At 40.8% G+C, this 70608-nt stretch overlaps 5 protein-coding genes and 2 long non-coding RNA genes across 14 annotated transcripts; 1 reads left to right on the forward strand and 6 right to left on the reverse strand.

Moving 5' to 3' along the window:
* Nucleotides 1–11847: 11847 nt before the first annotated feature.
* On the reverse strand, nt 11848–14249 carry LOC122056024 (60S ribosomal protein L37a-1). Of its 2 annotated transcripts, XM_042617761.1 has the most exons (5): nt 14108–14249; nt 13570–13609; nt 13383–13471; nt 12268–12350; nt 11848–12048 (listed from the first exon to the last, which is right to left on the reverse strand). In XM_042617761.1, exons 1-5 carry the CDS (start codon nt 14108–14110, stop codon nt 11985–11987), a joined length of 279 nt encoding a protein of 92 aa, XP_042473695.1. In that variant the 5' UTR covers nt 14111–14249; the 3' UTR covers nt 11848–11984. The 2 variants fall into 2 exon arrangements, with proteins under 2 accessions (XP_042473695.1, XP_042473694.1); XM_042617760.1 differs by lacking the exon at nt 14108–14249 and having other exon boundaries at nt 13570–13615.
* Nucleotides 14250–14750: 501 nt separating this feature from the next.
* Nucleotides 14751–18466, reverse strand: LOC122056022 (leucine-rich repeat receptor-like serine/threonine-protein kinase BAM3). The gene is made up of 2 exons (XM_042617757.1): nt 15711–18466; nt 14751–15239 (listed from the first exon to the last, which is right to left on the reverse strand). The coding sequence occupies exons 1-2, from the start codon at nt 18340–18342 to the stop codon at nt 14896–14898; spliced, it is 2976 nt and encodes a 991-aa protein (XP_042473691.1). The 5' UTR covers nt 18343–18466; the 3' UTR covers nt 14751–14895.
* Nucleotides 18467–19194: 728 nt separating this feature from the next.
* On the reverse strand, nt 19195–24978 carry LOC122056023. 5 transcript variants are annotated; one of them, XR_006132985.1, is made up of 7 exons: nt 24704–24978; nt 23350–23847; nt 22717–22878; nt 22049–22236; nt 21147–21422; nt 20923–21040; nt 19195–19455 (listed from the first exon to the last, which is right to left on the reverse strand). XR_006132985.1 is itself a non-coding variant. In XM_042617759.1 (4 exons), the coding sequence occupies exons 1-4, from the start codon at nt 24857–24859 to the stop codon at nt 22129–22131; spliced, it is 909 nt and encodes a 302-aa protein (XP_042473693.1). In that variant the 5' UTR covers nt 24860–24978; the 3' UTR covers nt 21882–22128. The 5 variants fall into 5 exon arrangements, 2 of the variants coding, with proteins under 2 accessions (XP_042473693.1, XP_042473692.1); XR_006132986.1 differs by having other exon boundaries at nt 20923–21061; XR_006132987.1 differs by having other exon boundaries at nt 20923–21067.
* Nucleotides 24979–28475: 3497 nt separating this feature from the next.
* On the reverse strand, nt 28476–33108 carry LOC122056026 (SUN domain-containing protein 4-like). The gene is made up of 4 exons (XM_042617762.1): nt 32814–33108; nt 31487–32652; nt 31323–31408; nt 28476–28811 (listed from the first exon to the last, which is right to left on the reverse strand). The coding sequence occupies exons 1-4, from the start codon at nt 32959–32961 to the stop codon at nt 28589–28591; spliced, it is 1623 nt and encodes a 540-aa protein (XP_042473696.1). The 5' UTR covers nt 32962–33108; the 3' UTR covers nt 28476–28588.
* Nucleotides 29290–30989, forward strand: LOC122056027. Of its 2 annotated transcripts, none has more exons than XR_006132989.1 (2): nt 29290–29426; nt 30710–30989. It is a non-coding gene; the product is annotated as an uncharacterized LOC122056027 (long non-coding RNA). The 2 variants fall into 2 exon arrangements; XR_006132988.1 differs by having other exon boundaries at nt 30726–30989.
* A 1812-nt stretch (nt 33109–34920) lies between the features above and the next one.
* On the reverse strand, nt 34921–51790 carry LOC122056028 (probable starch synthase 4, chloroplastic/amyloplastic). Of its 2 annotated transcripts, XM_042617763.1 has the most exons (16): nt 51431–51790; nt 50984–51203; nt 50092–50170; nt 48976–50011; nt 48829–48880; nt 48079–48201; nt 47919–47994; nt 47657–47841; nt 47332–47526; nt 47161–47232; nt 43369–43578; nt 36850–36975; nt 36065–36214; nt 35772–35833; nt 35600–35675; nt 34921–35491 (listed from the first exon to the last, which is right to left on the reverse strand). In XM_042617763.1, the coding sequence occupies exons 1-16, from the start codon at nt 51562–51564 to the stop codon at nt 35312–35314; spliced, it is 2976 nt and encodes a 991-aa protein (XP_042473697.1). In that variant the 5' UTR covers nt 51565–51790; the 3' UTR covers nt 34921–35311. The 2 variants fall into 2 exon arrangements, with proteins under 2 accessions (XP_042473697.1, XP_042473699.1); XM_042617765.1 differs by lacking the exon at nt 51431–51790 and having other exon boundaries at nt 50989–51191.
* On the reverse strand, nt 40823–41294 carry LOC122056029. The gene is made up of 3 exons (XR_006132990.1): nt 41155–41294; nt 40982–41085; nt 40823–40894 (listed from the first exon to the last, which is right to left on the reverse strand). It is a non-coding gene; the product is annotated as an uncharacterized LOC122056029 (long non-coding RNA).
* Nucleotides 51791–70608: the final 18818 nt, after the last annotated feature.

Consider the following 70608-nt stretch of genomic DNA (forward strand, 5'->3'; position numbering starts at 1 on the left):
AACTGCTAGATGCCGAGCGGAAAAGGGTGTCCGATCTGGCGAGCAAGGTCGTTCGGCTTGAAACAATGATTAAACAACGAGACAAGGAGATCAAGACGGCGACCACTCGGAAGCAACAAGCCATCAATGATATGGACCGCATGAAGGTGGAGATCCGGGGGCTGGAGCAACGCATCAAAGACTTGGACGCCCTGCTGACCACCGAGAAGGAGAGCCGCTCGGCTGATCTCCAGAGATTTGATGGGGACTTGAAGGAGCTTCAAGCTGCCAGTGATGCCGCCCACTCCGCGCTCAAGGAATACCAAGAGGGGGAGTCGGCCCGCTCGGATGAAGTGAGGAAGGCGTTCCTCCGCTCGGAAAACTTCGGAGAGAAGTTTACCGACAAGATATCCCTCACTTTCGAGGAGGCGATCAAGGCGGCGGTGGGCTATCTGAAGACCAAAGGCCACCTGTCTGCCGAGGTGACCATCCCCCTCGAGGATCTAGCGAGCGTGATGGACACCATCCCCGACGCTCTTTTTGATTTTGATGTGTGAGGAGCGTTTCTGTAAACTTTTTTGAATTCCCGCCGTTCGGCCCCGCTTATCTCTGTAATGACTTTTTTGGCTTGCATATTAGATAATCTTCTGTTCCTTTCACTTTCTATTTTGGCAAGAAATTTTTCCCTCGTCCCAACTTTGTGTTCTTTAAAACTCTTCCGCTCGGCACCACGCTACGCCAGATAAGCGAATTGTCTTTAATGTCTTTCATCATGCGACTAAGCAGCCGCTCGGCGCACGGACGTCGCTCGTTCACTTGCTCGCATTTTTAATTCCGATTAACCATCATTTGCTTCGCGCCTCGCCTCAAAGGGGTTTTTGCTGGATTTTCGCAAGGCCTTCCGCTCGGACGTTTATAGACGCCGGCTCGTCTCTCGATCTTTAACGTCGGAGCTTGACGGCGCGGATATTTATAGCCGGTCGGCGCGGCTCTCGATCTTTAACGACGGGGCTCGTCGGCCTTTCGCTCGGACGTTTATAGATGTCGGCTCGTCTCTCGATCTTTAACGTCGGGGCTCGACGGCGCGGATATTTATAGCCGGTCGGCGCGGCTCTCGATCTTTAACGACGGGGCTCGTCGGCCTTTCGCTCGGACGCTTATAGGCGCGCCTCTCGATCTTTAACGCCGGAGCTCGGCGGCGCGGATATTTACAGCCGGTCGGCGCGGCTCGATCTTAACGACGGGCTCGTCGGCCTTCCGCTCGGACGTTTATACGCCGGCTCATCTCTCGATCTTTAACGCCGGAGCTCGGCACGCGGATATTTATAGCCGGTCAGCGGCTCTCGATCTTTAACGACGGGCTCGTCGGCCTTCCGCTCGGACGTTATAGCTCGTCTCTCGATCTTTAACGTCGGAGCTCGACGGCGCGGATATTTACAGCCGGTCGGCGCAGCTCTCGATCTTTAACGACGGGGCTCGTCGGCGCGGATATTTATAGCCGGTCGACGCGGCTCTCGATCTTTAACGACGGGGCTCGTCGGCCTTTCACTCGGACGTTTATAGACGCCGGCTCGTCTCTCGATCTTTAACGTCGGAGCTCGACGGCGCGGATATTTATAGCCGGTCGGCGCGGCTCTCGATCTTTAACGACGGGGCTCGTCGGCCTTTCAAGGCTAACTCCTTACCAGGCCGAGCGGCCTTGGCCTTCGTATCATATCCCGTGCTCGAACAATATTTATGCCCGGCCGAACAGCACGGGCTATTTGCTTACAAAGTCTTTAAATATATAAACCTCCCGGCTGATCGGCTCGGGGGCCTTCACTTAGTAAGCCATTCGGCGGAGAATGCTCAATATGTTTTCATCTTTTTGCTTCCTGCATTACAAGTATATAGGCGACTAGCATATACACAAAAATGGATTACATTCGTGCACCTTTCATCTAGCTCGATAAGGCTGGAGATGATTTGCATTCCACGGTCGATCCAGCTGCCGCCCGGATTCATCTTCCAAATAATAGGCTCCCGAGCGGAGCTTTTCAATAACTTTGAAGGGGCCTGCCCACGGTGCCTCCAGTTTGCCTACGTCGCCGACCGGCCTGACTTTCTTCCAGACGAGATCGCCGACCTGGAATGATCTGGGGATTACTCGACGGTTGTAGTTCTGCTTCATCCGCTGCCGGTATGCCATCAGCCGAACGGATGCCTTGGCTCGCTCCTCTTCGACCAAATCCAGCTCCATGTTCCTCCGTTCGGCGTTGCCATCATCATAGCTCTGGATCCGTATGGACTCAACGCCGACTTCCACCGGAATGACTGCCTCGCCGCCGTACACCAAATGGAAAGGCGTGACGCCCGTTCCTTCATTTGGAGCCGTTCGGATGGCCCACAAGACGTCCGGCACCTCATCTGGCCGAGTGCGTAGAATGCGAAGGATTTCCCGATTGGTCACTTCGGCTTGACCGTTGCTCTGGGGATAAGCCACGGACGTGAAGTGTTGCTCAATCTCATAGCTCTTGCACCAATCTTCAAGCAACTTCCCTGTGAATTGCCGCCCGTTGTCGGACACAAGTCGACGCGGGATGCCGAACCGACAGATGATGTGTTGCCAAATGAATTTTTTAACCATCTGTTCAGTGATCTTTGCCAGCGGCTCGGCCTCCACCCACTTGGAAAAATAGTCGACCGCCACTAGTAAAAATTTCCTCTGCCCGGTCGCCATCGGAAATGAACCGACAATATCCATTTCCCATTGATCGAACGGGCATGAAACGGTTGATGCCTTCATTTCTTCGGCCGGTCGGTGGGAGAAGTTATGATATTTCTGGCACGAAAGGCATGAAGATACTGTCCGAGCGGTGTCTGCTTGTAAAGTTGGCAAAAAATACCCGGCCAAGAGGATCTTCTTGGCCAACGAGCCGCCGCCCGGATGCCCCCCGCATGATCCTTGATGTACTTCCTGGAGGATGTAGGCCGAGTCCTCCGAGCTCACGCATTTCAGCAGCGGGCGAGAGAAAGCTTTCTTGTAAAGCTGATCGCCGATGAGTGTGAACCGACCGGCCCTCCTTCTTAGCAACCGGGCTTCATACTCACTGGATGGGGTGGCTCCCGAGCGGAGGAACTCTATGATAGGTGTCCGCCAATCGCTTGGAAATGTAAGGCCTTCCATCCGGTTGACGTGCGCTACTAACAGTACTTTTTCAATTGATTGCTGAATGACGACCGGCGTTATTGAGCTTGCAAGCTTGGCTAACTCATCAGCTGCTTGATTTTCTGCTCTGGGTATCTTCTGTACAATAACTTCTCTAAAATCAGCCTTGAGTTTCTCGAAGGCTTCAGCGTAGAGCTTGAGCCGAGCGCTATTGATTTCGAAGGTACCGGAGAGCTGCTGAGCGGCCAACTGCGAATCCGAGTGAAGAGTGACCCGACCGGCTCCCATATGCCGAGCTGCCTGCAAGCCAACTATGAGGGCCTCGTACTCGGCTTCATTGTTGGTAGCTTTATAATTCAGCCGGACGGATAAGTGTATCTTTTCTTCTTGAGGGGAGAGTAACAATATCCCAATCCCGCTTCCGAGACGTGTGGACGACCCATCCACATATATTCTCCACATAGCTTCTAGTTCCGACCTCTGCACCTCAGTCACAAAGTCGGCCGAGGATTGCGCTTTGATCGCCGAGCGGGGCTGATATTGGATATCAAATTCACTCAGCTCCGTCGTCCATTTGATGAGTCGTCCGGATGCCTCTGGATTTAGTAGCACACGTCCGAGCGGGCTGTTGGTTTTGACAACAATTGTGTGTGCCAGGAAGTATGGACGAAGGCATCGAGCGGCGAGAACCAGAGCGAAAGCTAGCTTTTCGAGCCCGGTGTAGCGAGATTCAGCGTCTTTTAAAATGTGACTAAGGAAATACACAGGCTCTTCTCCGCTCGATCTCACCAAGGCTGAGCCGATTCCATGCTCGGTTGAAGACAAGTATATATGAAGTGGCTCACCTGCAGTAGGCTTGGCTAATACCGGGAGGGAGTTCAGATATGCCTTCAAATCTTCGAACGCCCGGTCGCATTCTTCGTCCCAGTAAAATTTTGTAGCTTTGCGTAAGATCCTGAAAAAAGGAAGGCTCCGGTCGGCGGTTTTGGAGATAAACCTGGACAGAGCGGTTATCCGACCGGTCAGACGCTGCACCTCCCTTGTATTTCTTGGAGGCGGCATGTCTTGTAGAGCTTTCACCTTGCTGGGATTGGCTTCGATGCCCCGCTCGGTCACTATGTATCCCAAGAAGCGTCCTCCTTTCGCTCCGAACAGGTACTTCTGGGGATTTAGTTTGACTCCGTACCTGCGCAGCGTTTGGAAGGTTTCTTCCATGTCTTTGAAGAGCTCGGCCGCTCGGACGGACTTAATGAGAATGCCGTCCACATAAACTTCTAGGTTCCGCCCGATCTGCTCTCTGAATACTTTATTCATCAACCGCTGATATGTGGCTCCCGCGTTCTTCAGTCCGAACGACATCACATTATAGCAATAAGTGTCGTCGGCCGTCACGAAGCTGACTTTTTCTTGATCTTCGCGGGCGAGCGACACTTGGTGATAACCCTGGTAAGCGTCGAGCATACAGATCAATTCACATCCGGCCGTAGAGTCCACCAGCTGATCTATCCGGGGCAGAGGATAAAAATCTTTTGGGCAAGCTTTGTTGAGGTCCCGAAAATCTATGCATACTCTCCACTTGCCGCCCGGCTTGGAGACCAGCACCACATTAGCCAACCAGCTAGGGAATTGGACCTCGCGTATATGCCCGGCTTCCAGAAGCTTTTCTACCTCCGCCCAGATGATGGCATTCTGCTCGGTGCTGAAATCTCTTTTTCTCTGCTTTACCGGCCGAGCGTCCGGTCGGACATGTAACTCGTGCTGCGCTATGCTCGGCGAAATTCCAAGCAGTTCATGTGTTGACCAGACGAAGACATCATGATTTCTTCTGAGGCATTGGATCAGCCCCTCTTTCTGCTTCTCCTCCAGATCGGACGCAATAAAGGTGGTGGCCTCCGATCGGATTGGATGAATCTGCACTTCCTCTTTTTCCTCATAAATTAAAGTGGGTGGCTTTTCAGTGATGGCGTTTACCTCGATCCGAGGCGTTTTCCGAGCAGAATTGGTCTTTGCTCGGACCATTTCGATGTAACATCGCCGAGCTGTTAGCTGGTCTCCTCGTACTTCTCCCACTTTGTCCTCCACGGGGAACTTGATCTTCTGATGGAAGGTTGAGACGACCGCTCGAAATTCGCTGAGCGCCGGTCGTCCCAAAATGACGTTGTAGGACGAGGGAGAATCAACCACCACGAAGTTTATTGTTCTTGTCCTCCTGAGCGGCTCTTCTCCTAGCGAGGTAGCCAGCCGAATCTGTCCAACCGGCTGGACTTCGTTGCCCGTGAACCCGTAGAGCGGAGTCGTCATGGGTAGCAGCTCAGCTCGATCAATTTGCAACTGATCGAACGCCCTCTTGAATATGATGTTGACTGAACTCCCTGTGTCAACAAATACGCGGTGAATAGTGTAATTGGCTATTACCGCTTTGATGAGCAGAGCATCGTCGTGGGGTACTTCGACTCCTTCCAAGTCCCCTGGTCCGAAACTGATCTCCGGTCCGTTCGCCCGCTCTTGGCTGCAGCCGACTGCATGAATCTGGAGTTGCCGGACGCTCGCCTTTCTAGCTCGGTTGGAGTCTCCTCCGGTCGGCCCTCCAGCAATAACGTTGATCTCGCCTCGGGAAGTATTGCTCCTATTTTTCTCTTCCCGAGCGGACGGTCGGGACCGTTCTCTGGACGCTCGGCGATTCTCCTGCCTTGGAGAACGACGCCGATCGGGAGTCTGTTGCTGCTGTGGCCTATCAGCTCGCGCCCGATCGGCTTCATGTGTTCTTTGTCGCCTGTCGACTGAGGGCGACCGTCGTCCGACATTCCGAGGAACAGGATGAGCCACGAAGGGAAGACTTCGACAATCCCTTGTGTTGTGCGTATCCGTCCGGTGGAATGAGCAAAACATCGGGGTCCATCTTTTCTTTGGCTTGGGCCGAGCGGCAGCTACCTCTTGTACGTGTGATCTGGCGTGGGTGGATCGGATGGCTTCGGCCCTCGGTCCTCTGGGCGGCTGATGAACGGCAGGCTGTTTACGCTCGGCAGGCGGAGCCCGCTCGGTTGGGGCTTCTTTCTTCCTAGCCGCTTGTGCCTCTTCCACGTTGATATATTCGTTCGCCCGGTGTAGCATGTGATCATAGTCCCGGGGCGGCTTTCGGATGAGCGATTGGAAGAAATCCCCATCCACTAGACCTTGTGTGAAGGCATTCATCATGGTCTCCGAGGTGGCTGTTGGAATGTCCATGGCCACAGTGTTGAATCGCTGAATGTAGGCTCGGAGCGATTCGCGGGCTTCCTGTTTGATGGCAAACAGACTAACGCTAGTTTTCTGGTAGCGCATACTGCTAGCGAAGTGGTGAAGGAAGGTCGTTCGGAAGTCCTTGAAGTTAGTGATTGATCCGTCCGGCAGTCTCCGAAACCACCGTTGGGCCGACCCGGAGAGGGTGGTGAGGAAAACTCGGCATTTTACTCCATCTGTGTATTGATGGAGAGTAGCTGTGTTGTCGAACTTACCCAGATGATCATCCGGGTCGGTTGTCCCATTATACTCGCCGATCGTTGGAGACGCGTAGTGCTTGGGCAGAGGATCTTGTAGAATAGCCTCCGAAAATTGGCGATTGATCCGTTCGGGAGATGCGTCCGCTCGGGGGGCTTTTCCTTTTCGTTCATCTCGTCTGGGCATTTCATCCGAAGAAGATCCCCTATCTTTATGAGTTGGTACGGCTTCAGGGGTGCGGAATAGAGCCCGATGAAATGCAACGGTGGCCTGCGGCGCTTCCGCTCGGCCACCAGAAGCAGACGTTGCCTGCTGCTCCGGCCGCTCGGCTGTTGCTTTCTGTTTTTGCTCCACAAGCTTGGCGGCCCTAATTTCGACCAGAGCGTCGAGTTCCTCGTTCGAGAGCGTCACCATGTGTTGTCGTCCAGCCTCGTCCATTGTTTCCGATCGGATGCAGGAGCGTTCCCACAGACGACGCCAAATTGATCCTGTCCGAATCGCTGAACCAAAGGACGCTGGGCACGTGGCGCGCTCCTAGTCGATGGAGTGGATCTCCGGCTGGTCAAACGAAGCTCCGGCGATCCTGCACCAAAGTCGAGCCGGGAAGGGATTCCCGGCGGCGACCCTCCGACGCTCAAGTCAGGTAAGTGGTGGAAAAAGTGGCTGCCAAGCTTGTATTATGCGTACCTTTGGCGGAGTAATAGGCTCTTTATATAGGACGGAGAAGGAACTAATGCACATCCACCGAGGTGCATACGTGTCAGCAACCCATACCCCGGTATGCACTTGTCAGAGAGCTTACCTGACACCATACTGCTACAGTCCGAGCATGTTCTTCGATGGGACAACAGGACCCCCCGTTGTCAGACTAGGAGTATGGCGTAGCCATACGACTTGACGGCTGTCAGAAGATGTTCCCGTCTTTTACCCACCGCCTGACCGGAACGTCCGGCCGGGCGGGCGGGCGAAGAACGTCGTCCGGACGGCCTTAATTCCTTGCGCCGGCCGGGAGGCACGTCCTTCCGCTCGGTCATTATGTACTGCTTCATTTGAGCGTCGGAACCCTGGTCCCTACCAGGGTGCCTTTTACTATCAGATTTCCCTTTCTTCCGAGTCCGGTCGGCTCGTCCCTTTCTGGCGAGCCACTGGACCCTTTGACCTCCCCGTGGCGTTGACCCCTCCTTATGGGGTTCCGGATTCTTACCGCCGGATCAAGTTGTGTTGGTACAGTTGCCATTAATGATCAAACCTAAGTTTTTGATAAATGACAAATAGATTAAAGTTAGATGTACTGTGATCTAACCTTTCTACCAAGTGTGTAGGATTTGACTGATTTGACACTAGGCTGAAATCCAGCTAGGTCTTGAGGACTTGATAGCTGGTGTAAAAGTCTAGATAAGACAAGGAGTGACCCGATATCTGGTGAAAAGTTCGGCTAGACCCGTGACTTGATAGCTGGCCGAAATCTAGTTGGGTCTGCGGACCTAACAATTGGCGGAAAGACCTGGTGGACCGTGCGGGAGTCAAGCGATTCTGTGTGGTAAGATAAGTCACTCGAGGAGAAAGTTCCAGTGAGGACGAGTCCCAATTAGTGACTTTAGGCGCAAGTCTAGTTTAGATTCATTTTGGATTCCTAAATTGAGATCTTGACTAGATCCTGGTCTTAGACAGACATGGTCTAATTAATATACTATTTTATTATTGTGCTAACTTTATTTTACAGGTTATACTTTATTTTTGGACTAACATGTTTTTATTTGGTTGTAAGGTTGCAAACATAATCCCACATTGAAAACACATGAGAAAGATCATGAGTTTATAAGAAAAAGATATCTCCATTAGCATGAGGCCTTTTGGGTAGAGCCCAAAAGTAAAATCATGAGAGCTTAGGCCTAAAATGAACAATATCATACCATTGTAGAGATATCTAAATTCTTTTCGATCTTACAATTGATATCAGAGCGAGGTTGCTCTTCACCGGACTAATTGCCGGAAGAATTACGAGCCAGAGCCATGATCCAAGATCAAACCATGGTGGTGAAACCTTGAACAAAGTAGGGGAGACCCTTAGCAGGTCAAGATAACCTGATGCTCAAGGGGAGACCCTGCGCAGGTTAAGAGTGACCTGATGCTTGAGGGGGACCCTATGGTCCTTTGTTTGAGAGGGGATTGTTGGGGTTGAAAGGTTGCAAATATAGTCCCATATTGAAAATATATGGGAAAGATCATTGGGTTTATAAGAAAAAAATATCTCCATTGGCATAAGACTTTTTGGGTAGAGCCCAAGAGCAAAACCATGAGGGCGGTCTAAAGTGGATAATATCATATAATTATGGAGATATCTAAATTCTTTTCAATCCTACAGTTTTTGCATGAGTTAAAGAGAAAAATTAGTGTTGGTGAACATTGCTCAAGGTGCCTCCTGGTCGATTGGAGGCGCCTTGGACAGTGGCACAAAGGTGCCTCTTGTGCGAGTGGAGGCACCTCGAATGCTGGCCAAAGACTTCGCGCAAGAGAGCGCGGAGGTACCTCACATGCCTTTGGAGGTGCCTTAAGCTTAGCGCTGGAGGCACCTTGGAAGAGTGTTGAAGGCGCCCTCCAAAGGATAAAAACCTAAGGTTGAAAAGCTTATTGTGACTAAGGTTTGTGGGATAAAATTTGCTCTTTGAGGTGCCCAAAACACCGACTTCAATACATGCTACTCTGACTTCGTCCGTCTACTATACTGCGATGCTACTGCGTCCAACTACTATTGAGAAGTTGTTCAACACCGTGATCAATCAGATCATCTTCAAAAGTGTTGGGTAACGAAAGTTTAATTCTGTACTTAATTACTGCATAAAGGAAAATATAGCTTGTTATATTTGTTCTAATTTTTCTATTGTACTTGTTTCTCTCTTCCGGTGATTCCAGAAGAAGATTATAGTGGATTGTCCATTGATACAATTCGAGAGATCGTAGGTCTTGGATAGAGCCGTCAATTTGGATTAGGTCTGTCGGGTTGGTCCGTCCCGCCAAACAATTATAGAGGATCGCTGTCCGTCAATTAAAAGGGGCGAATGAGATTCAATGACACATCCGTCCCTTTTAACATAAACACACGCCTTTCGCTCATCCCTAATATGAAATTCCTGACTTCGTCCTTAAGTATCGTAATATAAACATTTTATCTTTGGTAAACATTGATCAACACTGATTTATGTTATTTAACATTATATTATAGTAGCTAAAAATCTCTTTATCTCTAGTCAATATTAATCAATACCAGTTAATATTAATCAATATTATATTATAGTAACTATAAGTTATTATTGATATTTTATTTTTATCACTATCAATTAATATTGTAGATAACTATTCCGTAGCTATTATAACAAAATCAAAAATAAAAATAGTTTTAAAAAAATAAAATATAATAAATGAAAGAAGAATATCGATTTCTATAAAAAAAAAACAAGAGTGTCATTTTGATTTATATAAAAAAAATATAATCATAAATGATATTTTTTAATTTAAAAAAAACAAAGATTAAATTATATTGTACATTTTATATTACATGATTAATTAAACTAGATAACGTTGAGTTTGAATGACCCGTCTAATTACATAAAAATTTTCTATCAGTTATCAAGATAAATTAAAAAATATTTATAATGGGCGGCTTCAAAGTTTAAAATCCTTTAATGCAAGTCTCATTTAGAGAAAATCTCAATAAATATATCATATCTAGGAATTAAATCGTGAGTAATTTGAAGACAACTGAATATTTTTACCACTATATCATAATACTAAAAGTACATTTTATATTACAGGACAATGTCATAATTGACGGACAGGGATCCTCTGGCCCAGGATCCCTGGACCATCCCTGGTCCCCTGTTCATTCATTGGTTGGATGAACTGAATCTCACCTATTTAATAAGTGGGGTTCAATTCATCTAACCAATGAATAGATAAAATCTCTTCTGATCCAAAATTTTCTAGACCACATGATCTAGCCAAGTAATTATTAATTAATTAAATTATTGCCAATCTTTTTCTCAACAAAACATTAAATTCTAATTCGACCGTCCAATGATTGGCTCAACGTGGACACAACTGCTCATTGGCTAAGTGGATTAGACTGACATAACTTCATTATCTAAATAACCCAACTTAATGATAATTTGCCAATCCCATCACTATGAAAAAGACACCCGCAGAATTGGATAGGGATTAGAAAAGTTCAATTAAAATAAACTGAATAAATCGATAAAACTGATTGACCGAATTTAAAATTCAATTCAGCTATTTTAAAATTTCAATTTTTTTAAATAAATGAGTTATATCCATTAATTCGATTCGAGTTTTAAAATAATTTATTAGTTTATTTAATTTTTATTAAAAAATTGGATCACTTCAGTTAGTTAAAAAAAGTTAATTTATTCGACGATTAAATGAGTTTAATTTTAACTAAATACTCCGGTCTGACATTAAAAAAACACTCTCAAAGAGATCATTCACCTATAAGAAAATGACATTTGTGAGCATCTTAGTAATTTGCCTACCAAAGCGGCTTCAGCATGTGCAATCTCTCATTCTTTTCATCTAAACAGGTAAAAGATAATATATTTTTTTTCCAAAAAAAAAAAAAGCAAAAGACAAACACAGAAGGAAAACTGAAACTTCTAACTCTAACTCTTATTATATAAATATAGTTTGTTTTTTCTGGGGAGTGATGAGAACTGTCAAACCATAAAAAAAGCAAAAGCATAATGCAATCATCACAAGATGGAAGTAGGGCAAAAGCAAGCATCATGAACATTGCAATCAAAATTTCAAAGTTACTTTTAGATAATGCTGCAATGAATGAAGCCAACATTTGTTTTATGATGTGGATGTTTCCCACTTCCAATTCCCAAATCTATGTCACCTAAATCTATCAAAGTTACATGTTCACTAGCCAGACTTGTCTACTGAGATTTCAATCTCAACTGTGGATTTTGGACTAGTCTGATCTGATATCATCACAAGAAAGAAACTAAAATTTCAATTGTTCTTTTCTTTTCTTGGATATTCCTTATCAATTTTGTTCTCTTATTTATCTGAAAGTAAATCTATTTTATTTCCTCACAAGTCGAACGAAACGTTAAAGATATTGAACTTCAAGTATCTAAAACCACTTCCAATCCCACCATTAATGGCTAATAAACAATGCAGATCCATCCAACATTAGAATAAACAAACACCACAAAAGCAAAATCTGAAGAAACGCAAAGTAATTCCAGAAGCTTGATTCTTGTAATGAGAGTCAGCATACAATGGCTTATCAAAAATAAAAATAAAAACTAGTCTCTGCTCTGATAACTTAGAATTGCATGATTGCATTATCCTTCACTTCTTAGCTTTCAGTTTGTTCTCTCAACCGGCGAATAGTGCTCCTGACCGTCACAGCACTAGCAGTGCTGTCAAACAATAAGCGTCGCCATGTTAAGTGTAAGAATGTAAGAAAAGGAAATGTTATACTGACTAGCAGTGCTGGCTCAGAACACTATCTGATTAGCTTGATCCAAGTGCCACTTGGTACACATAATGTTAAGTTTCACTTGAGCTGAGTGGCACACCGAAGTTTTAAGAACCTTAAAAAGATTTAAAAGATCTTTGAGTTTTACCGACAGACTTACTTCAAAGTATAAGCACCACCAGCCTTGACCTTGCCACAATCTTTGCAACCCCAGATCCCGACTGCTTTTCTTTTCACAGCGAACTGTAAAGCCAATAAGAACATGAATGGATAAACAGCAGGAACACTAATCGGATGAGAGGGAAATAACATTCTTTTTGTACAAGTTTTCTTAGCAAAAAAACTAAAGCACAGATTAGCTTACAAAAGGAATACCTAACTGATAATCAAAGTGTGAATTCAGCATAATAGTCTAACTGAAACAGAACTTTACCAGAAAAATAAGCATTTATCTCATAGATGTGAAAAAACATATTACTTTCAGAAATAACATCTTTGGAAACCAATGCTTTATAAACTGAACTGACCAATTTAACGAGGAACAATTCCATATCTCAATTTTGATCAGATTCAAAATCAAAAACCAGTGTTTTGGTTTGTTCATTTGTATATTTCTTTCTCAAAAAGTCAGAACATGGTAGGCTGGACAATTTACCTAACCAAACTGGGTTTTAACTTTTGAAAACACTTCAAAAAAAAAAAAAACAGGATTTCTTAGAATCAATCAATTGTTTACGCTCAAACACCTAATTATTTTCGAATCATTTGCAATACTCAATGACTACATGGACCAAGAATCTCAAAAAAGCTTGTGGATTTATTGCATTGAATTGTATCCGGCATTCATATTCAATCTGCAGTGTCATCAATGTCTTTTTTCCAATAAATTTTCATTTCCAATACTAGTGAAGAAATGCCCGTACAATATATGGACACATTGAACCAGTGCTAAGACACAAGTGAGCTTAACATCACTGCTAAAAAAACATGGAATGGAAGTAGCACTGAAAATTCATAAATAGCAGTAAATTTCATTACATAAATACAACAAATAAATATGAGCAGCCTTTTGGTTTATCAGCATAATAAACCGTTAAAAAATATAATTGAAATTCTACGTGGAACACAAGGCAAACTTCGATGCTTCTGCATTGTAACTAATCAAAAAGCAAGAAGCTAATTTATTTTTTTAAAAAAAAAATCTTTAACCAAGATTGTTGAAACTGGATAAGGCATTCCACCATCAAAGATGACCCAAAGCAAAAGAAGTTATACCTTCCCACAAAATTCACAAAAGTACTTTGCATGCTGGGAAACCTCCATCTTCTTGATTTGCTTCCGCAAACTTGCACCATATCGGGTACCTGAATCAAAAAAGAAGGCGGATCAGAAGTAGCGACAGCTACAATATCAGTTTTACAACAGGAAATGGTTTACAGAGAATACTGATTCATTGAATTACCATATTTCCCAACAATTCCAGCCTTCTTGGTACGCTTCGTCTGCATTCCAATAAGAGAACACAGTTGTTAAAAAGAATTCAATCAAATGATTCATAAAACCACTTTGCATCTCATTAATAATTTCACATATGTCAAATGCCAAGCTGAAGGCACCTTCTGTGCTAATTTTACTATGAACCAAGCAGCAAATCAAATATTGACTATGATGCTATCTTACGGGAAAAAAAACTTTTTTCTTCAAAATTTACAAAGAAAAAATTTAGAAAATAAGACTACGCAAGCTTAACATTCTTAAACAGGTACCTTTTATCTCAAACTAAAAAAAAAAAAATCTTAGTTTTTACGAGGCCAAAACTCAACACTAGGGGAAAAAAAGGCATTTTTTGTCGGAAAAAAAACTTCAAATACACCCACGATAAATCTTTCAAGCAATGTCTGCTTTCTCCTATCACGCGAATCAATTCACATCTACATGTCAAGATGGATCATTATAGAAGTGTCAATTACCGAAGCAACTTCTTACATACAAGGACTTACCATCTTCCCAGGGAGCGACTGGATACGACGTCGTTCAGAGGATCTACACGCCGATCGACAACCCCAAAGAAAGGAAATAAATGCCAGCGGCCATCGCCGGCTTATATAGGCAGAACCCTAATTTGAACGATGCAGATCCATCGATCGTTTGATATTTTTAGAAACCCATTTCTATTTGGGCTCGCGTAAAACTGAACCGTTCGATTCTTGGAGATTCGTGATCCACGAAACTTCGCTTGAATGGCCCATACAAAGCCCAACAACAATTAAAAATATAATTTAAATCCTTCGATCACCAAATAATTCAAGTCAAATTCCACTTCCTCCTCCCAAACTCCAATGGAGTCTTCTTCTTCCTCCCCCTCTTGAACAGGCTCCATTTTTGTTTTAATCGTCTCCTCGGGAGCAAACATGCTTAATGTTTCCTCACTTTTGTCCCTGTCCTCACCTCTCTCTCTCTTTCTTCCTCCTCTGCGTGCTCATTTTGTAAGCATTCAGATCATCCACATCCCCTGACAGCATTTCTTTTCCATGTCCCTCTGCATGCATTCACCTCTCTCCTCCATGTCAGAAGCTTTAATCTGTACGCATGGAGTGTGTTACAGTACTGCAAAAGCCATGTCCATGTCAAAAGCCATGTCCATGAGAGAAACAGATTCTTACCATATCAAATCAATGACACACTCTCACTAACTGCCACACACATTTAGTCGAGAAACACACACACACACAGAGCAAAGCTTTGCTCATCATTTAGTTCACAAATTTGCAGACCGGTGACGACTAGACTAGCTCGGACGTACAGGTAGAGCAGAGGAGGGCTTGGCTTGTTCCAGCATTTGGACCACCTCTCTCATGGTCGGCCTCTCCACGCTGTGCTCCTGGACGCACAGCATGGCCACGAAGAACACCTGCATGGCCTCCTCCACCGGCACGTTGCTCAGCCAGGGGTCCAGGATCTTCACCACCGCGTCCTTGCTCCAGTTCGTGACACTTCTCGTCCACTGGACAAGGTCCAGTCCTTCCTCTCCGAAGTCCCCTACCGGCCGCCGGCCGGTGATCAGCTCCAGCAGAACCACCCCGAAGCTGTACACGTCGCTCTTCTCGTCCACCTTCAAAGTGTACGCGTATTCTGTATAAATGAAAAGGGTGCAGAATAAATTAAATCAGGGATCCCGATCAGGATTCATAAGACGGAATCTTAGAACCTGGAAATTTATTGTTTTATAACTGAGCCGTGGATTTGGTCAAAGATGTGTTGATAGTGCTAAAGAACAGCACTCAATTAGCATGGGATGCCAAAGCAAAAGCAAAAGCAAAGCAAGGCAAATGCTGTTTCCTTTCTTTGAGGAGTTGGCTGATCTCAGTGCCCTTCTTTTTATGGAAAAGAAACAAGAGATGGGCCCGACGTGAATAGGATCTCTCACTCAATGCCATGCTTCTGCAGATAAAGCGTACGACATGTTGCTTTAAAGTTTGAACATGATCCATACATCTTACCGTGTGGATCACTGTCTACGAGCATCTTTGTCAGATTCTTTTGTTTTTCCTAAATCTTAACCACAATCTAGTGGTAAAAACAGAGTCGAGAGTGAGTGAGTACCAGGAGCGATGTAGCCATAAGAGCCGGCGATCGCCGACATGCATTCAGAGGTTCCAGTGTCCCTCAAGTACTTGGCGAGGCCAAAATCAGCTACGTGAGCTTCGAAGTTTGCATCCAGCAAGATGTTGTTGCACTTGATATCGCGGTGGAGGATCGGAGGACGGCAGTCGTGGTGCAGGTAGCACATTCCTTTGGCTGATTCGACGGCGATCCTGAGCCTCAGTTGCCAATTGAGGTATCCAGCTCGCTTTCCGTGGAGCAGCTCTCCTAAATTTCCGTTAGGCATGTACTCGTAGACCAGGAGATTGCAGTCCTTGTTGGAGCAGAAGGCGAGCAACCGGACGATGTTCCGATGCCGAATCTTGCCCAGCGTTTGAATCTCGGCAGAGAATCCATTGTCGTGCGTCGAGCCCTTGCTGATTCCGAGCAGGCGCTTCACTGCGACCTCTTCGCCACTAGGCATCGTTCCTCGGTAGACGACGCCGGCTCCTCCTCTTCCTATGATACAGTTCTCTTTGAGGCATTCTACAATCTCTTGACTCCCGAAATCCAGTTTCTGGAATGCAGTCAGCTTCCACGAGTTAGAGTTTCTTCGCATCATCGACCGTGTCTTGATGGCTACTGTGAACGCGAAGACGATCGAACACGCTAAGAGGCCCAGCGCGAGTAGGAGCCTGGACTTCCCAGGGAGCTGGAACTTGAGACTCCCTTGTTGGTCTTGATGGAACGGAGAGCTTGCTGAAATGTTGCAGGGGTTCAGAATCGACCCGCAGAGCCGAGGATTGGAGAGAAAAGACGAAGCGTTGAAGTAGGCAAATTGCCCTGTCTCCGGCACTCTGCCGGAGAAATCATTGTGGGAGAAATCGGCGCAAGTTAGACTCTTCATGCTCCCGATCTCCTTCGGAATGTTTCCGGCCAACTGGTTCCATGAAACATTCAGATAGTTGAGTATTTTAATTCGAGACACTTGAGACGGTACCTCGCCGGACAATTGGTTTCGGCTCAAGTCCAAGTAAGTCAGCAGAAAACAATCGCCGATCTCCGGAGGAATCCGGCCGGAGAAGTTGTTCATGCTCATATCTACCTTTAGTACGTGTCGAAGAAGGCCAACCTGAGATGGGATCTCTCCGTTGAACTGGTTGCCACTGAGAAGGAGAATCTGCAACGCTGAGAAGTTTCCGATGGAGCTCGGAAGAGGCCCAAAAAACTGGTTGTTAGATAGATTGAGCTGGCCTAGCTTTGCCGGTCGCTTTGCAGGCTCATCTGCTAGAACTCCGGTGAGATAGTTGTTCTGCAACTCCAGCAGTAGCAATTCCGGAAGGTAAAGGAAGCCTCCGGGAATGGAACCGGTCAAGTAGTTCTGCCCCATGCGCACCCTCACAAGAGTCGTGCACTCACCGAGATCATCCGGCAGAGGACCAAAGAGGAAGTTGTTGAGCAAGATCAGTATCTCCAATGTCTTCCCAGTGCAGAGACCTCTGGGAACCATTCCGGTGAGCTTGTTGGTGGAGAGATCAAGCTCTCGAAGCCTGCCATACTGGCCAAGCTTGGGAGGGATAGTGCCGGTGAAGTTGTTGTGCCACAGTTTCAGAACCTCCAAGCTCGGCAGCTCCGCGACGAACAACGGGATCTCTCCGTGGAATTGGTTGAGGAACATGTGCAGCAGCTTGAGCTCTCGGAGATTCCCGAACTCCTTGGGTATCTCCCCGGCGAGCGCGTTGTTGGAGATGTCGAGGAATCTCAAGCTGCTCAAGTTGCCAAGTTGGGGAGGAATGGTGCCAATGAGCTGGTTGGTCTGCAAGAAGAGGGTGTCCAGCTTCACAAGATCACCCAATTGATGTGGGATTTCGCCTTTTAAGCCGCAGCTCGAGAGGTCGAGGTGGAGGAGATTAGTCAACCTCCCGAGCTCCGCCGGAATGGCGCCGTCGAACTCATTGAAGTAGCCCAAGTAAAGTTGTTCGAGAGTGGTGAGGTTGCCTAGCTCGGCTGGAATACGGCCACCCAAGTCGTTCCCAGCCAATGACAGATAGCTAATGGCCGGAAAACCGCCATAGGCAGTGGGGATTTGGCCGGAGAAATAGTTCCCGCCGAGATCCAAGTGGCGGAGCAGGGGCAGCTCCGGTAACGCCGCCGGCAGTGATCCAGAGAAGTCATTGTTGTACAAGTCGAAGACTTGCAGCTCCGCCATCGCAGAGAAGTTCCAGTAGTCCAAGGAGCCATTGAAGTGGTTATTGGAGATGTTGAGGAACTGGAGGCGCAGGAGCTGGCAGACGCTCGCGGGGAACTCCCCGGCGAAGCTGTTGCCGGAGACCGAGAGGCGAACGAGCGCCTTCAGCTCCGCAATCCTCGGCGACAGGGAACCGGAGACGTTGAGGCTGGAGACGTCGAGCTCGGTCACCGCTCGCCCGGCGTCGTCGCAGCGGACGCCGCTCCACGAGCAGAGAGAAGCATGGTTCCGCGAGCTCCAGCTCCGGAAGAAGCCGTCGGAGGCGCGCAGAGATTGCTTGATGGAAAGAAGAGCAGACGCCTGCTTCCTGAGGGAAAGGCCGGGGGAGTCCGAAGAGACGGCCGGAGAGAGGAAGAGAAGAGAAGAAGAGAGGAAAAGGAAGAAGCTCGCGCCAACAACGGCCATGGAGAAGCAGAGGAGAGGGAGGACTGTGCAATGGAGGAAGGTGGTGGTGCTAAATAATATGGAGGTGGAACAAGGCGCTGTCGCTCTCTTCTTTTTCCGGGGAAGAAAAGCCAAAGACCAAAGAGCAGGAGTGTATATTAAAAGAGGATACAACGCACTGTGGGAGCAGGGCCGATCATTATATCGGTGGAATTTGTTCGGCAAATTCCTTTGTTATTTCGTCCTCTGCTGCTGCTGCTGAAAAAGCAGCAAAATTGATCAGTAATTTGAGCTCGCGAGATGATGAACTGGTCTGAACACTGGCTCCAAGTTCAACCAGATTGGCTTCCGATCGAATGAACCGATTCGTGTGGTCTTCGAAACAGCTGAGCCATTGGTTCCAGTAAGTGCAGTCTATTCTTCAGTAATGATCAAGAATTGGACAACTACAGGGACACAGTTAGCAGCCTTTGAAGAATCGATAAACATGTGCTCACAAGACTCACTTTTGTCCTTTAGGCTAAAAACTATGCTCTTTATTAAGGGGAAAACTGCACTATGACAAAAGACTACTGCACAAAGAGAATCCTTAAAGTTGAAACTGAGAGGGGGGGCCGACGAACCAACTGTATACAAAAATAAAAAAGAAAAGAAAATAATGATGAATCCGATAAAACTGAATCTTGAGCAACCGGTTCAGTACTGCAAAGTTTTTATCGGTCCAGCGTCCTATGGTTGGATGCCTTATTTGGAGGAACAAAGTGTATACAAATTACATCTTTGCGGTGGTTTTAATATACAGATAGAACTAGCAATTGATTTATTATGAATGATGATGGCCAGGATGCTAAAGTCACAAGTAACAAATACACAAAGAGAATGATTGATTATAAATGTTAAAAAAAATATTAAATAAGTTAAATTATGATGACACAAATTTCTGACTCTTGCTAACAAGATAAACTAGACTCATATATAAGAAACATTACATTGAAAGGGCAATACATAAAGAAAAAATGGCGTGTGCAATATGAAATAAAAAGGACCCATCTTCAATATTGGTGCTAAATATCCTGAGCATCATTTAATCTGAAAGAGAAATATAACCTTGAAAGATCACCTAAGTGTGCGAACCTGAAGGTCAAAGAAAGTGGAACGTGAGCACGTAATTGAACTTTCATATCTTCTTAACATCAACTATAAGTTATTTATCTCTTCATTGCTCTATTAGATCGATATAAATAGTTCTGTATTTTAGTTCTTCAGGGTTTAAGGTAGTCCGAGTTCTTACCAAGTAAAATGATTTTCTAAATAAAACATTTTCACCTGTATCTACATATATCTATTCTTGTATATCATGAACACATGCATCAAAATAATGATTCCATTTTTATGTTCTTTTTAATAAATTACCAATAATTTATCTGTAGCTCATGTTTCGATATACAAGATCTTCTTCTAATTTCTTTCTTTTTTAAAAATAACATATTTAATTAATCTTAGCAATAATATTTCATGTAACTTTGATCATGCACAAGGAAATATCATATGGAAACCAGTAGAAAGTGCCATACAATCTTACATGAAACAATGATGTTCAGATTCCTTTGTGAATCTCTTGTGGTAAGTAGATCAGTTGGAGGGTGCGTTTGGTTTGTGCATTTTTCATTTTCATTTTCTGAAAAACGTGTATTTCTGAAAAATGGTGTTTGGTTTGTATTTTTCGTATCTGTTTTCTAAAAAAAATAGATAACGTTTTCTAGAAAAATAGAAAATGACAAAAAGTTATTTTCATTTTATGGAAAACGCGCGTTTTCTAGAAAACAGAAAATGACTTTTTGTCATTCTCTATTTTTCTAGAAAACGTTAACTATTTTTTTAAAAAAAACAGACATGAAAAATGCAAATCAAACATCATTTTTTAGAAACGCGCATTTTTCAGAAAATGAAAATGAAAAACGCACAAACCAAACGCACCCTTAGTTTTTTCACTGAAGAATGGAAAACTCACCATCATTTCTACTACTGCATCGTCTCTTATTCAGAGTTTTTACTCCTTTGGAAGAAAAGGCTTATGGTAGTAGTTTCACATGCAAGATTGTTCAAACATCTTTCCTCAATTTATTTTTAACGAAGCAAAAGAGATGAACAAAAGAAAGATATTGAATATATACATTTTTCCTATATCTGAAATATAAACTACCAGATACTAACTTTTTAGAATGAAAATGATTTGTTCCCTGCATGATTTCATTTCAGTTTTGCATGAACCATTTAAAATGGAGCAATTTATTCTAATGAATAATTCTTTCGTGATGAAAAGTTTCATTCCAGTTCTATAAAAGAAAATAGAAATAAATAAAATGAGCAAACCAAATCAACTAGGGAACTAGTGATTTATCAAGCAAGGTATGCTAAATGGACAAAGAAAATTAGACATACTAAATAGACTAGTTATATTAAGAATTAGATGGATCTTTCCACTAGTTATATCATTCTATTATTGTAAAATTTATATATAATTAATCATTTCCCCTTTTATTTCATTCTGATTCCATTGAAAATCCCATTTCAATTCTATTTTAATTTATGCTCACGTACCAATTTCAACCGTGTGTAATGGGTCCATGAGAAGGATTTGCCCGAGGACTTGGTGGAGTATAAGGATCTCGGGCAAGCAGGACTCTTAAGCGTCTGTGAATTATTATTTTCTCATTTCCTGCAAAATCACAAAGATATACTTTTGCTGCAAAGTTACTATTATTTATTCAGGATGATGGTAGTTGTAATAATAAAATGAAAAGGATGGGAAGTTTAAAAAATACCATGAGAACTTGGAAGGTTAATGACTCCAGGATCTCCAGCAGCTACTGAACAAGCAAACAGGAGGAGAAGGAGAACAAGCTTAATGTAACAATATCCGCTCTCCATCTTCTCCATCTTGTCACTACTCAGGTTATTGCCATGCCACTTCTGTTCTATTTAGAGTACAATTTTTCAAAGTCATGGTTCGATAGTCTCTTCCTCAGCTTCTTGGCCATATAAAATAAGTTGAACAAGTCATGGAGACATTGACAGTACTTGTGGCATCTTCTTAGTTTCTGCATCATGCAGGACTATTCTCACTTTGAGAGTTAAGGCAACGAGTTCAATGTTGTGCACAAGTATAAAGAAGACTAGCAGGTCTACAACTTTGATCCAATGAAATTACAAGAAGTATCAAGAAGATAATAGTACATATTCCAAAGACTTGCAGTCAATGGAAAATGTCAATTACTTAAGAGTTAAGACTTGGACTATTGATTTTTGAGTTTGTGGTGAGTCTACTGTGTACACTCTCAACCATTCATCTTGTCTAACAATAGCAATATTCTCATCTCTCGTGTATAATATTTTTGAGCTGTATTTTTTTCTTATTGCCCGATGCTCCGATCTATTAAGTGTTGAAGACTACCACAACATTGTTCTTTTTAACGCAAGGAAGAAATGATGATCACAAAAGATTAAGCAATGCCAAACACCAATTGAGAGTATAATTCATGACTGCTACAAGTGTATAGTAACCAAAATCGATAAACCATCAATTTCCTTTTTATTCAAACTACTGCACAGAAGAACAAGTGCATTAATTTCTACATACTGTGGTGGATACTATAAGATAGAAAGATGCATCATGAATCATGAATATTATCCTAATGAAAGAAAATTTGTCCATATGGCTACTGGCCTCATCTCTTCCATCTCATTTGTTCTCTCAACTTCATGATTAGCCTTGTCAACAAGGGAGTTCATGGGCTGCTACCAGCTTCAACATCTTGCGTAGTTAACTATTTGAGTGGATATGTTATCTTCCGTCTTTGCAAACCTTCCCCTAATCCTAGGCTGACTATCAGCAAGAGCCTTCCTGCAAGCATACTGCAAATCACCCAAAACTTATCAGTTTATAGAATTTGCTTTTAACGAAAAATTGCAAACAAGTGGTTACATTTGCAAGCATTTTGACTCAACCACCCTAAGATAGCTTTTCATTATGGTATCAAGGCAGTTTAGACTCTAAAGCTAGCATACTTCTGCATGATGAAAAGTTTATTTGTCACGAATAGACGGATCAAGAAATTTTCATTTAGTTCATAATGAGGAATAAGTGCTTTGCCTTGCAGTATCTAAATTACAATACATGTCATCCTTTTTTCATTCTGATTATAAAATGTTATGTCCTGTTAAAACTCTTGTCTTTGCATTGTTATCCTTCACCTGTAGTCTCTTCTCAAATCTGTTGAGTATAACCTCATACATTCATCCATAATGACGACAGAAGCTATATTAATCTGGAGTATTCAAGTGTTCTTACATGGCTTCAGAAAGAATCATGAAGGGGAAAGAATAGCTTCACACCTTGATTTTTCTGCCAAAGTTTCTCTTACTCTTCTTCTCCCTGTATCTGGAAAGTTTTTGTAGTCGCAGCTCTGTCTTATTTTCACTGATGGAAAGGGGTTGCTCGAATGAAGAACATACAGTGGTGGCATTTCTTGAGTTTGTGCTCTTATTGCCAAGATTCTGCAAAAACTAGTCAAAATAAATAACCATGCCCATCCTGGCACACAGCAGGTAGAAATTTTACATACTACAAGTGATATATCTTGATGAACTCATAATAATCTCAGAATTTCTCAGTGGAAAATGTAGCCAATGCATATTTTCTCTGGGAAGTCACAAATATTAGATAATCATCCAAATTAGTTAACTAAAATATTGTCCATAATTCTTAAATCTGGCAATCCTTTTATACGTTGGTACAACTAACCCTCATTGTATGTATAGGACCAATAGAAGATTAATATGACTTTCATTCAGCATGACACTAATTGATGCGGGTAAGTAAATGTTGAAGCAATTGATTAAGACCTGAGAAGCATAGTAAGGTCAAATACTGTGTTAGCTGAACCTTTATGGGCCAAGGTAGAAGAGATAAAGTGAGGGAAAAAATAAACATGAAAATTAGTAAGAAAACTAGAAATTTACTCATACCTGAACATCTCCTTCGCTGCTTGCTCTCCTCAAACCAAGTGCAGCTTCAAAATCCAATCCCTGGAAATCAAGGAAGTCTAGTCTTCTACTGCAACTAGGGAACCACTCTAATGAGCTTAAACACTCAGAACTTGCACTTTTCTGAATTGATCTTTCTACTCGGAGAATTTTTCCAGGGGGCGGAACTCCGGCCATCCCAACTGCAGGAATCTTCAATTCTTCTAGGAGCTGAGAAATTGGCTCTTCAATTTCCGATTTCTCCATAAGGTCCTTCTTGCACTCAAAGTAAATGTCAGTGAGATGATCGTTTTGGATTGACTCTATATCTGCAGCCTTGATTGTTTCTGTGATGACATCTCCTCCACCTGATATAATGGACATGGCATTAGCCATGGGATCAAGTGCAGGATCTTCTAAGATGGGTTCTGGAGCTTTGAATAGGTCTCCTTCTCCTCCCATATCATATTCTGAAACAGAGGGTGCCTGTGCCATATTGGCCTATACCAAAATCAATGAGTGAATTACAGGAACAGTTTCATTATTGATACACTAAGGATTAATAGTTCTGTACTGTATTTTTCAACAGACATTTTGAATGAGGATTCACAAAGGTCAACAAACATTATCTGTATGGGCATTAAGAGAATCTGATTGATGGCCAGCAATTGCTTTTCATACTGGATTGATCTTTCTTTTTTATAATTCCATCGTAAACAGAAGCATGGATATATAAGTTTTAAATTTCGCCTTGGTAAAAGTTCCCATTTTCCCATCAAACATAGGAAAGCTATCCAAAACAAAATATTACCCTCAAGCTGAAAGTTAGGTATTAAAAACTTTCATAAGATTTCACTTTTATGATTTTTTTTTGTTTTAAAAATAGGGTTGAACAATTGTCTAATAAATAAATCATTTTTTCCCCTTTCATGGAGTCTTCTTGTCCACTTTAACTAAGCATTAAACACTCTCCTGTCTCAACCTTTTGGACCTTAACAATTTCAGTTTCTTTGCTTTCAGAAAGTTCTCTCCGAAACTGCAAAGTGTCATGCGATTCTTGATTCTTTCATTCTTTGTAATCCCTCTTTAAAAAAACAACTAAATTCACCAATAAATTGGGAGTTTTAAGATCAAAATAATCTGCAATATAACCTTTTTTACTTTCTTTTTCTTTAGGATCCTTTTGAAATATAATTAACTGTCCCAACAAATCAAACAACTTGTGTCAGTGTTTCACTTTTCACCAGGCAACATTCAGTACCAGATCCAAATCTCTCCAGAACAGAGCAAATTCCTCGACCGGATCCTTTAATGAAACAGTAAAAGAGAGATCGGTTTAACCAGAAGGCAAAATTACCAAGTTATGCCGACCGTCCTCGACTCCGACATAGAATCGGTGGGAGAGAAAGCCCTCGTCGGAGAACGGTAGGTACGAGTAGTGGCCGCCGCTGTAGTCATGGAAGAATCCGTGGGAGAAGACCGAAGGCAGATGAAGCCCCGCTTGAGCATACATCGTCGATATCTCTTATCGCCAACTTCACTTTGATCGCTTCCCCTGCGAATCCTCCTCTCGTCGTCGTTCTCCGTGGATCGGAGGAAGGAGAAGGAAGGAGAGAAGCGCATGACCAACGAGGAAGGAAAGGGGAAGCGAAAGAGGCCTATTTATAGAGTGAGTGGAGTAGCTTGAACGATGAATGGATCAATCACGATCAGGTGTGGGACTAGGAACGCGAAACAGCATTGTCCAACCAATAAATGAGCGCAGACAATTATGTGTTTTGTGACATGCTTACAGTGCGGTGCAGCCGTAAAGCAGGACCAATTAAAAAGATGAAGGTTCGAATTTCAATGGAAATAAATATTTTAAAGGTCAATTTAAGCGTGTATAAATTATTGGATAAAAATTAACAAAAGACATGTAAATCATAAAAAAAAAAACTATTTAAAAAAAAACAAAAGGGCATCCAATTATTTTTATATCTAAAATACCTCTTATTATAATATTAATAGTATAGTAACTACTAAGTAAAAATTAACTATTTTATTTTAATCAAAATTATTAAATATAAAATATTATTATATCAAAATATTTTTCACTAATTTAGTTAAAATTATTTTAAATTGATCAAAATTACTTTAAAATGATAATATATATAATTGTAACAAAATTTTAATTTAATATAATAAATATTTTAAATATATATAATTGTATATCTGAATTTATTCCATAAATAAAATTAAAAAGAACATCTAACGTCTCAATTATTAACAATATAAAAACTCAAGATTTGCATAATTTTTTTTTATTTTTTTTTTAAGATGACACAAGTATTTAGTTTACATTGATTAATTATAAAATAATTTTATATCGATTATTAAGGTAAATCAAAAAATATTCATAATGGATAGTCCATTAATCCATACATCATTTTTTAGATCAACTCTATTAAAATAAAATTATCTGTTAATTTACTAAAATTGAAGGTGCTCTGTCATTATATTATTGCACCATTAATTTACAAATACGTATTAGCTAACCCATTTACTTGTAATTGTTTGATTGTCTTTTAGAAAAAAATATTTTTTTAAAAAATGTTTTATAAATAAATATTCTAGGGGCAATAACTTTATCCCCTTGTGATGTGAATTATTATTTGTTAGCTTCTCTCTTTTGCCATCATCAAATTGGGAAATGAAACTTGGACATTGACATGGATTGGTTGTTGATGTGGCATCTTTGTTAATTGATTGATGGAAGCTTGGACTGAGGACAGCACTTGAAGGTGCACATCAAGGTCAATTCATGTTCTCAATCATTGAGAGTCAATGCACTTGGCAACTTACCTTAACATTAATATTAATCCTTGATAATTAAAATATTAAGCTATAAAAAATAGAACACAAGCTAAAAAAACAAAAACAAAAAACAAAAAAAAGTGGTATACATATCTTATCCTCCTAATTATTCCAAAATTATTCTCACTCCACTTTCTCTCTTTGAGGCCAGAAACTTCGCTTGCTTCTCCTCGTAAATAAAACAAGAATAACATTTTTAGTAATAGAAGAATGGGAAAGGAATGAGTTACTTTGATGGGATTGGTAATGGGAATGCAAGAAGAAGAAAATTATGGTAATTGATCAAAGATCGTACTTAAAGTTATGGAATTCTCAAAAAGACATAATTAATTTTTAGACTTATCAAAGGATGCATTTGTTTTTCATTTTACTCCAATCATTATAGTGTTGCATTTTAAGAACACCATCATTATGGTGATACATTTCAAAGAACATCATCGTGATGTTGACTTTCAAAAATTAACACTACAATGATACTGTATTTCAAAAAAAAAAAAAAAAATGGAACTGTTACATTAACAATTTCCTACAACGATTCCATGTTGTATAAAGAGAAGTTCAACAGGAACATAGATAGCAAGTGCATGGCAGGGCCTCTACAGTAGGGATGACAATTTTCCTCGCGGATTTAGGGTCTCGAGGGGAAAATTCGAAATGGGGATGGGGATCCCTGATTTTTTGAGGATGGAGCAGGTTCGGGGCGGGTATGGGAATACTATCCCCATCCCAGAACCCGTCCTGAATATTATTATTATTATTAATAAATAATAATATGATTTTTTTTTAAAAAAATATTAATAATAGTGTTAATATTAATATTAATTTTTTTGAAAATATTATTAATAATAATATTAATATTAATATTATCATTAATAATAATTATTAAATAATAATAATAATAACATAAATTAAATTTGGGAATGAGGCGAGGATGGGAGCGGGGATGGGGATTTGATCCCCGTGGGTTTGGGTTCGGGGAATTCCCGAATCCGAAAAAATGATAACGAGGCGGGAATTCCCTGAATCCGAAAAAATGAGAATGGGGCGGGGATGAGAATGGCAAACCCGTCCCCGTCCCGCCCCATTGCTATTCCTACTCTACAGGCGGTAAAATCCTAGGATCGACTTCTGTCCGATTCTGACAGAATACCATGTGTTTACCATCTGTGCCAAGCCTTAGGGGCATGGTGCTGCATTTCAAAAATCAACACCACTTTGATGCTATATAAATCCTAAAATTGGCACCATAGTGATCCGTTCTTTAAATGTAATATCACAGTCATTGACGCGAGAGGTAAAATAAAAAATAAATGTGCTTTTGAAAAATCTAAAAGTTGGATGCATCTTGAAAAAAAAGTTCATAATTTAAGTACACCTTTTGAATTGCTGGAAAAAAAATTAAGAAAAATAATGGAGACGAACAGTGGAATCTAATAAGAGAAGTCCTCTTAAAGATAACTAGAAGAAGGTGTTGGTTGAAAGCATGAACTTGTACAAGAGAAAAAAAAATAAAGTAAACAAGATTGAGAGAATTTTGCAACCATTCAAGATTGAGAGTGCAACACATTCTCCCTTTTCACTTTCGCAAGGAGAACCAAAAAGAAAGAAGGAAAAAAACCTTGAAAAATCTAAAAGTTGGATGCATCTTGTAAAAAAAAGTTCATAATCTTAAGTACACCTTTATCAATTGCTGAAAAAAAAAACTAAGAAAAAATAATGGAGACTAAGAGTGGAATCTAATAAGAGAAGTCCACTTAAAGATAACTAGAAGAAGGTGTTGGTTGAAAGCATGCACTTGTATAGGAGAAAAAAAAAATGAAGTAAACAAGATTGAGAGAATTTTGCAACCATTCAACCATTCAAGATTGAGAGTGCAACACATTCTCCTTTTTCACTTTTGCAAGGAGAACCAAAAAGAAAGAAGGAAAAAAAACCTCATTGTTCTTGATATAGACTTTTTTTGCAATAGTGGGAAGATGCTATAGCTAGGAGCCATGGCCCTACCCTAACAATGATAGAGAACAATTTGGTTGGGTGGCCACATTCCATTATCTTCTTGTGTGATTGCATATAGACATAGAGGACAACAGCTGTATGGAACATTTTTATCTCTTTGCACAAGACTTTTGCCACTAAAGTTCAAATTATCTCATTGACCTTTATCTTCACTCATTCATTTAATTTGATGTACAATATTTTTAAAATTATCTTCGTATTTGAATTTATGAATTTTACATAAAGAAATAAGAGACAATTATAAAGGAAGCCTTTACTGTGTTTTCTACAAAAATATCTTTCATCAACTGTTTTGTTTTACTGTTCTCAGTAGCTGAGACATGCTACATTAGTGTAACTTTAAATAACCTAAACAAAGACATAAGAAAATTTAATAGTAAAGTAAAGTTATGAGCATTATTAGGCTGCTGCATACAAATACTAACAGGTATTCCCTTCTGTTATGGGACTCGCAGGGCTTGAACAATCCCATAATTTGGTGCCAAGCTAACTTAAACAGTGCGACACAAGCAAAGAAAAGACTGATCACAATTACTGCCAGCTCCTTGCTCTCTAGCAAATCTTGGTTGCTCTTGATCTTCTCCAGATCTTCTCTGCAATCAAAATGCAAAGCTCAGTTTTTTATTTATGAATTAAACTTTGGAGTGAATTGGAAGACACGGAGATAGTTCTAGCAGCTACTTTGGAAGCCTACAATATACATCAAATTCCTTTGCCAAAAAAACCAATTTGGCATCTCTACTCTTTGTATATTTCACTCAAAAACATGATGGATTCGCACTATAATCTTATGAAAATTTCCTTTTAACCCAAAGGCTAAACTACGATCATACGAACAAGATTCTGGATGCCTCCATTTAAATCACGTAAATCTACCATACCTAAAAATCACTTTTAGGAATTTTGTGAAGTTCACTTAAATAAATCAAGAGTTATATTATGGATTGATATAAAGGGTTTAAGTAATTAATATATTAATAGATTATCGAACCTGACCCGATTTGCTAGCAACCCAACCCGTCTTACCTTTTTAAATACATACCTTATATTTTTCCCCTCTCCCCTAACCCTTGAAGCCACCAGCCTCCCCCACACCCCCATCCGAACCCTAGTAACTTTGGAGGAGATAGAAGAAGAATCTCGCCCGAACGCTCAAGGTCATTTTTCCTTACGTCTCGCTGGTTATCTTTCATACGCAAAACACCAAAGTAAGTTTTCCTTTTGCTGTTTTTGTATTTACTACACTGTATGCATCGTATTATGCATGTTTTGGTGTTATGAGGATGATTTATTGATGCCGATTACGTTTCATTCGATTTTTGTGATGTATTGAAGAAGTTTTAACGTCCTCCTTTCTCTTTTGATTGGAAACTTTGCTGCTGGATTTTGTTTGAGGGATTTCCTACTGCTTATGGGAGGTTCGTAAGGTGATTGGAGGGTGGTGGAGATGATGGTGTGCAGAGGAAGAGAGCTGGGCTGTGCTGGGTTGAGAGTTGTGCTGTTCTGAGTTTTGTGCAGGCTGTGCTGGGTTCAAAATTGTGTCATTTTGAGCTTTGTGCGACTGTGCTGGGTTGGAAGTTGTGCTGTTTTGAGATTTGGGCAGTATGTGTTGGGTTGAAAGTGTGTTGTTTGAGCTTTGTGCGTGCTGTGTGGGCTGAGAAGAGTTGTGCAGGGCTGGGACAACGTCAAGAAGGGGCAGATGGGAGTTGCAAGGTGAGGTTTAGTGTTCCGGTTTGGGAATTCCGAGTTGTTGTCCTCACGGGCATGTCTGATGGCTAATGGGAGGGGGTTGAGGGTGAGAAGAGAGTGTTGATATGTCAGGAAGGGGCAGGAGTCAAATGGGGGAAAGATGACAATGGATGGAGGGTGAATGGATGTGAGGGCACGTGGCAGAATCCCTTAATATTTTTATTCTTATTTATTTACTTTCTTCCATGTATAAACAACTTTAATTCTATTATCATAATTGTTAGTAGGATGTTGTCTATGGATGAAAAGTAATAATATCTTGTTTTAATAATGTGAACTGTATGTGACAATGTGACGAGTAGGGGAATCTGGTTTAAGAAGGGTCCGGTGAACCTTATCAAAACAAAAGAGGTTTGGAAATCCGGCTTAAGAAGGGTTCGGTGAACTTTACCAACACAAAAGAAATTTGGGAATTCAGTTTAAGAAGAGTCCGGTGAATCTTACTGAAGCAGAGGGATTTGGGAATCCAACTTAAGAAGGGTCCGGTGAACCTTAACAACCTAGTACGAGGGTAAAGGTTTGGCGAAACGAACAAAAGTTGAGGAAAATAAAAAAAAAGGGGAGCTACATTCAATGCTATGAACTCACTTAAATGTTTTTGACGATGAAAGATAATGTTTGATGCTATTATATTTTATGTCAGCAAGGTTTAGATCTTAAATGTTTAAAGTAATTTAGCTTGTGAATATATCTTAATTCTTATTATAAAATGTTAGAATTGCTGAGTCTTTAAACTCACTAGATCTATATGGTGCAAGAAACAAGAAAACGGAGGGGCTCGATGGATGAGCTAGCTCGTACCTGACAGTGCACACTTGACGGCCATGTCCTTTTCTTTTCAGCTTATGTTATTATTTGTTTTGGAGTTGGTTGCACTTTCGGGTTTTTAAGTGTTAAGTCATATGGTTGCTTTTGATTTACAGACAGGATTTTGTGTTACCACTTTATAATGAACATTCCGTTTAGATGCTCGATAATCACATTTGATTTATCCAATGTTATTTATTCGTTGTTGATGGTGTTGTCTTGGGTGAAAGGGTTTGTATGAATTATTTTAGAGCTGTAAGGGAGAAAGTCTAGGGTTGTTTCACTTCTCTTCTAGTGAAACTATATTTCAAATATTCAAATTTAGTTTTTAGTTTCTAGAAAAAAAAATTCTCTACAATTAAGCTTTAAACTTAACCTTCCCACACCCTCATCAATTAGCACACTATTAACCACAAATAACATAATTTGCAAAAATATTAAAGCACCAAAATTAGTTTGTACATTTGAATCTAATGCTTTTGCTAGTTAAATGTGCATACAATGGGTCAAGTAGTTGAAGACAAACAATTTTATAACTACTGACTGACCTGAACAAGGCATTTTCTCGAACCAAAGCATCAATTTCAGTTGAAACTGAGGACCTCCAGCTCCCAAGTTCATTGAGTTCCTTAGCCTGAAAATTATATCAGTCAGATACTAGTCGACCAAAGAGGTCTTGTCTTCATCAAGAAATAATAATGAAGATACCTACCTCACCCTCCTTCCATTGGCTCAGTTCCTTAATCTCTGAGTTCAATTTCTGCAAGAGTAGTGCAGCTTCAGAGTACTGCTTCTGCAGGTCAGGAAGAGCTTCACTGTACCTTATGTTAAGCTCTTTAACATATTCCTCCAGTATCGTAAGACTGAGCTCCATTGATCTCACCTTCTGCATCAAAAACTTCAAAATTCCATCACTCGGTACCCTTCCACTCGGCTGCTTAGGATGATGCATGCTCTCCTGTGAAACTCCATTCTTCGACCTGTTAGGGTCTAATTTTACTGGATCATCAACCCGAGAATTGTTAACTTGAGCAACCTCAACTTTGTCATTGAGTTTTGGATCAACCTTGACAGAATTGTAGCCGGCTGCAGGCTCATCAGAAACCACAATGAGGTCTTCGAGCATCCGCTCTATGGCATCCACACCATAAACCTCAATGTAGCTCAATGTGCAGTAGAACTCTGAACCATAGTGACTGACCAAGTTCAGCTTCATGTATCTTGCCCACTTAGGTTCCGAAAGCATGAACCGCTGGGCATGCTTAACATTCTCTGCCAAAAAGGTTCCAAGCAGCGTCCACGTCTCTGTGGGGTAACTCAAGCTTCCAAGCAACTCAAAATCCTTGAAGTTTGACGAATAGTGCTCCAAATTAGCAATCTCAATGGCATCGACGAGGGTCTCCTCGGAGAGCTCCATCACGATGAATTTCGGAACGGTTGAGCAGCGGTTTCTGAGGTACATATCTTTGTCCCTGCTCAATATGTTTGCCACCCCTTTTGCTTCCTTGTTGTGGTCCAAAATCTTGGCACCTTTAGAAGAAGCTGCGTAATTATACTCCAAACCATCAAGTTCAAGTCTGTGGGTAATTTTGCCATGCAGCTTGTCTGCATCACTTTCCTTTCTTTGAAGTGCCTGGTTCCTGAATTCATCCAGTCCAATATATCGGTCCCGATCCCGATCCCGCCGATCGACTTTCTTGCGATCTGAGATATTTCCGTCCTCAATGTTCTCTTCAATTCCAAAGATTTCCGTCGGTGGATCGTCATCAGCTTTCAATCCACAACAAGAGTAAGTGTTGTTCAGCGGCGGAAGAAAATAGAACTCTAACGGAGTTCTCCTGCAAACGAAGTTGCTTCCGACATCATCGGACAAGAAATCTGCCATAAGGAACAAGAAAGGTTTCAACTTTACACAAATCTGACATCAGTGCGAATCAAGATGAAGTTCTGGCGCAAGAAAGTGAAGCACCCAGAGGGAAAAAAAAGGTAAAAAGGGCAAATTTTTGGGAAGTGAAGCGAGCATTAAGGAGTGGATTGACCTCGACGGCGATGGCCGTGGCCGAATCGGGAGTGGAGGGCGAAAATGATGCACCAGAGAGGTACGGCAACGGTGAGGGACAGCTCATAGAGGCTCTTCCTTCTGCTTCTATCGACGGCGTCGTCGTCAGAAGTCTTCTTCATCTTCATCCGAGCTGAGAGAGAGGGAGAGGGAGAGGGAGAGGGATTGGATGAAGAAAAGGGGAAGAAGACCGAGACCGCGGAATGGCGATGTGAAGCAACGGTTGCTCATCGGTTGGCGCGAGTAAATCGGAACAGGAATCGGATTTATTTTCGCAGATCAGAAAGAAAGGAGAGAATTTTCAATAAAATAAAACTTCTTTGAATAATTACTATATTTAGTTACAATTATCCTTTTTTTTAATGCTATAATGAATTTAATAAAAGAATAGTTTAATCAATTGAACTACTAATATATGATTAATAGTCAAATGTAAATCGGTTTCAACTTTTTGACAAGTTGATGATAAATATTTTTTTTTCTTTTTTAATTTTAAAATTTTGTTTTTTTAAAAAAAAACTCGAGTCACAACTAAAAACAGGGAAACAATGAAATAAAAGCGAAGTCTTTTAAAAGAACTGCATCTTTAGAAGAACAGAATCTGAGGATCGATGCACCATGGGACGAAGTTGGTCGGAGATCTCCCGTAGCCCCAATTTGACAATGACCTAGTCGCCGTCGCTGTCGCAATCGATGATGGTCCTGTCGAAGTCGAACCCCACCAGGACGCTGGCTATGGACGGGGATCGTCTACTTCACTTGGATCACGAGAGGTTTCCGCTGGCGCTATGGAGACGGAGAGTCGAGGAGGATGGAGATTATAGAGGATTCATCGACCGTGACGAATTGAGGCGTCGGATGTCGGGGAGAATAAATCATGTTGCTTGAAAGTGATGAGTATAATTATCTTTTAATATAATTGATGAAAATTATCAAATCCTACTGATATCCCGTTAGTTATAGAGGATAAATTTATTATAATGGAGATCAATTTCCAATGAATGTGTATTTCTAAAAAAAAAAAGTTTTTCTCACTCTCTACCCCTCGATTATAAGTTGAATTTACATCACTTCACATGATCCAGATAATTAGGATGAGCATAATTAAATTTTACTATAATCGATAATTTTATTATAATCGATGTCATAATTGATTATGATTTCTTTTTGAGCTCATCGTCTCCATCATATTATAGTTTGAATTAAAGTAGACGGCTGGAGACCGTTCGGAGGCTGCTAGAAGTGAGGAGGCTGTCTGGAGGCTGCTAAAAGTGAGCAACTGTCCAGGTTGTCAGACGTTGAATAGGGGACGACCTCCCAGTAGCTTCCGACCGCCTCCTCCGATCAAAACTATAATTTAACGAGGACGATAAACCTAAAAAAATGATCGCAACAAATTATGATCAGATCTTAATTATAATTCAATCATAATTGAAAGCGGATCAGGAATCTGCTCTTCAATTATTGGGCCTGGGAGTGTATTATAGGAGATTTATATTAATGGGCCAGAATTTAAATCGTGGCTACAGTACATAATCCTCCCCTTAAAAGACCGCCAAATAATTATAATGAGCGTTATCACAATTTTTTTTCCCATCATCGATGAAAATGGTCGGTTTTAAATTTTAATTTCGTTTGTTTTTTAAAATTTTATATTGAAAACATTAAATAACACTTTTTTTCTTTATAAATGTTACTTTGGTATTTGAAGTAATTAAATTAATAAATAAAATTGGTATAGCTATTTAAAATTTCTAACACGTTAGTCAAAATAGCTTGATAATATATGACATTTTTAAAATTTATTAAGAAATAACAAATTTAGACCAGACATTAAAATTTTATGATTAAAGATATCAAAATGACAATATAATATAAACACAAATCCAAATACATGAAATATAAATATAATAGTCGTAGGAAAGATCAATCCTTTTTTTTAAAAGGAAATTTCTCTCATTATATTCATTGAAAATTAAGATAATAATATTGCTTAATTCATAAACAGATAGGAAATCAAAGTAATTCGAGCATTTCGATCATGATTAGATACTCACTCCAACAAAATGATGTTAAAAGATGTTAAATTTTATAATAAAATGAAAGGTATTCGTATTGCTCTGTGGTTCATGATCGAAATGAATAAAATACAAAAACGTTTTGTGACACTGAAAGCTTTGCTAACTATACAACAAACAGATATGACTAAACAAACTTACTCAATGTGGTTCAACACTGAAGACATCTATATTGCTTTTCGAGTAAGCAGCATTGCGACGACCACATGATGATCGCTCTCACATTCCAGTTGATCAATTTCGGGTAGGGGATGACCTAATTCTACAAAGATTAGACTTAGCAGACCATATGAGACATGACGGCGAGAGTAAAAAAAAACAGAATGCTGAATTGCAGCCTGAAATTTATTTCAGCCGGGAACCCGTCAGGCAAGTTGGCGTGGAAAGATGGAGAGAGAATTTACACTCGTGCTGCTGCTGTCCGAGCTCTGATCACGGATCTTTCGTATAGCTCTTCGTACTGTGACGCTGATGAATCCCAACTGAAGTCCAAGGTCATGTCCTTCTGAATGAGCTGCTGCCAGCCTTCAGGGTTTGTAGAGTAGTATCGAAATGCTCGGCCCATGACACTGCTTAGACCCTACATACATGTTCTCGTCACTTTTTTGAGTAAATCACAAAAAAAACTTGGTATTGAATGAAAAAGAACATTTTTTAGTATGGAAAGAAACATCAATCCAAAAGTCACCTGTTCAGTAGGTGGCAAAAATGTGAATCCGTTACGGTATTGTTCAGGTACCGTATTATCATTTACGTCAAAAACACTGCAGGAAGAAAAGGTAATTAAACAAAAAAAAAATGGGAATGTAAATATTTTTAGGCAGGGACACAGCTAAGTGAGAACCAGATCAGGCGCTCACCTATCATTCAGTCCTCCAGTTTTTCTTGCTATTGGCACAGAACCGTATCGCATAGCAATCATCTGTGTCATAAGAACATTTACAAACTCTAGTAGACAAATTTCTCTGAATGGAGATAGGTTTAGTGAAAGGTAATTCCATCGCGATGTAAATTATTTTCTAATAGTATAAGATTGCAAGCATTATAATAGTTGATAAATGTTGCTGTCGCACAGAGAAGCTTCCTTTAGCAGAAGCTCTGGAAAAAAAAGTCCATATAAATAGCAAAAGCATAAGAAAAACAGAATCCATACCTGGGTAAGACCACAAGGCTCAAACAAGGAGGGAATAATAAACATGTCAGAAGCCGCATAAATCAAATGTGAAAGGGCATCATCATATTTCAAGAGCAACCGAACATCTGGGTGGCTGTTGAAATGCATCGCAATATCCTCAAACTCCCGCTGGAAGATTAAATCGTTTGTCACAAGAAAAGACCTCAAAACACATGGAAGAATTTGCAACAACAACAAAAAAAAAACAAGCGGGATCAATTGTCATATGTAGATCAAGCATATATAGACTTCACAAATATTTTCCTTCACCATTGTTCTGAAGAATGCAATTCAACCTCTAAGATCTGTCAAAGTTATGATAAAATTAAAAGAAGTTAACTAAATCAGTGAGACGACTTTGGATCATTATTGATTTCCAATACCTCCATAACCTAGACAAAACCATATATGCTTAGGCATACAGATTCTGTTATTTTTGTAGAGTGTATCTCAACAATTGATGATTGTTCAAGCAAATAAATTATCATGAACATATTTCTTTAGAACTGGCTATGTTTCTTTAGAAGTTTTCTACTCCAGTAAAATGCTAAATTATGTTTTATTTCGCATCAGATTTGCTGGGGAATTCCATTTAGGTTCCTCCCGGATCATCTGGATGCTTAGCGCACAAGCCATGTTCAACTAATAAAGTTTATTGCAGATATCACAAAAAAAATCATTGTCATTTGAGAACAAACAAGGTCACATTAAAAACTAGAATAAGTTAATTTTTATCAAATCTACAGGGGATAAGAACACGTTACTTGAATATGTAGTACTGGACTTGAGCCAAGAAGCACAAACTGTCCTCCCAACTCCAATGTACGATAAATTGCATGTCTGATAAGATGCACGCCTTTTTGTGGTACGAGACGTGTGATGCATCCAACCTTTAGGTGACAAAACAATGGAATCAGGTTCAAAAAGATGGTGTTTAGGTTAAAAAGTCCAATTTAAATGGAGTTTGAAGATTGAGCTATATGTCACATCAAATATGAGAGTAGAAATCAGAATAAACTACCTTTATGTAGGATTATGAGAAAATTACTATTAGAAAAAATTTAGAGAATAAACTATTGCAGGTATCTTATTAATATGCATGCAAGCAAAAAATTGAAATGAAGCTATCGTGAAAGTGGGTGATCAAATTTTCCATCTTATAGATTATTACTATATAATTGACCATAAACAACACAAAAGTATTGCATGCTTGTATGACCAAATGAGTTGAGATGTCTGAGGATAGAAGTGCAATTGCTTCAATTTGTTCATTTTGACTAATACAGTTTGACCATTCTCCATGGTTGTAGTAAGCAATAATTGACTTTCAAAGTTCTTCTGGAGATGCAATTAAGCTAATTGTTAATTTATTGCAAATCTGAAGATCAGTTGGCAGATCTTTTCACAAAGCCTCTTCCTGTCAGCAAGTTTGAGTTTCTGAGACAAGAAATTGGTGTTTGCAGCTCCTAAAGCAAGGAGGAGTGTTAAAACTATGCTTTAGAAGTAGTTCATAACTGTTTATTGCAGTTAGTGGAAGTTATAGCAGTTTATAGCAGTTAGTGGAAGTTATTTCCTTAGTTCTTTTTATTTGTATCTAAAGCAGAAGATGTACTGGTTGTGAGCAAATAATCCGGATAAATTCAAATAAATCGGACATGATAAGTTTTAGTTATAACGTTTCGTTTAATATTTTTGATAACTTAGCCTTTCCTATTTTATAGCTTATGTGGCATTATTTCTATGGTTTAAGTGATGTAAGATCTTATCACTTGTGGTGTATATATACAACACAAATGTGAATGGAAAAAATAGCACGGCAAGATTAATTTTTCCCAAGCTACTACGTTTCTTTTCGTTTTGTTTTTTATCTTCTTTATTGTTTTTGTGTATATTGTCGGGGTGCTGCTCATAGATTCTGAACCAACAATTGGTATCAGAGCCTTGGTAGTATAAGACACCTAAGAATCTACAATTCCACAAAAATGTCTGGCATCCCACAAGTTGCTGCAAAGGAGAACGGCGGAGTGCCATTTCCCTATCCGATGCTAAGCCCACACAATTACACTGTGTGGGCAATCAAGACAGAGGCGATTCTTAATGCCCAGGGAGTCTGGGAGGCGGTGGAGCCAGCGGAAGGAGCCCAGGTGGATGCAAAGAAGGATAAAAAGGCACGTGTATACATCCTGCAGTGTGTCCCCGAAGACATCCTTCTCCAGATCGCAACAAAGAAGACGGCGAAGGAAGTCTGGAACAGCCTCAAGACGAGGTACCTTGGTAGTGATCGGGTAAAGAAGGCACGTGTACAAACATTGAAGAGTGAGTTTGACGCTCTCCGGATGAAAGAGACCGAAACGATTGATGAGTTTGCTGGCAAACTCAGCGCCCTAAGCAGCAAGTTTTCCACCCTTGGTGCCACGCTTGAAGATTCCTCGTTGGTAAAAAAATTGCTCGATTCTGTCCCTGATAAATTCTTTCCTATTGTTGCTGGTATTGAGCAATTCTACGACCTTGAGTCTATACCATTTGAGGAGGCTATAGGGCGACTAAAGGCGTACGAAGAACGAACGCTTCGATTACGCAGCAACACCAACGGCACTGAAGGAGAGCTCCTACTTACTCATACCGAATGGCAAATGCGACAAAAGGGGAGTAGCGTGGACACTTCGTCAGGAGGCAAGGAACGTGGGTCCAACAGCTCTAATCGTGGCAAAGGGCATGGGCATGGGCGTGGGCGTGGGCGTGGGCGAGGGCGCGGTCGTGGTCGTGGTACACAGCGCCAAGATAGTGCAGGAGGCACTAGCGGCAACAACAGTGACACTCGTGACAAGAGACACATAAAATGCTTCAATTGTGAGAAAATGGGGCATTATGCGTCTGAATGCTACAGCAAGCGTCGTGGAGATGAGGCTCACCGCACTTGCGCCACCGATGAAGAGCCAGCACTAATGATGACCAAGTTCCACGAAGAATCTCAGCGGCAGGATACCATTCTGCTCAGTGAAGAGAGATTGCTACCGGAGGTGTACCGGGGCGTCAAGAAAGGTGAAGACAAAGACGTTTGGTACCTTGACAATGGTGCCAGCAATCACATGACTGGACATCGCGAGAAGTTTCAAGAACTAGATGAAACTATCACCGGGAGGGTGAGGTTTGGCGATGGATCAACCATTGAGATCATGGGCAAGGGGACGGCTGTGTTCGAATGCAAGAACGGCGATCAGAAGACCCTCCACGAGGTATACTACATTTCGAAACTTTGTAGTAATATCATAAGCCTTGGTCAGTTGACAGAAGCTGGGAACGAGGTGCACATGGAAGGAGATACCATGAAGGTGATTGATAGGAGCGGGAAGCTCTTGATGCTGGTAAAGCGAACGCAAAATCGCTTGTACAAGATAACCTTGAAGACATTCAAGCAAGTCTGCCTCCAAGCAAGTCTAGAAGACTCCACCTGGTTATGGCATGCAAGGCTCGGACATGTAAACTTTCATGACTTGAAGCTGTTGGGGGAGAAGAAATTGGCGGTTGGTGTGCCACTATTGCCCCAGACGAACAAGCTTTGCGAGGTGTGTGTGATCTCCAAACATGCAAGATCGTCATTCCCGCACCAAGCAAACTTTAGAGCGACGAAGCCGTTGGAACTTCTCCATGCTGATATCTGCGGGCCAATTTCACCAAGTACACTTGCTGGTAACAAGTATTTCTTTTTGATTGTTGATGATTGCACAAGGTGGATGTGGGTATTTGTCTTGACAGCAAAGAAATATGCATTCCAAGCATTCAAGAAGTTCAAGTCCGTGACGGAGAACACAACTGAGTACAAGATCAAGACACTTCGGACAGACCGTGGCGGTGAGTTTCTATCCACGGAGTTCACTCGATTCTGTGAAAATGAAGGAATTGAGAGGCACCTTTCGGCTCCCTACACACCCCAACAGAATGGCGTTGTGGAGCGTCGTAACCGCACAGTGATGGCTATGGCAAGATCTCTCCTCAAGGGTACACATATGCCGGCAAGGTTCTGGGGAGAGGTGGTTAGGCATGCTGTCTATCTGCTAAACCGTCTCCCAACTAAAGCGCTAGGAGAACGTACTCCATTTGAAGCTTGGATGGGGAGAAAGCCACATCTTGCCCACTTGAAGGTGTTTGGTTGTATTGCCTATGCAAAAAATACAACCCCTCACCTTAAGAAACTTGATGACAGAAGCTCACCTATGGTATACTTAGGAGTCGAAGAAGGCTGCAAAGCTCATCGTCTATTTGATCCAAGGCATAACAAGCTACAAGTAAGTAGAGATGTAATATTTCAAGAAAATAGTGAATGGACATGGAACGCAGGTGCTGATAAAGAAGACTTACCTGAGTTTGTGGTGGTGAATGCATTCAACACCGACGAGGTGATTGTTACTGCAGACATTGAGGCAGCGGCGGAAGATGTCACACCATCATCAAGTCTAGCTACCCCATCTTCGACAAGAGCATCAAGTCCGTCTACACCATCATCGAGCACCCAAGCAACTACCTCACCCGAGTCTCATGAAGGGCCAGTCCGTTATAGGTCCATTGCCGATATCTATGCCAACACTGAGGAAATAATTGGTATTGATGAAGAGGAGAATGAGGTAATGCTGATGATGTCAGAAGAGCCGACCTGTTACCAAGAAGCTGCAACCGAGGCTTGCTGGTACGAAGCAATGGAGGAAGAACTGAAGACTATTGAGATGAACAAGACTTGGACCCTAACTGAGCTCCCATTAGGCCACAAACCTATCGGCCTAAAATGGGTGTTCAAACTGAAGAAAGATTCAGCTGGAAAAGTGGTCAAGCATAAAGCAAGATTAGTTGCTAAAGGCTATGTGCAAAAACAAGGCATCGACTTTGAAGAGGTATTCGCACCTGTCGCTAGACTTGATACTATTCGAGTCATTCTTGCACTTGCAGCAAATCAAGGCTGGGAGGTACACCATCTAGACGTGAAGTCGGCATTTCTGAACGGAGAGCTGGAAGAAGAAATATATGTCACTCAACCAGAAGGGTTTGAAATACAAAATCAGAAACACAAGGTGTACAGGTTATCCAAGGCCCTCTATGGACTGCGGCAGGCTCCACGAGCTTGGAACATGCGGCTGAACAGGAGTCTGAAAGAGCTCGGCTTCAAAAAATGCAATCAAGAACATGCAGTATATACAAGAGGTAAAAGAGAAGCTAGTATACTTGTTGGAGTGTATGTTGACGATCTCATCGTGACAGGAAGGAGCACAGAAGGAATAAACAAGTTCAAACAACAAATGATGACAGAATTTGAGATGAGTGATTTGGGTCTTCTCTCCTACTACTTAGGAATTGAAGTGGAACAACAGAAGAGCCGAATTTTACTTAGACAATCAGCCTATGCTAAGAAAATTCTATCTCAATTCCAGATGGCAGACTGTAATGCCACAAAGCAGCCGATGGAACCCAAGACACAACTGCATAAAGACCTGGAAGGGACTCCAATTGATGCCACGGAGTACAGGCGCGTCATTGGTTGTCTAAGATATCTGTTACACACACGGCCAGACCTATCATATTCTGTCGGCATGGCGAGCAGATACATGGAAAAGCCTACAAGCATGCATCATAAGGTGGTCAAACAGATCCTCAGGTATTTGAAAGGTACAATCTATTTTGGACTTGCTTACACAAAGGGACCCCAGGAAATTAGTATATTCGGCTACTCGGACAGCGATTTAGCCGGTGATCATGACGGGAGGAAAAGCACAAGTGGAATGGCTTTCTATTTTAATGAAAGTCTGGTATCCTGGAACTCACAGAAGCAGAAGACAGTGGCGCTTTCATCTTGTGAGGCAGAATTCATGGCAGCCACAACTGCAGCCTGTCAAGCTTTGTGGTTAAGAAGCCTTGTCAGTGAATTGACAGGTGTAAAGCCAAAACCGGTAACTTTGTTTGTTGACAACAAATCCGCCATAGCTCTCATGAAGAATCCGGTATTCCATGGTCGAAGCAAGCATATAGATACAAGGTTTCATTTTATCAGAGAATGCATTGAGAAGGGACAGATTGTGGTGGAGTTCGTTAATACCGGAGAACAGCGAGCCGATGCGTTAACTAAAGCATTGCCAGGAGTGAAGTTAGCTGCCATGCGACAACTACTCGGCATCCGTGATCTACAATCATGTCCGGATTAGGGGGAGTAATGTGAGCAAATAATCCGGATAAATTCAAATAAATCGGACATGATAAGTTTTAGTTATAACGTTTCGTTTAATATTTTTGATAACTTAGCCTTTCCTATTTTATAGCTTATGTGGCATTATTTCTATGGTTTAAGTGATGTAAGATCTTATCACTTGTGGTGTATATATACAACACAAATGTGAATGGAAAAAGTAGCACGGCAAGATTAATTTTTCCCAAGCTACTACGTTTCTTTTCGTTTTGTTTTTTATCTTCTTTATTGTTTTTGTGTATATTGTCGGGGTGCTGCTCATAGATTCTGAACCAACACTGGTCCGCTCACTTTTTTATTTTCTTTGACAACACTAATAACTTGCAAGGAGAACTTGTAGCTCCTTATATAACATGTGATTGAGATGCATGATCATAATCTTAATGTTTGGAAAAGATCCAGATAGTAGTCACAAAGTTGGGGCTTAACTCTTATTGTCGCCCTTATGTGTGATAATTCACATGTATGCTAGTTCCATTATAACACAAGTATAGCAATTGCAAAGAGTTTAAGCCTCTCAACAAGTTAATATCCGAAGAGTGTATAATAAATTTGTTTATGAGGTGTGGCAATATACCAAAACAAGAAAACAACTTAAAACAAAAGGAGAAGTGATAGTACACATGTCCTATCTAAGTGGAACACAATTAAGGAAGTAATAATTGAGGGATCCTAACTTGATTGACACAAAAGAGGCTCATAGGGAAAGATGACCAAAAGTGTGTTTTATCTACAACGGCAAAAACTAATTATGAGAAAAATGATAGGGTGGGTTACAAGGAAAAAAACTAATTGAGAAAATAAAGAGGACAACTTATTCTAATTCTTCTCAGTTAAATGAGAAATTGAAGTAATATTTTAAATGACCTCCTTAGGATCGTCTCAAAGCTTTCTCTGGCATCAATTTATAACCTTAGCTCTAAGGAACAAAAGAAAGCAATCAGATATCATGCTTTTTGTAGGAAGAAGTTCATTATGCTTTGTCTTGAATTAACCCTAAGAAAGGAAGACAAAACAGGATGTCTTGCTATTATTTTTATTTGAAAAAGTTTACCAGCGGCTGAGAACTGTTTGACCATGAAAGTTTAAGATGCTTCCTTATAGCATTCTTGTTCTCTGCTTTCCCCCGAAGATCATCAGCATGGAATTGGGCACTAATGTACTTATCTGTGGATGGATTCCATGCATCAGTATCAATACCATTAAGAATTCCAACAAATTTCTTGGAAAATGATTTTAATGTTTCATGGAGACCTCGACCACCCTGTCAAAAAGAAGCTAAGCCTCATCAGAGTACAGAAAATTACTAAAGGTATATATATTCTTCCAAAATGTCAAACTTAGTGCAGTATCATATCAACAAAAATTGGTTAGCAAAGTAGAGGCAGATCAACACTGGATAAATAGATCATATGTACCACAATAGCAACTTAATGTGAGCTGGTACAACTCATTTTCCACAAAATAGGATGAGGAATTCAATGTTAACATTGACATTATAGATTGGGCCTCTAGGAAAGCTTATTGACTCATAGAAGTGCAAGTTGAAGCACTTTGCAAGGTTGTACTCTACATTCTTAGTAAGTTTTCAATAAAGAAGCTCACTTATTGATACTTGATCAAAACTTGTAATCCACTGAAACTTTGTAAAACCTGGATAACTAATATGATTTTACTTTGGGTAACTAATTAACAAAAAGACAAGAAAAAACTATATGAATCTGTTAGGAATTTAGTACAAACTAAATAACTAAATTAAAATCTAAAATGTTGCAAAAGAGATCAGTTAGCAAGAGCTTGTTGCCTTCTTATTCACCATTAACTGATATTAAAGACAATCCCACAGCTAACAATGTACTTGATTAGAAAAACAGAAAACTTGAACCATCTTGTTTTTATCAAATCAGTTACTTTGCTGGCAACAATAATATCTTAGAACTATGAACAATTTGGTTATACCCATGAAATAAGAATTGTTATCTATTAAGTTTACTCTATTCTTTAGAATATAAAAACCAAGTCCTGATATGATATTGAGTCACAATTAGTAATAGTTCAGAACTCTTTGACAAATTTTATGAGGTAGAAATGAACAAATACTTTGTGTTACTAACAAAGAAAAGAGTTATATTACTTTAATAGATGGTCCATGTAGTACTAGTCCTTCGTCAGAATACTTCTTACCACCCATATAGAGAGTACATATGGGATTTTGAACCAAAATATGAGAAGAATATGTTGGTGCGGGAAGCATCCGACAATCGAACCTATGTTTTGATTATGTCAAAGGTCCAAAGTTAAGTTGTCTTGTTATCTAACAAGGTTTGTTGAGTTTGCAGAAAAGTCCTAAATGTACTTAGACAAAAGTCCTAGCTGCGGTTAGGCAAGTGGAAACCCCTAGGGAGTGGTAACCCTAGGTCCTAGGGGGTGGTAACCCTAGGTGAGAAAAAGTCCTAGCTGAGCTTAGGCAGGTGGAAAACCCTAGAGGACGGTAACCCTAGGTCCTAGGGGATGGTAACCCTAGGCAGAAAGTCTTGGCAGGTCGAAGGTTTCGGACAAAAATCTTAGAGTCAGGAACTCTAGGTTAAAATCCTAGTGTCGCGAACCGGGTGAAAGACTGGATGGGTCGTGGAGCGAACGTCCAGCAGAAAGTCTTGGAGATTCGGATGCTGAGCAAAAGTCCAGTTGGTCTGGAGGATCAATCTAGCAAACAGGTAAATTCTCTTGAGTGGAGTAGGTGAGGACACGTTCCCCGATGAGGGAATAGTAGGTATCGGTTTGACCTAGGATTTCCGGAGGTGAAATCCGAAGTCAGAACCGGATAATCCGTAGACTGTCAATATAAGTTTCTATTTATCTTATTTTGTTATACTAACTTTGTTTTGCAGGGTATACCTTGTTTGTAGACTAACATGCCTTGCAGGATAGACATTGCACAAGAAAAGTCTCGGATGAACAGTCCCGAGGCGCCCTCCATGGAGCTTGGAGGCACCTCGGGTGACTTGGCCGACAGCCCTGCAACAAGGCGCGAGGGCACCCTCCGAGCTTGGAGGCGCCCTGGACGCTGCTTGGAGGGTGCCCTCCATGGAGCTTGGAGGCGCCCTCCGAGCTTGGATAAGCAGCGAAGATGGAGAGCTTATCGACGCTGCGATTTCGGCGGGGTTGGAGGCGCCCTCCATGCAGTTGGAGGCGCCCTCAACAGGCTGGTTCGAGCAGCAGCTTGGAGACAATCAAGAAAAACGCAACCCTTCTTCCGAGTGCTGCTTAAAGAACGATCCGACAAAACTATAAATCGACTCCAACGACCAGAAGCCTCAAGTTTACTGATCTTAGTCGTTGGTATATTTTACTACACTTTAATTAACTGTACTTAAAGGTGTAATATTTCAAATTGATAGTGATTGCCCAAAGTAAATACTTAGCGAGTGTGGACCTTGGAGTAGGAGTCGCCACAAGCTCCGAACCAAGTAAAACTCTTGGTGTTCGTGTATTATTTTGTTTTTCCGCTGTGTGTTTTACTCTAAACGAACGAATTAGCCATGAGCACTATTAATCCCCCCTCTAGCGCTTTCGATCCTATAGAATAAAATAAAAATTAGTTATCCAATTTCACCATAAAATTTTTTTGTGAAAACTTTAATCCATTTCATTTGAACATACACTGCCATGGTACTAGGAACTTTCCGAGTACTTAGCATCATCGAAAATCTATAACCAACCAAATGTTGCATTTTGTGTTTTAAGTTTCATGCAACAGTACCTTTAAAGCCATATGCTGAGAGTAATATTTTGTTTGTAATGTTGAGTCTGACGGACCATTGCATGTGGGCATTTATCCAACACTCAGTTTTTGGACATTAATAGGCAATCTGGGAATTCTCTAACACTCAATCTCTCTTCTGTTATTAACTCCTCTACTCATGGGTAGACAATAAAACTCTAATATCAATTCTTCACAATTTATCACTTTGATTATGCAAACTGCACAATCCTTGGGCATTTTAATTTTAGGGGAGTTTATGAAGGAAGATTGTACTCGGCACTATTTTGCTCATTTGAAGACAAATCAATTTATCAAGTTTAACCTTCAACTTTATCAAGATCAGTGGCCTTCCAACCACTGTAATCATCTTTGATGAGTGTCTTTTCATTTTTTTATTATAATATTTGTTATTTTTTTACGTTTTATGTAACAAGATGCACTTGATAATATCTATGTTGTAACTTGAGAGAAGAGATAGTAATAGTTATTAGACATATGTGTTATTGGTTTAGCCCACATGGGACATTTAGTTATTATGTATTGTCTTATATATATATGAAGCAATTGACCTCTATTACTAAATACAGTCCAATGTTTTCCTTCTCAAATACTAGTATGCTTTTTGAAGGACTGTTCTCCTTCGTGATTAGGTGCACCAATTAAGAAGCTTGAGGCTTCCAAACACACACATACCAGAGTGGCTCAACCAATCACATAGATTATTTTCAAAGTAACTGGACCATGTGAAAACTAACCCCATGCAACTTTATCTAGGATGTAGGTTACAAGAAACATTGTCAAATATCTTACAACATTTTCATCTTCACTGCGCACATTTTTCTAATTTCAGGGGTTGTTGGCATCTTTAACAACTTAATTTGTAATGATCTGCGTAAATTTACATGCTTTTAGGTTTGCAGATTCACTGAAGTTAGTAGTTTAAGCATTCTAGTTAGCAGAGAACAAATCATAAAGATATATTACAAACCACAGATAAATATATAGCAAGAAAAATGCAGCTGTTGCCATAAACATCCAAATAACAAAAATAATCAATTGCAGAAGTTCCCAGAAAAAAATTACCTCTGCAGTACAAACTTCTTGAGCATATGTTGGTGATACAGTAGTAACAATGTTAGAGAATACAATTGCACCCTGAAATTTTGACAAATTGCATTAGAAGAGTAATATGGAAAAAAAAATATTTACATAGTTTTATTCCTTAAACAATTGCATAGTGGTCTATGGAATTACTTTGACAGGATTAACTCTATCATGTGCCGAATTATCCTGCATCCTATCAGATCTGTTCATCTGGTGAACATCAAGACCACATGATGATAATTCTGAAGCAGGAGCTGTTCCTTGATGCTCAAAGTTGTGGCAGGTAAAGCAAATTCTAGCTGAATTCAAACCCTTTGCAGCATATATGTCCCAATAAAGTGGTGCCTAATTTTTTTTAAAAAAATCAGATTACGTTAATAAACCATAGATCTATAAAGCTAAGGTCCATTGAATTTCACTAGAAATCAATGACCATCAGACAGCATGATTTAAGAAGATAGGATTTGGTCCATACAACAAAGGCTGTCTGCCAATCATGACAATGGATTATGTCAGGCCTTTTCCCAGCTTCATAGAGCAACTCAAGCGCAGCACGACTGAAAAACGAAAACCGTTTGAAGTCGTCATGCTCTCCATAATATGTTCCTCTCCAGAAGAACTTGGCTGGATGGTGAGGCTCTATAAAATAAACAGGTAGACCTGAAAATTGCATTTCTGTCAAGCTCAATTTGTGTATCTACTACAAGTTAAAAACCAGAATAAACTTAGTTTTACACCTTCAATAGTCCCAACCCAAATTTTGTTCCTGAATAGTTGTCCATCAAAATAAGACTCTATCACAACATCCAGTGCCTGCAAATCAACTATACTGAGAACCTACAGTAACACCATATCATCCCAAAAGTAGGAACTGGTACAAACAGCAATGAAATATACCTTCAGATCAGCAATAAGATCATACTGTATACAATCATATTTTGGAAGGACAATTTCCACTAGGTGTCCCTTCCTCTGCAATGCTTTACTAAGACCAGTGATAACATCCCCTAAACCACCAACCTAAAAATAAATATAGATCACAAAATAATTAAAAGTAATAGAAAGAAACATTGAAGTTCATAAGGGTAATTTTCAGGTAGAACATAAAAGGGTAATTTTCAGGTAGAACATATTCATGTACACAGGCAAGCACTTAAAATACACACTTTCAGCTGGATTATCGAGTTTAGACTTCAGAATGTTGTTTCTTCCTTAATTGCCTTTGATTCATAGCACCTGACAATATTATTCCATCCCTATTCCATCCACATAAATTTCATAATTTACAAAGAAAAGATTTGTATGTAGGAATGGAAAGTTAAGAGGTCCAAGAGTTAGTGGAAGTGTGCAACAAAAACATAAAAGCAAACAGATATTGTGATATGCACAATTATTTTAACAGAAATATCTGTTTATTATTACTCAAGAGGCTAAGCAGACATTAAATGCTGAATGCTCACTTGCAACGATACTTAGAAGGCACTTCAAAAAAAGCAAAAGAAGGAATCTAAAAGTATCCTAAAACCACTTCAACATGTCTGAGCAGTGAATAAGAACTCATCTGATTAAAATTTTGAATATACGATCGCAAAGTTCTGATACAAGCAACAAAGAGTTCACATTATGTAAGATACAAGTTTGGCTCACCTTTGCAACTGGTGCCATTTCTGCAGCAATATGGATAATGTGCAATCCTGGCCTGCATAAGAGAAACAGAAAAATAAAGAGTAACCGTATGAACTTTCATAACTGAATGTTGTACAAAAACATCTGAATAGCAATAAGAAACCAAACCTTGTACTGGTGTACGTCAACTTCAGGAAGGTAGTCAACCTTTCATGCTCACCCTTACTCTCGCAGGCCAAATACGCATCACGAATTCGAGAATCTTTCTTCCATGCCATATCTCGCAATGACTTGGCATCATTGGTTGATATCTTCTTCTCAAGCAACCAACCATCAATTAGAAGCAGCAAACGGCTCCAAAACTCCCAAGGTAAATTTTCCAAAATCTGTTCTTGTGATCTTTTCTTACTATCCTCTTGGAGCTTATCCAATGTATCCTGAAATTCTCTAACTGATTCTTGAAACAGTTGAATTTGAGAATGTATTTCTTGATCAGAAACTTGCAAGTGCTTCTCAAAACTTCCAATTTTTTTCTGCAAAATCTCCTCATAAAGACGAAATTTTTCATATGGAAGTTCTGTCATATTTGCTTTGCTTATTGAAGCTTCTAACTTATCAACCTTCTGCTGCAGCTTAGCAAATTCAGAAAAATCTAACTGATCCTCTTTGTTAGAGCTATCAACTGATCCTAGCAATTTTTTTACCTTCTCTGACAATGCTTTGTAATAAGATGGTAGAGAAGAAAGTTTATCAACATCAACTAGAGCATTTGTAAACTGGGACTGCAACTCTGCCAGGGAAGTATCCAACAGACAACATTCTTTCTCTAGCAGTGATACACGCTCCTCTGTTTCAATAACATCATTAAGTTTCAACTTAAGAGTCTGTATATCATCCTTTACCACTGAATACTCTTTTCTTAGGGCATTAAGTTCCAAAACAATAGGAAATTCACCACTAAAAGAACTATGATTTCCTTCCATGATACCATTCCCTAAAGGCGCTACTTCCTTAAGCTTTTCGAGTTGATCTTCAAGGGGTTCCACATTTATCTTCTCTTGAGCAGCAACTTTAATCTGTGCATCTGTTTCTGCCAATTTCATCTCTTTTATGTTTATTTCAGCTTGCAAAGCCTCTTTGTCTGAAAGAATTTTATCAAGTTCTTGAAGTGCACCAACTTCAGCTTGATTAAGTGAGGAAACATCTAGCAAAGAAAACATACAAAATTTGAGAGACAAATAACTTGATATAGATAACAATTTGACATGTAAGGAGTATGGCTACTTTTCTCAACATTTCTGATCATAGATTTCAAGTCCTCAAGAGGAATTCTTTGATGTTCCTGTATAATTTCATCCTCCATCTGTAAGAGAAAAATTGATTTTCAAAGAATTGTTGAAAGCAGTTAGCAATCAATAAAATCAATATAAAAAAACCAAAGGGTTATCTATACAACATAGAGAAGTAAGCCGAAGCTAGTAAAAAGGTTGTTAAGGGAGAAATGAAGTAAAAAAACACAGCGGGATTAGTTCAAGGTGAATATGACCTTAAAGCATTTACTTATAGAGGTAAAAAAACATAAGAACACTTGCATACTCAGTAGTTATATTTTAGAATAGTTCTCAAGCAAAATAAGTGATAAACATAAGCACTTTTGCTCATGAAGCAAAGGGGGAGAGGTATATTATCAACTCATTCAGACCAACATATCCACTTAATTATTCCATGATAAGTAATGTCAGATACTGATTAGATTCATTAGAAAGCCCAATTTTTATACCAATAAAATGGGGAGAGGAAAAAATTTTCAACTGTCCTTTGTACTATAAATGTAAAAGAAACAAATTTGAAACCAACTTTAATATCCTTCTTAGTTGTATTCATTATCATGTCTTAGAAAACCAATTATCCAACCACTAAAATATCCAACAGGTCCAGTCGAAATTACCAACGACAAGTGCAGACCTACTTCACAACACAATCCCAGAGATACTCTATTGTTAAAAGATAAAATGATAAGAAGTGTTCTTTAAAGAGAATAACCCAAAAGGATCAAATCTACTACAAGAAATGATATCTAGAAAGTACCATATCAAAATTTGATTGACCTAAAGGTGATTTCCAATCATAAGGAGAAAACATATTTATCAAAAAATTAACAAAAAGAGTATAATACCTCACTTTTTGTCTCTTCAACAGATGCTTCTGCCATATCCTTGCTATCATGCTCAGAGTCGTCATCATTGCTTAAAACAGATTCCTGACCTTGATTTGATAAACCATCAGAACTAGCTTTTTGAGAAAGGCCGTTGTCATTGTTGTGGGATTCGGAATTAATATTTGGTCTCAACTGCTCCCTAGAAACTCTTTTAATTTGCTGTCTCTTTTGCTGGGAACTGTATTTTTCGGAGCAAGACATTATTTAAGCTGAAAATGATTAGCTTAAGCTTATATCATATTTCTCATGAGATGATCAAAAAGTTATTAAAATAATTAACTCAAGCGGCATCATAGTTAATTCCTGAATCATCTTATGGCTATATTCACAACAATTGCCCCTTTCTCATTTATATCGCTATCCGATGGAGAATGGAAAACCGAGGGAGAGAAGGCGGGAACGAACCTGAAATGCTTCTGCCGCATCTTGCAGGAGACCGCGAGCGGCCGGGAAGGCAAAAATAAAGCAAAGCGAGGGGATCGGGGCGTCGCGCGGATCCAGCCGCATCCGAGGACCAGTGAGTACGCCTCCGACGCCATGCGAGGGCTTCTCCAACGACGACACCAACACACAAGTCCAACGAGAAAAAGAGAGCTACGGTTCTCAGATTGCCATCGCCAGAAGAAGGAGGAGGAGGAGGAGGAGGAGCTTCCGACCAAAGTAACCGCTTTCCACCGCCCTCGTTAAGATGGAAGCGATTTCTCCACCGGCGCAGCTCGATTTCCGGCACTCGATCCGCTTCTCAACTGCTACGCTTTCCCTTTTCTAGGTGAACAATCGACGGTCACGATGCAATCTAGCGAGGAGTTCTCTAAATCCCAACGGCCAATCTTACTCTTCTTTCCCACACACAAATACCAGCGGCGAAATCGGAGAATCTGAGCCGTTCGAGAAGGATAGAAGAAGAGGCGATTGCGGACACGTGCCTGCATCGATGCCTTATTCTGAGAGTTTAATTCAGAGAGTTTATTTCCGTGACAAAAACATTTATCACCTAAAAATGCTAATTAATGTTACTTTCTCATGACAACAATCTTCTCCTTTGAAATCTTATCCGTTAATTTAACCGCCTTTGAAATCTTGTGGATGTCGAATTCTTTTGAAATAAAACCTTTACTAAACAAATAAAGTATATCTTTTACTCGTGGACGAAAAGTATCAAGAAGACAAACGGTACGTCCGTTATATTGGTTTGCAAAATATGTGTTTTATTAAAATATAAAAAAATACATCATAAATAGCTTGACAAAGACTTATAAATGGGGGAAAGCATCCATTTTTGTGGTGCCTTTTTTCAATTAATGTCAAATGTGCTTTAGTTAAAATAAATTTTCTAAAATATTTCTAGATTGGATTTTAAAATTTAGATTGCTATAACATATAGCCGCTCATAATTGTAGCATCTAGCAACGAGTTTCTATACAGTAAATCATATTCAGATAGTATTTATTTTACTTAAATTAGGTGTATGAATTCTCCTTCGTTTGTTTTATTTTTAAAATATTATTTTAACTAAAATATTATTGCTAAAGAAGCAAAATCAAAATGATATAATTATTTTGTTAAATAAGCTAACCATCAACTATTACATATTTTAACGACTATATGTTAACTTTTATACCATCGATCATGATTAAATAATATTCATTTGAAATATAATTACAACATAAAATCTCCTTCACTTATTTTACTCATTAAAATATTATTTTAATTAGGTTATCACTCTCGAAAAGAAGCAAAATCAAAATGAGATAATGATACTATTGTAGTTGTTAGTGTAGGATCGTATAGAACATGAGAGGGGAGGGGTGAATCGCGTTTTAAAACCTTTATTTTCATTTTTAAAACATTCATTGAAAGTTCGAGTATGTAATGGAAAAATAATTAATCAAAAGTAGTGAAAAGAAAGTACTTGTTTGGTTTTACTTGGTTCGCAACCCAGCAGACTACTACTCCAAGGCTCACGATCCCTTAGATCGTATCGATTAGGCAATCACTATTAATTCGTCATTTACAAAAGATTAGGAGCAACAATAAGTTTACTGTCCTTATAAAATACGTACAAAAAGATAAATGTAATAATAAAATTATACCTACTTGAAAACAATATCTAAAGTAGAGCGTCGATGTTGGAGTAGTGTTGCAATATCGTAGTCTAATTTCTAACGTAGAGTGTCGATGTTGGAGTAGTGTTGCAATATCATAGTTGAATTTCGAAGCAGTGCGAAGATCGTTTGAGCATAGAATAATTGAATCTCTTATTGCTAGTCGAACACTGCTTATATTAGTCATCCGAGGCACCTCTAGTGTGTTGAGAATCTTGTGGCTGGCTAGAAGGGGGGTTGGATAGACGGTGCCCTCAAATCGATCACTTCATACGTATTGTTAGTTTACACAACGAAATAATACAAATAACAAATAGAAAGATAATCTAAAAATAAGAAGGAAATACAAACCGCTAACACAACGATTTACGTGGTTCGGAGATAACTTGCTTATACTCCACGGCTTTCCATAAGGTGGATGATCCCTCAATCTGTCGGTGGATTAGTCCCCGGAAACTCCGGCTATCTCAAGTCTCTCATTGTGGGTGGAAAAGCCTCACCACAATACTCACCAAGACCTCTTGGATTACATAAGCACTTGAGAACTAGTAGACTACTAATTAGACTTTAACCAAGTCCAATTTCATCACCATGGCCAGCCATCCCAAGCTCCATCTTATAAAGCTTGGGAAGAAACAACCTTGTTATTTTACCGTTACCAGTCGACTGGTCCTTGCACCAGTCGACTAGTGACTAACCAACGGCTCTTTACCAGTCGACTGGTGCTAACACCAGTCGACTGATCCCAGTCATTCGGGCACAGAAACTCTTTGTGCTCACCCCAGTCGATTGATACAACCCTAAACCTAGAGGTTCCCTTCCCGAGTATATTTCTCTCGCACTCGGACCCTCACGACTCACTTGACTTTTCTTTGCAGCTTTAACCTCTTGCCTTCAAGCCTACTTCCTTTGGCTTTCGTCCCTCGGATGCATTCAAGCCCGCGACTCATCCCCAATGGCATCCTTCGCGTATGCCTCGAAGTTGCTTCCCTCGGTCCTTGTTCTTACTACCTTGTCCAAGGTCCCTCGGATGCTCCATCCTTCACTGGACCCGAAGTCATCAAGTTGAGTCATATGTGTATCCTGCAAACCTGCACACTCACATACACATATCAAATAACGAGGGTAAACCTAACTTAAACTCTTTGCCCAAACACCAAAACGCATAATCGCACGAACCATTGGGATTGCTCTTACAATCTCTCCCTTTTTTATGTTTGGCAATACGTTGAAGTTAGGAAAAACATAATAGCAAATAAACATACTAAAACAAATGGACTTTTGTTGCCAAGGCTACACAACTTGGACTTATACCGCCGAATGAACTTACATTGTCAAGGCTACACACTTGGACTTACATCGCCAAATGGACGTACGTTGCCAAGGCTACACACTTGGACTTACACCGCTGAATGAAAAATGCAAACATGCATTGAAACCTATCCCAAAGCTCCCCCTACACCTAAGCTCCTCATTGAGCTAGGAATTTTACCACAGGGATATTTAAGTACCTATCACAAGGTTCTCCCTACACAAAAGTACTTAAGGTTTTCCCAACTAAACCTTACTTCTCCCCTTTTACCTAATATTAAAAAGCTTCCAACAATATCCCAATTGTCAAAAACTTGATCATTAAACTGATCCTAAACTTATGTATTTATCCCCTATGGATCTCATACACCCACATGAGTTGACCCGGTCAAAATAAATGTTGAAAAACAATATCAGACTGGTATCAGTCGACTGCGCCCTTCGAATTCAACTCACAGAAACATTCTATGTTTGAAAACCACTGTTACTAGTTGACTGGTACTCTGATTTCAGCCTAGACAACATTCTGAACCTAGTTTCAGAAATGCGCCAAAAAATCTACAGACAACTAAAAATCTCTAAATTTTGTAGAGAGGTCTGTTTTACCTATGTCTACTTGGGAAAAATACATTTAAAATGTATCTATCACCAATCCCATGATTGACACAAAACTCAAAACTAGCTAAATGGTTCAATTGAACATTGACCTAAAGTCCTAGTTTTGGCTTCCTCTTGATGTATTTGCTGATACTAAACCACAATGCATCCCTAGCATTGGTTTATATGACATCTATACATCTAAAACCAATTATGATGCAATATGTGTCACACCCCGGGGGAGTCCCTGTTCGAAGAAATTTTGGCAGCACCTCCCCTGTACGGGTGACAATCTGAAATATTTCTACAGACATAATATACATCAGCCACAGGCGGCTGGAATATACACACAACCACGTAGTTTATAATACAGCCTACTTGGCTGATACAATAAAAACACAACCACACAGTTATATGTAAAGCAGCCCACTCGGCTGTATCAAAACCAAAACACAACGGAAAATGGCAGGAACCAAAAACAAACCAAACACAAAACTGTTAGCTGGCTAGGCTTACACAACCAACAACCAATACAAAATATCACATAACAACTTCAACACTCCAGAACAAAATCGGAGCACAAACTAAACACACTGACACATAAAACAAACAAAACATAAATAAAACCGATAGATCTTCTGAGGTGACGTGGGGACCAGCAGACAAGATACTCCAAGCGACATCATAAACAACCTGGTACTAGGAACTCCTATCCAGATCAAAAGGGTCGTCAAACCAGATACACAATATGCCTCCTGTATACATGTCAAACAAATGCATCCACCAAAATGTAGTATATAAGTGCAGCAAACACAAGCAAATAAATGCAATAAATGCATATGATGTCAATGACATGGTCACCCTTGACGCCAGTCAGTCATCTCACACACAATGGTGAGATTGAGTGGGTAGGGCTGTGACAACCGTGCACTCTGATGTCACTGCTCATGATGAGTGACCGAATGGACGGGATGCTGTCAGAGTACACACATACTCCTACCCCAAATCATAAATGGGGGAGCGCAATGCTCTCATCTCCCGGTACACCATGACGGGGAGGGATCCCTGACCTGCTACAACGCTGCGTCACACTAACCCATGAGTGGACCAACGGAGCCCTTGACAGAGCACCTGCTGCACCCTGCCTGAATATACCACTAACCCATGAGTGGTCGTGTGTGCACATACATGTAACTGGCGATGTGCTCAATAATAATGGAGCCGACAATCGCACAGCATGCAATCATACGAATGGTGCATGACACTAAGCATGACAATATCCTGTACCAATCCATATATATAAAATGTGTACCCTAGAATAAATTGACCTAATCAATGGTCTGGGTACACAGGTCATATAAGGAATCAAAAACCCTAGATTCTGAACATATCCACTTCCATAAAATATGTACCATCAATATACATGGATCAAAGAAAAAGGGTCTAGGTACACAGATCAGATATGATATAAAAATATAGGTACACATGCCAGATAATAAAAATCCAGAATCTAGTCCTAAACTCAGTAAAGCATGGTATGTCACTTACTCTAGGAACTAAGGTACTCATGGCTGTTGGGACCGAAAAGTAGCTAGAGGGGGGGGGGGGGGGAATAGCTCGTCGCGTGCTTCGTGGTTGACGTTGCTTGTTTCTTTGAAGATGTGCAGCGGAAATACAAGAAACAAAAACATACAACGCTAACACTTGGGATTTTACTTGGTATCCACCTCACAAGAGGTGACTAGTCCAAGGATCCACGCACACACACACACCTCCACTATGAAACACTCCTTTTCGGTAACTACCGAAGCGGAGAAGCCCTATAAGACTCTCAATACAAGAAGAAAGGAAAAGGAAACAAAATACAAGCACAAAAGCTTACAATGAGTACAGAAAACCCTAACTTCTCTTCTTAGCTTTGATCCGTCTCTTGACTTGGAAAACCTCCAAGATCCTTCAAGAACTGGCGATCTGAGCTTTGAGAGCGCTGTGGAGGAGCTGGCGAGAGATCTGAAATGAATCGGTGAAGAGATGCCGAAGGAGACGCTCGCCTTCAGCTCAAATACGACGCAACGGTCGGATCCCGATCGATTCGAAAACTCCCAATCGATCGGGGAGGCTTTGGATCGATTCACGGATCGATCCAGAGCGCCTCTGTGCTGTGGAAAAACGCCTGGATCGATCCACGGATCGATCCAGCGCTTATCGCGCGAAGCAGCAGCGTCCTAATCGATCGGCTGATCGATTGGGACCTCTGGATCGATCCAATGATCGATTCAGAGGCTCTCTCGGAAAGGCTGGATCGATCCACCGATCGATCCACTCTTGGTTTTTCCCAAAACCAAGTCCCAAGTCTCTCAAACCAACATCCGTCAACCTTGACTGTTGGTACATCATACCTAGCATCCGGTCACTCCTTGACTGCGAAAACTCCCACAAGTGTCCGGTCAACTTTGACCCACTTGGACTTTCTCTTCGTGCCAAGTATCCGGTCACTCCCTTGACCTACTTGGACTTCCACCAGATGTCTGGTCAACCTTGACCCATCTGGATTTCCTCGTGCCAAGTATCCAGTCAATCCTTTGACCTACTTGAACTTCCCAACACCAGATGTCCGATCATCCTTGATCCATCTGGATTTTCCTCGCCTGGCTTCACTCACCAGGGCTTTCACCTAGCTTCACTCACTAGGGTTTTCCATCTACCTAGCTTCACTCACTAGGACTTCCTTCGCCAGCTTCACTCACTAGGACTTTCACCGGCTTCACTCACCAGATTTCCTTCCGCCCAGCTTCACCACTAGGACTTTCCATCCGCCTAGCTTCACTCACTAGGACTTTCACCGGCTTCACTCACCAGGATTTCCTGCCAGCTTCACTCACTAGGACTTTCCATCCGCTAGCTTCACTCACTAGGACTTTCACCGGCTTCACTCACCAGGGCTTTCACCTAGCTTCACTCACTAGGGTTTTCCATCTGCCTAGCTTCACTCACTAGGACTTCCTTCTGCCTAGCTTCACTCACTAGGACTTTCACCTGGCTTCACTCACCAGGATTTCCTTCTGCCTAGCTTCACTCACTAGGACTTTCCATCTGCCTAGCTTCACTCACTAGGACTTTCACCTGGCTTCACTCACCAGGATTTCCTTCTGCCTAGCTTCACTCACTAGGACTTTCCATCTGCCTAGCTTCACTCACTAGGACTTTCACCTGGCTTCACTCACCAGGATTTCCTTCTGCCTAGCTTCACTCACTAGGACTCTCACTCTGCCTAACCTTCCAGTTAGGACTTCCCAGTCAGGTATCCGGTCACTTTTGACCTACTTGACTCTTCTTCATTCACACTGATCAATCCCTGATCAGAATCTCCCCATATGAACAACTGCACCTGCATTGTCCATGTGTCTATATGTATTGTCAAACATCGAAACTATGACCAATACTCAAGCTTGGTCAAACCAGTCAACCTTGACCTAAGAGATATTGCACCAACAATCTCCCCCTTTTTGATGTTTGACAATACCTTTAAGTTAGGGCTACTCTGAGTTAAGCTAATCCCACAGCCTTAACTCTCTTCATGCCAAAGTATGAATGTTGGTTCCCTTCATTCTCCCCCTATGACCTCCCCCATAGGTAATGAAGGCCTAACTTAAACCACACATTCTCCCCCTATTGGCACACATCAAACAACCACTATCTCTCCCCCTGAAGAGATACTCATCATTGGTTACAACTTCACTCGTTGAACCTTTATCCCTTTTTAAACTCTCCCCCTGAAGAGTTTCTCAAGGTCGTGATCAACATCATAATGAAGGTCTCATACCCTTCATTTTCCCTGCATTCTCCCTCAAAGTAGACAAATGCCCAACCTTGAGTATTTTTCAACCATTTGAAATACCACTTGAAATAATGAGGATATCCACTCCCCATTTCAAGTTCAAACGCTCATTCATGAGCATTTTCTGAAAAGAAGGTTAACCACCTTCCACGGTTCATGAAAAAAATAGTGTTCATGTCTTTAAAAAGTCCCTCCCCCTAAAGACATGGTGGTAACTTTTGTCATTGCACCAACAATGACTTGGAATCCCTAAACCTTTAGGAAACCCAAATTTTGAAGTTGTGAGGTTCAAATATTCAAAACTTTGAAACAAACCTCAACCTAACTTCAATATAGTCTTCCTTAACCAATCCACCCTTGTTTTCAACATGAAAACTCCCTTTTTATGTATACAAATGTATTTTGAGGGGTTTGGAATGGTTACCTAGACTAACATAGGTTCAAAATGCTGAAATCAGGTCTTCCCAGCCAAAATCAGTAACTTGGATCGATTGGAGTTGGGTTCCAATCGATTGAACCTTGCTGAATTGATTCACTGATCGATTCAGGATGTGTAGATCGATCGGCTAATCGATCCAGCGAGCTTCTGCTCGCTAGAATTGCCTTCTGAATCGATCCACTGATCGATTCAGGAACTCCAATCGATTCATGGATCGATTGGAGCTCTCATAGTTGCTGAATTTCAAATTCAGCCAACTTCAGAAATCCCTAGAAAATTCTACAAAAATCTAAAAATCATGAAATTTCGTGTAGACATTATTTAGGGCATACTTTATCATGGAAAAATAGTTTTTTATGAAAATACATCATATTTTTCAAAGATTGACACATGCTTGAAAACTTGCTAAAAACTTTAGCGTTTTCTTCAAGTTTGTGTCTAACTATTCAATGGTGATTACTGTCAAAAGCTAGCCTTCACCAAGGTTTTCCAAAAGCATTTTAAAATAATTTTCAAAACCAATATCCCATCACATTCCTTGGGCTTAATGCACATGACTTGTACATTAGCTTTCCCAATGATGGGAAAACACATAACTATGTGTTTTGATGAACCTAAAACTCAAAAGAATGCACTAAATCAACATCTTGAGTTTTGTTCATCTTCCTAACATCTCACTTGTACCTAATGTGCACTAAAACACATACAAGTCACCTTATAGTCCTTGTGAGATGTGAGATTTTGGCTTTGCCCTATTATAGGGATCATGCATATATATCTAGGTATTTTAGAGATATTAGACATCCACCTAGGATGTCACTTGTTAATAAGTATTGTTAAATGTCATTTGTCCTTAATTATAAGGAATTAAGCTTAATGCATGAATATGTAATGGCATACATCAAAAGGAAATAATTTTTCAAAAGAAAATATCCTATAACTACATGATGTATGAATGTCATGACATGGTATTTTTGGATTTTTCATAATAAAACATGAATGCAAAAATAGACATGATGTCATGACATATGATGGGCAAATAATCATGGCAAGGTTTAGTATAAATAAAATATACGTAGATTGCCTATCTAAGTATCCTTAACCACTTAGCTATCTCCACTTGTTTTAACTTAAAAACGTTAAACCTAGATTGCCCTAAATGCTTCAAAGAAGTGTCAAAACCTAAATTGACATTTCTATTTCTCTTGATTTGTTTATACCACTTAAAAATTAAGCATATCCTTAAATATTGGCATATTCCATTTTTCCTCAAGAGTAAACACATAAATCAAGGCCTAGATTGACCTTAAATTTTCTAAGAACATACCAAAAACTCAACTTGGTAGTTCTTATGATTTTCCCAATTTGTGTCACTTAAAATATCATCCAATTTATCAAATTGTGACATATTTTACTCTTCCCAAGAGTAAACAATAATTCCATTTCATTTTCAAAGGTTAACAAAAACCTTGAAAATGCTCCTTGAGTGTCAATTTCCTCAAAGTTGGGTTAACTACCCTTCTAATCAGAGTTGACACTCTCTAACCCATCTATGGGGTAGAGAAGATGCTCCTAGGAACCCAACACCTATTGGTGCTCCTTGGATGCTCTAGGTACTCACTAGGGATAACTTCCCTAGATACCTTCCTAGTGACCTTGTTGGGCTTCTTAAAAGCCTTGGTCACATTTTCTAGGTCAACTCTAGGGATAGCCTCCCTTGTGACCTTGTTAGTGACTTTCTTAGACTTCTTAGAAGTCTTAGTCACTTTGGTTGCAAAGATACTTCTAGGGATATCTTCCCTTGTATTTTTGGCTTGCCCACTAGACTTAGGGCTTGTTCCATAACTATATGGAACCCTATGATAACTAGGCACATCCTTTTTAGCTTTGAGTTTGTATCCCAAACCTCTATGGCCATTGGATGGCTTTTGTACCCCTAAACCTAGGTTATGCTCATTTTGCCCTAATAGGATATTTTTCATCCTTTTTAGGGTCTTTTCAATTTTATCAAGCCTTGACCTCAAGGCTTGATTTTCTACCATTAAATCCTTAGATTTAGGGTTTTTATTAAACCCATGAGCATTTTTATTTCTAGGCTTATAACTAAAACCCTTAGTTTTCTTACCTAGATTTTCATCTACCTTCCTAACCCTAGGTGTGGTAGTTTTAGCATGAAAAGCTATATGTTTTTCCTTAACACTATCATGCTTCATATTTTCATGGTAAATAGCATTAAAATGATAGAAATTTAAACTATCATGCTTTTTACCATAACGTAAAGGGGTAGGCTCAATAAACGTTATCTTATTCTTTACCTTGGAGGCTCCCCCTTGACTAGTGCCTCCTTGAGCCTTGACCATCTTCTTCCCCTTGGGGCATTGACTTCGGTAATGCCCTTTTTGTTGACACAAGAAGCACACAATGTGCTCCTTGCTCTTCTTTGTCCCGGGGGTGGTCTCCTTGGGCTTCTCTTTGCCCTTTTGTGTCACTTGACCCTTCTTCTTGGCCAAGTTGGGACACTTGCTCTTGTAGTGCCCACTTTCCCTACACTCAAAACATATTATATGATTTTTATTTTTAATTGAAACATTTATACCTTCTTGTGTAGGGATGACATTTTCTCCTTTGGATCCGGAGGTTGAGGCTTCCTCTTGATCCGATGATGATGCTCCTCCATTAGATTTTGCTTGACTTGTAGAGGTGGAAGCCTCTTCTCCATTTGACCTGGATGTAGAAGCTTCTCCTTCTTCTTGATCCGGCGTCACCAAATATTGCTCCCCCTCAATCCTAGAGGTGGAGGCTTCATCATCTTGTACATGAAACAAGGAGTATGCTCCCTCCTTGTTCTCTTCATTGTACTCCCTTGAAGATGAAGCTTCTTCTTGAACTTCTTCTTCGGAGGTTGAGCATCTCTCAACCTCGGAGTCCTCCTCTTGGTCTTGCTCCAAGGAGTCACCCTCTCTGGATTCTTCTTGCTCTTGTACAGTGGAGGGGATCTCTTCATGAAGCTTGGCCAATTTACTCCATAATTCCTTTGCATCTTCAAATTCTCCAATTTTGCAAAGGATGGTGCTTGGCAATAAATTGACCAAAAGCTTGGTCACTTTGTCATTGGCCTCACATCTTTGAACTTGCTCTTGGCTCCACTTACTCCTCTTGAGAACTTTGTCCTTTGAATTTGTTGGAGCCTTGAAACCTTCCATAAGAGCAAACCATTGCTCTATCTCCATCATAAGAAAATTTTTGATTCTCGATTTCCAAGAATCGAAGCTCGTGGAAGTGTATGGTGGAGCGACCCTCGTGTCGAATCTGAGCCCATCTCGGAATTCCATTGTAGAAGTTTAGCTTTTGAATTTCTTTGACTTTGACAATTTTGCTTCAACTTCTTCACCCTCTAGCTCTTCTTGTTATGCTTGACCCTTCCGGCGATGATTCCGGCGAAGAGCGGCCTCGCTCTGATACTACTTGTTGGAACCGAAAAGTAGCTAGAGGGGGGGATGAATAGCTCGTCGCGTGCTTCGTGGTTGACGTTGCTTGTTTCTTTGAAGATGTGCAGCGGAAATACAAGAAACAAAAACATACAACGCTAACACTTGGGATTTTACTTGGTATCCACCTCACAAGAGGTGACTAGTCCAAGGATCCAATCACACACACACACACCTCCACTATGAAACACTCCTTTTCGGTAACTACCGAAGCGGAGAAGCCCTACAAGACTCTCAATACAAGAAGAAAGGAAAGGGAAACAAAATACAAGCACAAAGCTTACAATGAGTACAGAAAACCCTAACCCTAACTTCTCTTCTTGGCTTTGATCCGCCTCTTGACTTGGAAAACCTCCAAGATCCTTCAAGAACTGACGATCTGAGCTTTGAGAGCGCTGTGGAGGAGCTGGCGAGAGATCTGAAATGAATCGGTGAAGAGATGCCGAAGGAGACGCTCGCCTTCAGCTCAAATACGACGCAACGGTCGGATCCCGATCGATTCGAAAACTCCCAATCGATCGGGGAGGCTTTGGATCGATTCACGGATCGATCCAGAGCGCCTCTGTGCTCTGGAAAAATGCCTGGATCGATCCACGGATCGATCCAGCGCTTATCGCGCGAAGCAGCAGCGTCCCAATCGATCGGCTGATCGATTGGGACCTCTGGATCGATCCACTGATCGATTCAGAGGCTCTCTGTTCGCTAGGAAAGGCCTGGATCGATCCACTGATCGATCCAGCTCTTGGTTTTTGCCCAAAACCAAGTCCCAAGCCTCTCAAACCAACATCCGGTCAACCTTGACCTGTTGGTATATCATACCTAGCATCTGGTCACTCCCTTGACCTGCCAGAACTCCCCACCAAGTGTCCGATCAATCCCTTTGACCCACTTGGATTTTTCTCTTCGTGCCAAGTATCCGGTCACTCCCTTGACCTACTTGGACTTCCACCAGATGTCTGGTCAACCTTGACCCATCTGGATTTCCTCGTGCCAAGTATCCAGTCAATCCTTTGACCTACTTGAACTTCCCAACACCAGATGTCCGATCATCCTTGATCCATCTGGATTTTCCCTTGCCTGGCTTCACTCACCAGGGCTTTCACCTAGCTTCACTCACTAGGGTTTTCCATCTGCCTAGCTTCACTCACTAGGACTTCCTTCTGCCTAGCTTCACTCACTAGGACTTTCACCTGGCTTCACTCACCAGGATTTCCTTCTGCCTAGCTTCACTCACTAGGACTTTCCATCTGCCTAGCTTCATTCACTAGGACTTTCACCTGGCTTCACTCACCAGGATTTCCTTCTGCCTAGCTTCACTTACTAGGACTTTCCATCTGCCTAGCTTCACTCACTAGGACTTTCACCTGGCTTCACTCACCAGGATTTCCTTCTGCCTAGCTTCACTCACTAGGACTTTCCATCTACCTAGCTTCACTCACTAGGACTTTCCATCTGCCTAGCTTCACTCACTAGGACTTTCACCTGGCTTCACTCACCAGGATTTCCTTCTGCCTAGCTTCACTCACTAGGACTTTCCATCTGCCTAGCTTCACTCACTAGGACTTTCACCTGGCTTCACTCACCAGGATTTCCTTCTGCCTAGCTTTACTTACTAGGACTTTCCATCTGCCTAGCTTCACTCACTAGGACTTTCACCTGGCTTCACTCACCAGGATTTCCTTCTGCCTAGCTTCACTCACTAGGACTCTCATTCTGCCTAACCTTCCAGTTAGGACTTCCCAGTCAGGTATCCGGTCACTTTTGACCTACTTGACTCTTCTTCATTCACACTGATCAGTCCCTGATCAGAATCTCCCCATATGAACAACTGCACCTGCATTGTCCATGTGTCTACATGTATTGTCAAACATCGAAACTATGACCAAGACTCAAGCTTGGTCAAACCAGTCAACCTTGACCTAAGGGATATTGCACCAACAATGGCAATAATCACGAGGGATATCGGCACTGTGGCAAGCAAAACTAGGGCACAACGTTGATGAGGTAAGTTAGGGCATGGATTGATGGAACTTAGCCACAAATGGAATGGCTCAGAATGCATCTACGCCGGCGATGAGAGCAGATCGGGAACATGAGAAGGGTGTAGATCGGAAATAGGGATCAATTTCTCCCCCTTTTGGCCGAACATCTGCTCGCGGAGGATGATGAGGAGCAGAGGGGAAGAAAGGAGAAAGGAGATCGGCAGAGGTTGCTAGGGCACAGGCGACGGCTCGACCGGCAGTGGCTCGCGCTCGCCGGCGCTTGGGCAGGCTCCGGGGAGGAAAAAGGAGAAGAGAAGAAGAAAAGGGGAGTAAAGGATCGGAAGCAGGAACCGCCGCGGCGCCGGTTAGGGCTTGGGTTCGGAGGTGTTGGGCGCGCGGGGAGAGGAAGAAGATTTCGGCGAAAAACAAAGAAGAAAGAAAAAAAAAAGAAAAGCAAGGAAATAAATAAATTCAACTTTTCCTCGCTTAAATGGGGTAGCCTAAACAGGCTTTTCCAGAACCCACTTTTATCCCCGTAAACTCGTCCATACGAGCTCCGAAAAATTCCCGAAAAATTTCTAAAAATTCCCGAAAAATTTCTAAAAAATCCATTATTATTATTTCTCATTTTTCCAGTATTTTACATTCTCCCCCACTAATAAAAATTTGGTCCCCAAATTTCGTCATCTACCATCAGCAAGTATTAATAACAGGTAAAGAGTATAAATGCTGAACGGTAATAACCCACTTACCTCAAGTGAAAAGATGGGGGTATCGAGCTCGAATAGTATCCTTGAGCTCCCAAGTAGCCTCCTCGTCCGAATGATGCTGCCATCCAACTTTAATCAGCTATACTGTCTTGTTCCGCAACTGACACTCTTTCCGGTCCAAAATTCGTACCGGAATCTCCTCATAAGTGATGTCAGGCTGAACTGGAATTGAGATATCTGTCAGCACATGTGTCAGGTTAGGTACGTATCTCCTCAGCATAGATACGTGGGATACGTTCGTGAACTCCTTCCAGGGGCGGTGGTGGTGCCAACCGGTAAACTACCGCTCCAATCCTTTCCGAGATCTGGAAAGGTCCAATGTATCGCGGAGCTAGCTTACCTCTGAGGCCAAATCTCTTCACCCCTTTCGTGGGTGATACTCGTAGAAAAACATGGTCGCCTGTAGAGAACTCCAGGGATCTGTGTCTCCGATCTGCCAATCGATCCAGGAAATCAGTCTTCCGGATTGCTAAGAAGTGCGCGGATTTGGTTAATCGATCAACGATTACCCAAATCGCGTCATGGCCTCATCGTGTTCTAGGCAAACCTACCACAAAGTCCATGGTAATATGTTCCCATCTCTACTCAGGAATAGGAATCCTCTGTATAAATCCGACAGGTCTCTGGTGTTCAGCCTTCACCTGTTGACAAACAAGACATTTAGCTACAAATTACGCGATGTCTTTCTTCATACCGTTCCACCAATAGGAACGCCTCCAATCTCGATACTGTTGGTTGCTACTCGGAAAACCTAGAGGTTCCACTGTACAAAAATTTTGTACAAAGATCTGAACCTTTTCCTAGCTACCATGTGTTCTTTTAAATTAAATTTTGGATCGCCTGCGGAACTTAACACGTTTGATCCAAAACTTAATCTATTTGTTCTTTAAGGTTTAGACTTGGATCTCCTGCGGAACTTAACACGTTTGATCCAAATCACCTAAGTTATTAATTCCATTAAATATTAATTTCCATAATTGGTTCCCAGTACTGACGTGGCGAGGCACATGGCCTTCTTGGATATGGGAACAACCACCACCGACTAGACAAAACCTTTTATGGAAAGCTAATATTTAATTTCCTAAAATAACTTTAGGTCAACCAAAAAGAACAATCAAATCACAAGGAAAAGAAAAATAAAAGAACACAACTTCGAAAAACATATTCGAAATACTAGAATCGTAAGCCTCTTGTATTTGGTATTATTTCCATAAATAACTAGCATGATGCGGAAAGGAAAAATTACTAGTTATACCTTCTAAAAAGACCTCTTGATCTTCTACCGTATTCCTCTTCTAACATCGGACGTTGTGTGGGCAACGATCTTCCGAGATGAGAACCACCAAGCACCTTCTTCTTCCTTGCAAGTTTCGGCCACCACAATTCTCCAAGAGAAGTAGAGGTCCGGCCACTACCACCAAGCTCCAAGGGATGCAAGAAACAAAACCACCTTTCTCTCCTTCTTCTCCTAGCTAGAACCGGCCACCATCAAGAGCTCCAAGAGAGGTTGCCGCCGGCCATAAGAAGAAGAGAAGAGGAAGAAGCTAGGGCCGGCCACCAAGGAGGAAAAGAGAGGAGAAGAATAATAGAGTTGATCACCCGTGAACCTCTACCCCCTCTTTTATAATCCTTGGTCTTGACAAATAAGGAAATTTTAATAAAAAATTCCTTAATTCTTTTGTCATAAAAAAGAAAAATTATTTTAATTAAAAAACAATTTTCTTCTTTTAATAATAATGGCCGACCACTTCTAATTCCCCAAAACAAGGAAAATTTAATTCACACAAGAATTAAAACTTCCTAATTTGTTTCTAGAAATTTATAAAAATTTCTCCAATAATTTTTACCCTTCATGATTGGTTAATAAAAAGGAAATTTTATAAATTAAAATTCTTCTTCTAAACATGTGGATAATTTCCAAAAGGAAAGTTATCTCTAAAAATTAAAATCTCTTTTCAATCTACAAATAAGGAAAGATATCAAATCTTTTCTTAATCTTTTGTAGAAACTAATAAAAGAGAATATTTAATTTTTAAACTTCTCTTTTAAATTATTATCATTGTCAAAAAGGAAAGTTTTTCTTAAAAATAAAATCTCCTTTCAATCTACAAATAAGGAAAGATTTCAAATCTTTTCTTAATCTTTTGTAGAAAGCTTTAAAAGGAAATATTTAATTTTTAAACTCTCTTTTAAAACTATGATATCCACATAAGAAATAATTTTAATAAAAAATCATTTTTAATATGATGTGGCCGACCACCTATACTTGGGCTCCAAGCTATTGGCCGGCCACCTTAAGGCCACCCTTTAGGCTTGGTCGGCCCTAAGCTTGAGCTTCAAGCTTAGCTTGGCCGGCCCCTATTGGTTGGGTAAGAAGGTGGGTATGTGGTGGGTATAAATCTCTATATACAAGAGGCTACGATAGGGACCGAGAGGAGGAATTGGTTTTGGTCTCCCGATGAAATTAAGCTTCCCGTGTTCGCCCCGAACACACAACTTAATTACATCAATAATAATTCATTCCACTAAAGAACTATTATTGAACTACCGCACCAATCCCAAATTATATTTTGGGCTCCTTCTTATTATGAGTGTGTCAGTCTCCCTGTGTTTAAGATGTCAAATGCCCACTAATTAAGCGAGTTACTGACAACTCATTTAATTAATATCTTAGTCCAAGAGTAGTACCACTCAACCTTATCGTCATGTCGGACTAAGTCCACCTGCAGGGTTTAACATGACAATCCTTATGAGCTCCTCTTGAGGACATTCTCAACCTAGATCACTAGGACACAGTTTCCTTCTATAATCAACAATACACACTATAAGTGATATCATTTCCCAACTTATCGGGCTTATTGATTCATCGAACTAAATCTCACCCATTGATAAATTAAAGAAATAAATATCAAATATATGTGCTTGTTATTATATTAGGATTAAGAGCACACACTTCCATAATAACTGAGGTCTTTGTTTCTTTATAAAGTCAGTATAAAAGAAACGACCTCTAATGATCCTACTCAATACACTCTAAGTGTACTAGTGTAATTATATAGTTAAGATAAACTAATACCTAATTACACTACGACCTTCCAATGGTTTGTTCCTTTCCATTATGGTCGTGAGTTACTGTTTATAATTTATAAGGTACTGATAACATGATCCTCTGTGTGTGACACCACACACCATGTTATCTACAATATAAATTAATTGAACAACTACATTTATCATAAATGTAGACATTTGACTAATGTGATTCTTATTTCTAGATAAATGTTTATACCAAAAGCTAGGCTTTTAGTATACACTCTAACAGATACATGCGGTCCCGCCTGGGTGGACCACAAATCGAGAGCGATGAGCCTCCTGAAGTAGCTCATGTAAGACCGGATGAGGTTGAGGTACGCATAATCTGCCTCGAAAGCATAAAATACCCTCCTCGTCTCGTGTGAACTCAGTCTGCTGCCTAGAAGCTATCTGGCTGCCTATAAATTGCAAATGCTGATCACCTACCTGGCCTCTCGGATCCTCGTCCTGATTGACGACTGAGCAACCATGGTAACCAGAATACCTTGCTCTGTCTGTCCCTGCTCCTCAAGGTCTAACTCGGAGAAACCCTGAACCAAGCCTGTAACTGAAACTCAGTGGCAAGCCAAAGTCCCTCTGGACTTCCTGCTGAGTGCATCGGCAACCACATTAGCTTTCTCCAGGTGGTAGCTAATGGTACAATCGTAATCCTTTAGGAACTTCATCCATCTCCTCTATCGGAGATTGAGTTCCTTTTGAGTGAACAGAAATTTGAGACTCTTATGGTCAGTGAGAATCTCAATGTAATATCATACAGGTAATGCCGAACAGATGATGTCACCAAATCTTCAAAGCAAAGATAATGGCGGCTAACTCCAGATCATGAACTGCGTAGTTCTTCTCATGCTCCTTCAACTGTCGAGAAGTATAGGAGACTACCCTGCCGTGCTACATCAAAACAGCGCCCAAACCCTGAAAAGAAGCGTTGGTGTAGAATACAAATCCATCCTCTCCAGAAGATAAAACCAAAACTGAATCCGACACTAATCTCCGCTTCAGCTCCTGGAAGCTGGTCTTGTAGTCCTCGGACCACGTGAACTTCACGCCTTTCCTGGTTAGGCGTGTCAGTGACATAGCTATCCGAGAGAAACCCTCAACGTATCTCCGGAAATATCGAGCCAAACAGAGGAAGTTGCGAGCTTCCTATATAGACTCTGTCTACTCCCAACGATAACAACCTCTATCTCCTGTGGAACCACGGTATACTCCTACTGGTGACCGTGTGTCTCAAATATCTCACAGAAGACAATCAAAATACGCACTACTGAACTTCGTATATAGATGTTCCCATCGAAACATCTCTAGAACTATGCAAAGGTGGTGTACGTGACTCACCTCGGATCCGTATTAAATCACAACATCGTCAACAAAGACAATGGAAACCGATCCAAACATCCTAGATATACCAAAATCATCGAGTCCCTGAAAACATCTAAGGCTCCGCAAGCCCTAATGGTAAAACCAAGACACATAATGTCTGTATCACAAACATTCCTAACGCTAAGATTCTCGACAACAAGTTAGAAATCTGATCACCAACGATATAAATAACCAAGAATAGATCCTCAGTGTGAGAGCAACACTCCATCACACGAAATACCACATATGTGGGAGCAACGCTCTACCACAAGAAATCCTCCATATGTGGGAGCAATGCTCCACCACAAATAATCCGAAATATATATCTACAAAACATATGGAAGCAATGTTCCGCTACAAGCAATCCGCAATATATGGGAGCAACACTCCACCACAAACAATACATAAGTGCCCAGGGCACTTAACTATCCAGCAAGAGATTGCATGAGATCTCTCTACCACAGATCACTGTGAGTAGCCTAGGGTATAACAACCTAGTAAACAAATCAAATCCATAGTCAACTCTATCATCATCCTAGTGGGTCGATCACCCACTAATAGGAGAATTAGTTGACACGGTAATACAACCAATAACATAATGTAG

Source organism: Zingiber officinale, chromosome 3B (assembly GCF_018446385.1).
Source record: "Zingiber officinale cultivar Zhangliang chromosome 3B, Zo_v1.1, whole genome shotgun sequence".
Lineage (NCBI taxonomy): Eukaryota > Viridiplantae > Streptophyta > Magnoliopsida > Zingiberales > Zingiberaceae > Zingiber > Zingiber officinale.

Coding starts and splice junctions, on each gene's coding strand:
- LOC122056024 (XM_042617760.1), bottom strand. CDS start 13,615: ATGCAGACGAAGCGTACCAAGAAGGCTGGAATTGTTGGGAAATATG. Junction 13,472..13,569: donor TGGAATTGTTGGGAAATATG/GTAATTCAATGA, acceptor TTTTTGATTCAG/GTACCCGATATGGTGCAAGT. Junction 12,049..12,267: donor GGTGGTGCTTATACTTTGAA/GTAAGTCTGTCG, acceptor ATTGTTTGACAG/CACTGCTAGTGCTGTGACGG.
- LOC122056022 (XM_042617757.1), bottom strand. CDS start 18,342: ATGGCCGTTGTTGGCGCGAGCTTCTTCCTTTTCCTCTCTTCTTCTCTT. Junction 15,240..15,710: donor TTATGGCTACATCGCTCCTG/GTACTCACTCAC, acceptor TCATTTATACAG/AATACGCGTACACTTTGAAG.
- LOC122056023 (XM_042617758.1), bottom strand. CDS start 24,859: ATGTATGCTCAAGCGGGGCTTCATCTGCCTTCGGTCTTCTCCCACGGA. Junction 22,879..23,349: donor GCAGCGAAGGAGATGTTCAG/GTATGAGTAAAT, acceptor TAGTTTTTGCAG/AATCTTGGCAATAAGAGCAC. Junction 22,237..22,716: donor ACTTTGGCAGAAAAATCAAG/GTGTGAAGCTAT, acceptor GGTGATTTGCAG/TATGCTTGCAGGAAGGCTCT.
- LOC122056026 (XM_042617762.1), bottom strand. CDS start 32,961: ATGAAGATGAAGAAGACTTCTGACGACGACGCCGTCGATAGAAGCAGA. Junction 32,653..32,813: donor CCACGGCCATCGCCGTCGAG/GTCAATCCACTC, acceptor TCCTTATGGCAG/ATTTCTTGTCCGATGATGTC. Junction 28,812..31,322: donor CGAGAAAATGCCTTGTTCAG/GTCAGTCAGTAG, acceptor TTTTGATTGCAG/AGAAGATCTGGAGAAGATCA.
- LOC122056028 (XM_042617763.1), bottom strand. CDS start 51,564: ATGGCGTCGGAGGCGTACTCACTGGTCCTCGGATGCGGCTGGATCCGC. Junction 50,012..50,091: donor GATCAGAAATGTTGAGAAAA/GTAGCCATACTC, acceptor TTTCTTTGCTAG/ATGTTTCCTCACTTAATCAA. Junction 47,527..47,656: donor ATTGGCAGACAGCCTTTGTT/GTATGGACCAAA, acceptor AAAAAAAATTAG/GCACCACTTTATTGGGACAT.